At 42.0% G+C, this 60,948-nt stretch overlaps 2 protein-coding genes across 3 annotated transcripts; both read left to right on the top strand.

Moving 5' to 3' along the window:
• The first annotated feature begins 1,348 nt into the window (after positions 1-1,348).
• FAM200B (family with sequence similarity 200 member B) lies at positions 1,349-10,652 on the top strand. 2 transcript variants are annotated; one of them, XM_059923310.1, is made up of 3 exons: positions 1,349-1,486; positions 7,749-8,196; positions 8,564-10,652. In XM_059923310.1, exons 2-3 carry the CDS (start codon positions 8,153-8,155, stop codon positions 10,509-10,511), a joined length of 1,992 nt encoding a protein of 663 aa, XP_059779293.1. In that variant the 5' UTR covers positions 1,349-1,486; positions 7,749-8,152; the 3' UTR covers positions 10,512-10,652. The 2 variants fall into 2 exon arrangements, with proteins under 2 accessions (XP_059779293.1, XP_059779294.1); XM_059923311.1 differs by having other exon boundaries at positions 7,749-10,652.
• Positions 10,653-23,941: 13,289 nt separating this feature from the next.
• BST1 (bone marrow stromal cell antigen 1) lies at positions 23,942-56,955 on the top strand. The gene is given in 9 exon segments (XM_059924172.1): positions 23,942-24,211; positions 25,354-25,480; positions 26,560-26,695; positions 30,179-30,261; positions 33,084-33,160; positions 33,904-33,996; positions 37,766-37,852; positions 41,020-41,079; positions 56,410-56,955. Coding segments are annotated over 9 exon segments (1,131 nt in total). The 5' UTR covers positions 23,942-24,017; the 3' UTR covers positions 56,684-56,955.
• Positions 56,956-60,948: the final 3,993 nt, after the last annotated feature.

Raw genomic sequence — 60,948 nt, 5'->3', positions numbered from 1 at the left:
CGCTTTGTACAACCATCAGTCCACTCAAGCAATAGACTTTCCAGTTTACCCACTGCTGGATGTCAACTGAGACCACTTTGCTACTAACAGAAGCAATAGTAACTTTGGCAGCTTTCAAGATTCTTTCTCTCTGCATGGAAATGGTGGACCCAAGCAAGTTCAACTCACACACAATGCCCAGTTCGTTCACCCCAATCAAAACACTTAAAACTACATCTGGTTTTATGTTAAGCTTTTCTGATACTTTAGGACACTTGCTGACGGATGCACGAAATAAATCGAGATGCAGCACTGATGCTCACAGACACAGTTCCAAGCTATGGGGGCTTGATGCTGAGACGCTCAGTGTATTTCCAGGGAAGGAGCCTGGCTGTGCCACTCAGGCTGCCGGGTCTGCGCGCTGCCTCGGTAAAGGATCCCTGCAAAAAAACCGCTGAAGGCTAAGCATACCAAGTACTATCGCTTTTTGCCGTTTTTTCGTAAAAGTGAAAACCCTCCAGATTTCCTTCAGTTATGAAAACAGGTACTAATACAATACAGGTCTTTTGTAAAAGCGAAGTGGCCTAAATCGAATTTTTGAAAAGTGGGGGACACCTGTATATTAACCTGAAAAATAGTTTGTAACAAAAATGAACTCCTTTGCACTGACTTATTCTGTTCCTAAGAAACGTGTTTTGTTAAAATCATTACAGGGCAGAAATACAAATATATATATTTAATATACATTTTATATACATTTTATATCTATTTATATTTATATATCTATTTATATTTATATACATTTTATATCTATTTAATGAAATGCAGATTTATGTTAAAAATCGGTGAACTTCTAACCTAGAGACACAAGCCTACTATGATTACAAAGAACAATATGGTTCTCTAAATAAGTAAACAAGGTAAATGATAGCAGAATTGAAAAACATCTCTGTAATTCCCTTACAAAGACTGACAAATTAACGTGCTCACGGGTGTACCAGCGGGGCGGCGAGGGGTGGCGGGGACCGCCGAGCCGTAGGTGCGGCTCAACGCCACCACCAGCTTCGCCCGGTTCTGATGCGGCTGCTGCGCAAGCTGGGAGCCCTCCTTAATCGGCAGCAGCCTCTTGGGCCCCACGGCGCCAGAACCCGGCCGGGACGAATGTGTCCGCTCTCGGCTGTGTTTGGCTCGACTGACCACAGCCAGATTTTCAGCAGACAAAATTCACACTCCGGTCAGCCGGCCGCGGACAGCCGAGGGCGTGGTTACCGCCAGAAAGCTCAAATAACTCTCGCGGGAAAAGGCAATACCGCGAGACGACCGCGAGGGCAGGGGCGACTCTTAGCTCCGCGCATGCGCAGAGGACCGAGTCAGCCCTTTTCCGGCTGAAAGTGTGAGTTCTGTGAGTGTTGAGGTTAGACTGGAAGTGGTGTTGTGTAGAGAATGGGGGGCGAGGCGCACCGCGGGTCGGCAGGCGAGGCGCGAGGCTCGCGGCGTGAGGCTGGAGGTGAGAAAGAAGAAAGGCAACCTCTGGTGGGAGTGGTCAGGAGTCCACTAAAGGGAGACATTCCGGGGTTCGTTGGCGGGAGGCACGTTTTGCTTTTGCTCAGGGGGCGAATGGACGTCTCCCGGGGGAAGGGGTCAGCGATCCGGGATCCGAGGGAAGATGTTCTCGGGTCAGCTGAAGGGGTCAGGCTGAGGTTCTTAGGCCTAGTTAGGTCCCTGGAGAACTGGAGCAAACGGGAGTCTCCTGGGAAGAGGGTTACATTCTAATCTACCTAAAGCTCGTACCTGCAAGTTTCTACTCTTAAGGCCTAAGTATTACTGATGTGTGCACAATGGCAATACAGGAAACAAAGGAGAATACCAGAGACAGAAAGAACATAATTTTAAATTACTGGTTATGGGACAGGTTTGCAATGCCTTCAGGAAGGAATCACGCTTTAACCATCCCTTTTAAAAATAGAATATCTTTAGACAGACAAAAAGTAGAAATAAAACTATAACTAATACATATGTACTTGACACCCAACTGGAGAAATAGTTATTATATAACTGATGTCCTTTGTCTGCTCCACCCAATCCCGTTATGTTCCCTCTTGACCAAGGTAACCACCCTTTTAATTTTTGATTGCATATAGTGCTGTTTTGCATAGTTTTAACAATCAGAAATGTGTATATCCTTTGGCAGCTTTCTTTAACGTAATGTAAGATTTGTCAGTGTTATGTAACTCTAGTTCATTCCTTGTAACAGCTGAACAGGTGTTCCCTTATACGAATATATCACTATTCATTTTCTTGCTTTGTATCCCCAGGACCTGGCACATTGTAAATACTTGCATGTTAGTTGATTGGATGAATGCTGTAGCATTTGAGCTAAATCATGAAGAATGAATAGGATTTCAAATGACTTAAGGCAAGGAGAATACCAGCCAGAACGAAAGCAGAAGCATGAAAGTGCATGAGGTATTTCAAGAACTCCCATAGTCTTAGAGCTTAAAGTGTAGAATAGTATGGAGATATGGAATGAAGGAGAAACCTAGAGAGATAGGATGAGGCTTAGATTTAAACGACATTATCCTGAGGAGATTACACTGCTCAGAGCCGATAGAGGTTTTTGAATTATGAGGAAACTGATCAGAGCTGTATTTTTAGAAGATAATAGCACCATGGAAATATGTCTGAGAGGTAAAAATTCATGGCAGGGAATTAAAGACCACACCTATCAAGCATCATAGCAATAATGATCATTGCATTAAGCATGTAAGGCAATCATGCAGACCTGCTTAAAATCCTAACACATTTTCCTAGTCCATTCGTAGCACCACTTTTGTAAACAACTATTTCATACCTTCTTCTGTCAAGCTTGCAACATTTTCTACTTCTGACTCCCATTTAGCTGTTACCTTGCATCCTCTTTCAGTTAGAAAAGGACTTCCCCATGCTTTCATCCCCACATCTATCAGGTCTATACCCTAATATACTATGTCTGCTATTATTGTAGGTGAATTGTCTGCTTGAGGAGAGAGAGTAAGCCCTTTAAGAATACTTTTTGGATATAACAGTCTGAAGTATAGCCGATTATGAACGCCCACAGAGAACTGGATTGAAATGAGAATAGTAAAAATATAAAAGAACAGAATGATTTAAAGACAATTGTTTTTGTCTAAAAGAATAATTACTTATTGTAATACAAATGAGATATTAGTTTTTTTTAATGTGTTTCTTATTTTCAGGTAGATTTAAGTGTTAGGCTTTATAAGATAAATCTGAATATAGTTTACATTTATGTTTTTATAAGACCATTGTTTCTACTACTTAACATTATAAGCAGTTTATTTAGAAATAGAATATCGTTGATCCAATTTTAAAGAATAGGTCTTACTAACCTTTGTCTTACATATTACCAAATTGTTCAAATATAGTTTGGTAACTTATTTTTCATTGATTAATAAAAACAATGTACATGGTACAGTTTGCTACAGTTGTCATTCTCTCATTCAATCTTTCAAATACATTTACTGAGTACCTACCATTACAACAAACACTGTTCTAGGAATAGGTCATTATTATTGCACCTTGGTATATAAGAAACTTTCAGCTACAAGTATTTGGTCACCTTAACTGAAATTCTCTCCTAAAGAATGGCTAAGATAGATGCACACCCAATTAAAGAACATTATTGCTCTGAAATGTGGTTATATATCCACAGCAGTCAGCCTCAACACACACATCTTAAGCATCAGTGCACACATCTATAGATTTTTGAAGTTTTGGCCAGAAAGGACCTGTCCCAGCAGAACCCATCTGGGTTATGGAATCACACATGTAGTTATTCATGTTAACATATGTATATGCTCTGATTTACATTGAGTTCTAATTGAGAATATCTCTGTTTAAAGTTCCAAAACTTACAGTTAGACCAAAGCCCTCAGGTTTGAACCTGTCCCTCCAAACTCCTGTGACTTGCCATTAAGGCACCTTTCAGAGACATAGATAAAGAAAAGAGAGGGCAAACAAAAGACTTTGGAGAGCGTTTTAACACTGTTTTTCTTTAACTGTATAAGGTAAATGTCTATAAAATATCTGGGGAGAGGTGGCATACAGGATAAAATTTGAGTGGTTTGAAATTTCATGTGGAGGGAAGGAACATTAAAAACAAGTGAGCATCCTTCACTATGACAGGAAGAATCAATAAATGTTCTCTTTCAGCTATTAAGGGCAGTTATATATCTGAATCAGATTGCTTCAAGGCTGTTGTGAATTGCTCTCCAACTCTTCTTATTCATCAAAGAGATTTAGATGCAGTTGCTTTTTCAGCAGTTTAGTTCTGATTTAATATATTGATGTTGTCCACAATGCTGTGACATCCAATAGGCATCTGCCATAAACTCTTTAGTCCTACTAACTACCTTGGCAGACAGGACATAAGACCTCCAAGGAAAAGCTTTGCCCATTTCTCAGACCAGGCCCTGAATTCCCCCCAAATGTACTCTTTTTTAAGTATAATCAGGTACCATATACATTAGATCTCTAGCAACTGGTCCTAGTTAAAGCATTCATAATATAATAACTAATCAAGTTGATATTTTCAAGCCCCTCCTAAGGCAACCAACACCTAAAAATGCCACCATCCTAATAAACCCTGACCTTTGCCCCTATTTGTAGGTCTTCCTGTTGACACCAATGCTTTATGTTACTAAACACGGAAAACTATGCCAAGAGACTGCTAGCCTAGAGACAAGGTTATACATTTTGATCTCGTGCATATTACAACTTAACCCTACTCCCTATAGCAAAGTTTTCTCAGATGGCTCCTGCTGCCACCTTCCTGGCACATTCCTGAAGCTGCATTCCAACAGCATTGTTCTAGAATGCCCTTTAAAACTTTTAATCTCATAAAATATCTTCTCCTAAATTCAAGATTTAGTATTTGTCCAATGCCAAACTGACCAAATAGTCTTATCTTGACAGTTCCCCATGTCCCTCTTTCTCACTGAATTATACTAAATTGTGTAACCCATCTCACCAGCCACCTTTACCCCTCAGTTCTGACTTGGTTCTGTTTATTGGCAGTTCATTTCAGAGACATCAACAGAATAACTCAGTACCGGAGTAGGCCATCACAACTCAGGAAATCCTAGAGCAGTCCCTTTGGCATTATTTGAAGTCTGTCAGCGCGTGTGAGTTATGTTAACAAAAGCTGGCACCATTTCAAAAAAAAAGTTGAGCAACATCTATGCTTTATCTATAAAGCATAATCTGTGCCCACAATATTGACAAGCTCCAGCAACAAAAGGATACACAACCTTTGCTGGGATCCTCTTTAAAAATGTACTTGTACATACGATGCAGCAGTCAGGTTCCTTAGTATTTACCCAAAGGAGTTGAAAACTTTTGTCCACACAAAAACCTATAACCAATGTTTATAGCAGCTTTATTCATAATTGCCAAAATTTGGAAGCAACTAAGATGTCTTTCAGTAGGTGAATGGATAAATAAACTGTTACAGCCAGACAATGAAGTATTTTTCAGTGCTAAAAAGAAATGAGCTATCAAGTCATGAAAATACATGGAGGAACCTTAAATGCGTATTACTAAGTGAAAGAAGCCAATCTGAAAAGTCTATATACATATAATTCCAACGGTATGGCACTCTGGAAAAGGCAAAACTGTGGAGCTAAGCTGGTAAAAACAAACAAACAATTCAGTGACTATTAGAGATTGGTGGCAGAGAGAGTGGGGATAGGAAAGAAGGGAGGCAGAGGCACAGGATTTTCAGGGCAGTGAAAATACTCTATGAAACCATAATGATGGATACATGTCATTATACATTTGTCAAAATCCATGGAGTGTACAACACGAAGAGTGAACCTTAATGTAAAGGGTGGACTTCGGGTGATTATGATGTGACACTGTAGGTCTATCAGCTGTAACATGTACCACTCCGGTGGGGGGTGTTGGTGATGGCGAAGACTGCATAGGTGGGGGCAGGAAATATATGGGAAATCTCTATCTTTTGCTCAATTTCACTGTGAACCTAAAGTTGCTCTTAAAAAAAATAAAGCTTATTAAAATTTTAAAAAGTGCAGTATACATGACATAATGTAAGTCCCCTTCAAGTTTACTGTTAAAAATAAGTAATGAAGTCTCAGGGAAGAATCTCACTAAGGCCTTCTCCATCTGGCAACATCTTGTTTCAAGGTCACCATCTGCTCTGATGCCTCTTTCAAAGCTGGCTTTATTATTAAAAGATTAGGCCCCCACATAAATACAGTGGTGACAGGCTGGTGAAAATTGATGGCATTCAGATAATTTGTAACACATTTTGAGTGCTGCCTGGTATTCCTGAAACCTATACCTTACTTGTGTACTGTATGATACTGTTTCACTCACAGGTGAAGGATGGGTGATAGCTAGAATGACAAATATTTAGTATGTCCCCAAAACTGAAGGATTCCAATCTTCCTCTCAAGTGATTGGGGGAATCCATTCACCAGGCAAGTAATAAAAGTAATCTCGAGATACGGGTGTTTCAGCTTTAACACTATGACTTAGAAGAACTCATGGAATGCAAAATTTATGCTAAAAAATAACAGACATTATGTGGAAAATAGGATTAGGGCCAAACTATGCAACTTTGTAACTTTGTAACCAGAACAAAGATGAAGTAAAAATGATTTACCTGCGATTTGTTTTAATCAGGTATGATAAGGCAAACAGACTTGAAATGGCTGTCATGACGTAGGTAGTTTTTATACTCACAGGTCCCTAGATACAGGAGGTAGGGCATGCTGTGCCATGCTATACAGGGTGGCCACATGGGAGGCACCAGGGTTGGGCAGGAGGGAGAGGGGGTGGAAGGGGAAATGTGGAAAAGCCTGTATTGTGGTTTTCTCAGGAAGGAATTGGCCAAGCAAGGTAAGCAGGTTTCAGATTGGCTTTCTTAACAGTTTCACCAGGATTCAGGGCATGGGGGCTGTCCCTAGTTCATGGTTACCTGGCCCTGGGGTAAACAGGGCAGGGGAATATCTGGAGAATAAGAACCTGATTTGGGAGGGTGGGGGAAGTGTGGGTAGGGCTGGCTCTAAAGTTGTGTTCCTGGGTTGAGCTATCAGTCAAGTTGTTTGCTATCTCTAGGAATTACCCAACCCTGGGAGGATTAGTTCCCTCTCTGATTAGTGAGAACCCAAATGCCAGAGCATCAAGAATTACAGAAAATAAAATCTAGTTAGTGCAAACAATCCTAATAAAACTGTTAACACTGTTAAAATGTTTAATTTCTAATAAACACTACAGTAAATGTAAGACTTTACCCTTCCTCCCCCACCTCCCCAAAGTGGCATTATTTGATGGAGTGGTTTGTAAGGAAGTGCTGTATTATGCTGATAAGACCCAAATATCCTAAGTTCAAAGAGAGCAGTGCGGGAAGTACTTACGAGATGGGCATGGCCAGACTGAACTAAGAGGAAGTATATATAGTGAATGAACTGTGCTCCTCCATGGTTTGCTGTGTTTAGCTTCGTCAATGTACTTTGCATCTCCTGATGCCAACTCCCAGGTCTTATATCATTTTTTCTATCTCCCAATCTTGGTTGAGGTGGTTTGCCTTACAGAAAAAGGCCTAAGCCTATATAACATTGGGCTGAGAGCTACCAGCTTTTTGCTTCAGCACCCATGACCTTGGATTCTGTAAAGGTCCCTATAGCTGGCAACACTATTTCTCTGTATTGTAATGCTTAATATCATATCTCTGGTCTTATTCCCAGGTCAAGGATGCATTCCAAGACAGTTCTAAAAATATGTCACCAACTCCAACCTTATAGTTGACCTAGCCATGGAAAACCTCATTGGAACCTCACAAGATCAGACCATACTGGCACTCTTAAAAACCCTTCCCGTCAAAAAGTATCAGGAATGAAAATCAGGAATGATATATACCTACCACTTCAAGAAAGTTTCTGTATCAGCCAACAGTTTAGCAGATCAGCTAGTTTCTTTGATCATCAAGCAGACGTAGTCAAGCCACTAACACAACAGAGGAAAACGTCTCTATATCAGTGTTTTTCACATTATGCATGTGACCCATTTAGTCGGTCATGAAATCAATTTTGTGAGTCATGACGAACATTTTTAAAAACAAAATAAAATATAAAATATCAGAGTGCTTTACATGAATCCTTTGCCAGAATTATACACCTTGCAAGGAATACTAAGGTCAGTTTCAATATGTGGAAAGATATTTGATGGAGGGGATATGATGAATAGAATGTACATTGATTGCCTAAGAAATGGTTTTTAAATCATTGTCCGCTGATGTCTTATTTGGTTTTCATAATAACAAGGTTGATCTGCAGTCTAGTTGTATATTACCATGACTTGCAAATGGATATAAAGTCTGAGGTGTTCCACTGAGATTCAGTTGCAAACTGCATTTTTTGGAAAGATGTTATCTAGGCAGTAAAAAAAAAAAAAAAATATATATATATATATATATATATATAAAAGTGACAATTATAGTTAGTGGCAATTATAATATTTTATTCAAAATCGCTTTTAAAATGGATCATTTCTTTTTTAAAAGAAAGAGGAATAATGAAGCAAAGTATGCAGAAGCATGTTCAAGTTCTACTGCTGGATCTGGAAGTATGAATAGTGACAATATTGAGAAAACTATTGACTCTAATCTGCAGACATCAACTTCGTTTGAGCCACGTTTCAAAAAGAAAAAAGTAACTGCAAGGCGTTATAATGAAGATTATTTAAAATACGGTTTTATCAAATGTGAAAAACCCTTTGAAAATGACAGACCTCAGTGTGTTATTTGTAATAATATTCTTGCAAATGAAAGCTTAAAACCTTCAAAATTAAAAAGGCACTTAGAAACACAGCATGCTGAACTTATTGATAAGCCTCTTGAATATTTTCAAAGAAAGAAAATAGATGTAAAATCATCAACACAATTTCTTAGCTGCTCTACTACTGTTAGTGAGAAAACCTTATTATCATCATATTTAGTTGCATATCGTGTGGCAAAAGAGAAAATGGCTCACACAGCTGCTGAAAAAATTATTCTTCCAGCATGTTTGGATATGGTGCGTACAATTTTTGATGATAAATCTGCTGATAAATTAAAAACGATTCCTAGTGATAACACAATATCTCTTCGAATTTGTACAATTGCCGAACATTTAGAGGCAATGCTTATTACTCGGTTACAGTCGGGAATAGATTTTGCAATCCAGCTTGATGAAAGCACAGATACTGGAAGCTGCACAGCACTTTTAGTCTATGTCAGATATGCGTGGCAAGGCGATTTTATGGAGGATTTTTTGTGTTGTTTAAACTTAACCTCACACCTAAGTGGATTAGATATTTTCACAGAATTAGAAAAGTGCATTGTTGGTCAGTATAAATTAAACTGGAAAAACTGCAAAGGAATTACAAGTGATGGAACAGCAAACATCACTGGAAAACAGAGCAGAGTAATTAAAAAATTGCTAGAAGTTACTAGTGGTGCATGGAATCATTGTTTTATACATCGTGAAGCATTAGCATCCAGAGAGATTCCACAGAAGCTCATGGAAGTATTGAAAAAGGCAGTGAAAGTTGTTAACTTTATTAAAGGGAGCTCACTAAACAGCCGACTTCTTGAAACGTTTTGTTCGGAGATTGGAGCTAATTATACCCACTTACTGTATCACACCAAAGTTCGTTGGTTGTCTCAAGGGAAAATACTGAGCAGGGTTTACGAACTCAGGAATGAGATCCACGTTTTTCTCATTGAAAAGAAGTCTCATTTGGCAGCTATTTTTGAGGATGATATTTGGGTAACGAAACTGGCATATTTAACTGATATTTTTGGCATCCTTAATGAACTACGTTTAAAACTACAGGGGAAAAACAGTGACATATTCCAACAGGCCGAACGTATCCAAGGATTCCAGAAGGCGTTACTGTTGTGGCAAGCGAGGCTTAAAAGCAACCGTCCTAGCTACTACATGTTTCCCAGGTTTTTGCAGCACATTGAAGAGAATGTTATCAATGAAAACATTTTGGAAGAAATAAAACTAGAGATATTGTTGCACCTCACTTCTCTCTGCCAAACCTTTAACCATTTATTCCCAGAAGAGAAATTTGAAACATTAAGACAGAATTGTTGGGTAAAAGATCCGTTTGCTTTTCGAAACCCAGAATCAATAATTGAGTTAAACTTGGTGCCTGAGGAAGAAAATGAATTATTGCAGCTCAGTTCTTCATATACATCGAAGAATGATTATGAAACACTAAGTTTATCAGCATTTTGGATTAAGATAAAGGAAGACTTTCCTTTGATAAGCCGAAAGAGTATCCTGCTGCTATTACCATTCACAGCAACTAGTTTGTGTGAACTAGGGTTTTCGGTCTTAACCCAGTTAAAAGCAAAGGAAAGGAACGGATTAAATGGTGCAGCAGATATGCGAGTAGCATTATCCTCCTGTGTTCCAGACTGGAATGAACTTATGAACGGGCAAGCACACCTACCACATTAAATAAATCTTTTTTTTTTTTTTTTAATTGGCGTATAGTTGCTTTACAATGTTGTGTAAACAAATCTTACCTGGTTTTTGTTTCTGCAGTTCTTATTTTGTGATTTTTTATCTGTTGTATTTAAATGTTAATACAACAGTGTATGTGATAACTTTGTTTTTATTTTTGTTATATTTTAATACTAATAAAATCATAATGTAATTTTATGTTCATTGAACAAAAATTTAATGAACTTCTATTTGAGGTCAGGTACCGTTCTAGACACATTTGGGATACAAAATGAAGAAAACAGACAATTCTCTAGTGGAGCTTATTATGTTCTGTCAAGGAGAGAGAGAGACAATAAACATAATAAATAACCTTTATAATATTTAGAAGATAATAAGTGCTATAGAAAGTAATAAGAAAGGAGGTCAGGGAACTATTTGGGGACCAAATCATGAAGGACTCTAGACCATTATAGGGGCTCTGGATTTTTGTCAGTGAAATGGAGAGCAGTTGGGTTCTGTGGAGGAAAGACATGATGTGAATTAGGTTTTAAAAAACTCACTCTGACTTCTATTTTGAGAATAGATTGAATTATATGTTACTTCTTTAAAGAGGTCTTTCCTAGCCACTTTAGTTTGGGTACATCCTTCTTTATTCTTCCTTTTATTTCTTTGTTTTCTTGGTAGTATGTAATTTGTAATATTTGTATTTATTTATGTGATTACTAGTTCTGTCAACCTGCCACCTTGGAATGAATGCTCCATAGGAGCAGAGATCGTGTCATCTTGCATGATACATAGCAAATGGATATTCCATTTACATTTGCTAGAGAAAAAAATCAATAACATCTAATACCTGTAACATGAGGTCATATTCCCAGGAATAATAATTAAATGTATGGCAAATTTCTTCGCCGTTTTTACATTTTAAAATCTGATTTTGTCAGATAATCTCTATAAGCATCCCAAAACGGCATTGATTGATGTTGCTTCCTCACATCATTGCTGAAAATTAAGCAATTTAATTGCTTAATATGTCTTCCTCAAACTAATTTCAACTTCTGCCTCTCTTTACATATTTCCTGACCCCACTGGGTGATGTTTCTTTGGGTGTGGTCTTTCTCTAAAATCATATAGGTTAGCAGAAATATTTGATTTTTCAGATTTTCTATTCTATTAAAGGTAGTAGATTTTTCCCCCTTCTTGGTGCTTAAAATACAGTTGGAAGACAATTTTCCATGAATAGCTCACATTTCTGCACAGTCTGGATCCTCTGATTGAAAGTATTTGCATTTAAGTTAAGAACACTTGTGTACGGGGACATTCCAGAATGGTGAAACTAGAGACATTTTCCCAAGAAACATCCCAGGGAAATAAAGATAAAGCCTTTTCCTACCTCCCTGGAGACATTTGCGTGCATTCCAGGAGTAATGAGTAATCTCCCCGTAGGGAAGGGTGAGAGGATGTACCAGCAGCTCTGTGTGCAGAGCTAACACCTGTGGGAATTGGGGCATGGGAAACCAACCCACAATGCTGATCTGGCTCCTTTTTTTTTGGCTATGAGTAATAAATTGTATCTCTGACCCAAAGGTCTTGTGTCTTTATGTCAGTATATGTCACTTCTACAAAATCCCTTTTACTATGTACAACATATTCACAGGTTCCAGGGATTAAGACTTGGCTATCTTTATGGGGGACCATTATTCAGCCTATCACAGTCCACTGCCAGTCCTCAAAGACTCATACATCCCACATGAGAAATACCTTCACCCATTCCAAGGACCCCCAGAGTCTCAGCCCATTACAGTATCAACTTAAGTCTAAACTCTCATATCTAATCATCTAAATTATGGGTGCAGTTCTGGATATAATGTGTCCTGGGGCAAAATCCTCTACCTGTGGAGCTGTGAAACTAGAAAGCAAGTTTGTGCTCTAGAAATACAGTGGTGGGACAGGCATAGCGTAACAGATCCATTCTCATTCAAGAAGGGAGAAAATGAAGAAAAAGAGTCAGTTAATCACTTTTGAAGTCCACCTAGGCAAACTCCATTAAGTTTCAAAGCCTGGAAATAACTTACATGGCTCATGCCTCTGCCTTCTGGACCCCCGACTCCACTCTTTGGAGCTCTCCACCCTTGGAATCATCCTTTTTCATGAAGAGTAACACATGTCTGCCACTGAGTAGTTTTTCTCAGCATGTTTTCTGCCTGTAGAATTTTGAGAGTCTTTTCATTTTTGTCCTCTGTCCCTTTTGGTCCAACTTGACAATGTTTTTGTTGGTATAGCATTCTCAAAAACTGTGGGTCACGGAGATTCACTTTATTAAAAAACAGGCTACTCCTCAGATCTTTCCTGAATAATTTCATCTGTTTTTGGCTTCTGAGTCTTACACCCCTTCAAAGAGCCCTCTATATACTTGAATGTGCTAACCTTTTGTACTTTCCAAGTACTAGCAAAAGTCTATCCACACTTAAAAATGGTTAAGATGATAACTTTTATGTATATTTTACTACAATTTAAAACATTTTTAATCAAAAAGAAGCTGTGCAACTACATCATTGGTTTACTCTCCAGAGCATGCTTTCCTGGCAGTGGATCTCTTAACTTCAGCATTGTTTGCAATCTGTGTGGGCTGAGAATTTCCCAAATCAAATTCTGCTTCCTTTTTGTAACAGTTCTCTCCGTTCCTCTCTCACATTTTACTAAAAGCAACCAAGAAGAAACCAGGTCACACCTTCGATATTTTGCTTGGAAATCTCAACCAAATACCCAAATTCATTGCTTACAAGTTCTGTTTTCTGTATAATTATAGGACACAATCTAAGCTTTCTACCATTATATAACAGAACCCCCTTCCCTCCAGTTTCCCAAATCATGTTCCTCATTTCCTCTGAGACCACACCAGCAGTCTTTAACACCCATATTTCTACTAACAGTCTGTTCAAGGCAATCTAGGACTTTTCCATCATGTTCCTCAAAATTCTTCCAACTTCTACCCATTACCCACTTCCAAACCACTTTCATATTTTTAGTATTTGTTACAGTAGAGTTGCCATAGTTTGGAGCTAGAAAAACATCTTTCTTCTGATGACTGAACTCACCTCACTCCTTCTCCAATCTCGCTTCTTCTTTGGAGCAACCTCCTTGCAGACTCTGGCCAAGATTAGCAAAGAGTAATAATCCTGTGCTAATGATGTCCCAAGCTCAGTCTTGGAACTGAGGACAAAGGGAGGCAGAAAGAGGGATACTTTCAGATACCAAAATCTGTACTCATTTCCTACGGCTGCTGTAACAAATTACCACAATATTAATGGCTTAAAACAACACGAATTTATTCTCTTTTGGAGGTCAGAAGTCCAATGATAGTCTCATTGGGCAAAAGTCAAGGTGTCAGCAGGGTTTGTTCCTTCTGGAGACTCCGGGGAAGAATCTGTTTCCATACTTTTCAAGCTTCTAGAGTCTGCCTGCATTCCCTGCCTCACATCTTCAAAGCCAGCAGCAAATCACCTTCAAATATCTCTCTGCTTCCATCATCACATTGCCTTCTCTGTACGATCACCTCTCTGGGAGATTGCCCTTCTCTTATGATTACATTGGACCCATCCAGACAATCCACTGTAATCTCTCCATCTCAAGATCCTTAAATTAATCACATTTGCAAAGTCCCTTTTACTATGTAAGGTAATGTATTCACAGGTTCTAGGGGACTAGGACATGGACATCTTTGTGGGGCCATTACTCAGCTTACCACAACCCAAAATAAGCACAAGGAACAAATAAGCTGATGATAAGTATTTGAAACATTCATTGAGAGGACACTACGAAGCACTGTTTAGGAACTTCAAATTCATGATCTCTCTTGCTTCATCCTCAAGCAAGCAAAAATACCAACCAACAAACAAGACAAAATTTTCGATAAGGAAGTTCAGAAAGTATTGAAAGCTCTTGATGTTCAAGAGCACAAATTTTGGAGAGCACCGAAATCACAACTAACTACTGAACAGTCATCAACAGGAAGACACTGGAACTCACCAAAAAAGATACCCCACATCCAAAGACAAAGGAGAAGCCACAAAGAGATGGTAGGAGGGGTGCAATCACAATAAAGTCAAATCCCATAACTGCTGGGTGGGTGACTCACAAATTGGAGAACACTTACACCACATAAGTCCACCCACTGGACTGAAGGTTCTGAGCCCCACGTCAGGCTTCCCAACCTGGCGGTCTGGCAATGGGAGGAGGAATTCCTAGAGAATCAGACTTTGAAGGCTAGCAGGATTTGATTGCAGGACTTTGACAGGACTGGGAGAAACAGACACTGCACTCTTGGAGGGCACACACAAAGTAGTGTGTGCATCGGGAACCAAGGGAAGGAGCAGTGACCCCATAGGAGACTGAACTATACCTACCTGCTAGTGTTGGAGGGTCTTCTGGAGAGGCAGGGGTGGCTGTGGCTCACTCTGGGAACAAGGACACTGGCAGCAGAAGTTCTGGGATGTACTCCTCAGTGTGAACCCTCCCAGAGTCCACCATTAGCCCCACCAAAGAGCCAGGTAGGCTCCAGTGTTGGGTCACCTCAGGCCAAACAACCAACAGGGAGGGAACCCAGCCCCACCCATCCACAGACAAGCAGATTAAAGTTTTACTGAGCTCTGCCCACCACAGCAACAGCCAGCTCTACCCACCACCAGTTCCTCCCATCAGGAAGCTTGCACAAGCCTCTTAGATAGCCTCATCCATCAGAGGGCAGACAGCAGAAGCAAGAAGGACTACAATCCTGCAGCCTGTGGAAGGAAAACCACATTCACAGAAATATACACAAAATGAAAAGGCAGAGGACTTTGTACCAGATGAAGGAACAAGATAAAACCCCAGAAAAACAACTAAATGAAGTGGAGATAGGCAACCTTCCAGAAAAATAATTCAGAATAATCATAGTGAAGATGATCCAGGACCTCGGAAAAAGAATGGAGGCAAAGTTTGAGAAGATGCAAGAAATGTTTAACAAACATATTAGAAGAATTGAAGAACAAACACCTAGAAGATTTAAAGAACAAACAAACAGAGATGAACAATACAATAACTGCAATGAAAAATACACTAGAAGGAATCAATAGCAGAATAACTGAGGCAGAAGAACGCATAAATGACCTGGAAGACAGAATGGTGGAATTCACTGCCATGGAACAGAATAAAGAAAAAGAATGAAAAGAAATGAAAACAGCCTAAGAGACCACTGGGACAACATTAAATGCAACAACATTCACATTATAGGGGTCCCAGAAGGAGAAGGGAGAGAGAAAGGACCCGAGAAAATATTTGAAGAGATTATAGTCAAAAACTTCCCTAACATGGGAAAGGAAATAGCCACCCAAGTCCAGGAAGTGCAGAAACTCCCAGGCAGGATAAACCCAAGGAGAAACATGCCAAGACACATAGTAATCAAATTGACAAAAATTAAAGACAAAGAAAAATTATTGAAAGCAACAAGGGAAAAATGACAAATAACATACAAGGGAACTCCCATAAGGTTAACAGCTGCTTTCTCAGCAGAAACTCTACAAGCCAGAAGGGAGTGGCATGATATATTTAAAGTGGTGAAAGGGAAGAACCTACAACCAAGATTACTCTACCTGGCAAGGATCTCATTCAGATTCGACAGAGAAATCAAAAGCTATACAGACAAGCAAATGCTAAGAGAATTCAGCACCACCAAACCAGCTCTACAACAAATGCTAAAGGAACTTCTCTACATGGGAAACACAAGAGAAGGACCTACAAAAACAAACTGAAAACAATTAAGAAAATGGTAATAGGAACATACATATTGATAAGTACCTTAAACGTGAATGGATTAAATGCTACAACCAAAAGTCACAGGCTCGCTGAATGGATACAAAACCAAGACCCATATATATGCTGTCTACAAGAGACCCACTTCAGACCTAGGGACACATACAGACTGAAAGTGAGGGGATGGAAAAAGATTTTCCATGCAAATGGAAATCAAAAGAAAGCCAGAGTAGCAATATTCTTATCAGATAAAGGAGACTTTAAAATAAAGAATGTTACAAGAGACAAGGAAGGACACTACATAATGATCAAGGGATCAATCCAAGGAGAAGATATAACAATTATAAATATATATGCACCCAACATAGGAGCACCTCAATACTAAGGCAAATGCTAACATCTATAAAAGAGGAAATTGACAGTAACACAATAATAGTGGGGGACTTTAACACCTCACTTACACAAATGGACAGATCATCCAGACAGAAAATTAATAAGGAAACACAAGCTTTAAATGACACAATAGACCAGATAGATTTAAATGATATTTATACGATATTCCATTCAAAAACAACAGATTACACTTTCTTCTCAAGTGCACATAGAACATTCTCCAGGATAGATCACATCTTGAGTCACAAATCAGGCCTCAGTAAATTTTAGAAAATTGAAATTATATCAAGCATGTCTTCTGACCACAATGCTATGAGATTAGAAATCAATTACAGGGGAAAAAACGTAAAAAACACAAACACCTGGAGGCTAAACAATACGTTACTAAGTAACCAAGAGATCACTGAAGAAATCAAAGAGGAAATCAAAAAATGCCTAGAGACAAATTACAATGAAAACATGATGATCCAAAACCTATGGGATGCAGCAAAAACAGTTCTAAGAGGGAAGTTTATAGCAATACAAGCCTACCTCAAGAAACAAGGAAAATCTCAAATAAACAATCTAACCTTACACCTAAAGGAACTACAGAAAGAAGAACAAACAAAACCCAAAGTTAGTAGAAGGAAAGAAATCACAGACATCAGAGCAGAAATAAATGAAATAGAAACAAAGAAAACAATAGCAAAGATCAATAAAACTAATAGCTGGTTCTTTGAGAAGATAAACAAAATTGATAAACCATTAGCCAGACTCATCAAGAAAAAGAGGGAGAGGACACAAATCAATAAAATTAGAAATGAAAAAGGAAAAGTTACAACAGACACCGCAGAAATACAAAGCATCCTAAGAGACTACTACAAGCAACTCTATGCCAATATAACAGATAACCTGGAAGAAATGGACAAATTCTTAGGAAGGTATAACCTTCCAAGACTGAACCAGGAAGAAATAGAAAATATGAACAGACCAATCACAAGTAATGAAATTGAAACTGTGATTTAAAATCTTCCAACAAACAAAAGTCCAGGACCAGATGGCTTCACAATTGAATTCTATCAAACATGTAGAGAAGAGCTAACACCCATCCTTCTCAAACTCTTCCAAAAAATTGCAAAGGAAGGAACACTCCCAAACTCATTCTACGAGGCCATCATCACCCTGATATCAAAACCAGACAAAGATACAACAAAAAAAGAAAATTACAGAAAAATATCACTGATGAATATAAATGCAAAAATCCTCAAAAAATACTAGTGAACAGAATCCAACAACACATTAAAAAGATCATACACCATGATCAAGTGGGATTTATCCCAGGGATGCAAGGATTCTTCAATTTACACAAATCAGTCCATGTGATACACCATATTAACAAATTGAAGAAGAAAAAGCATATGATCATCTCAACAGATGAAGAAAAAGCTTTTGACAAAATTCAACACTCATTTATGATAAAAACTCTCCAAAAAGTTGGCATAGAGGGAACCTACCTCAACATAATAAAGGCCATATATGACAAACGCACAGCAAAACATCATTCTCAATGGTGAAAAACTGAAAGCATTTCCTCTAAGATCAGGAACAAGACAAGGATGTCCACTCTCACCACTGTTATTCAACATAGTTTTGGAAGTCCTAGCCATGGCAATCAGAGAAGAAAAAGAAATAAAAGGAATCCAAATTGGAAAAGAAGCAGTAAAACTGTCACTGTTTGCAGATGACATTATACTATACATAGAGAATCCTAAAGATGCCACCAGAAAACTATTAGAACTAATCAATGAATTTGGTAAATTTGCAGGATACAAAATTAATGCACAGAAATCTCTTGCATTCCTATACACTAATGATGAAAAGAGAAAGAGAAATTAAGGCAACACTCCCATTTACCACTGCAACAAAAAGAATAAAATACCTAGGAATAAACCTACCTAAGGAGACAAATGACCTGTATGCAGAAAACTATAAGACACTGATGAAAGAAATTAAAGATGATACAAACAGATGGAGAGATATACCATGTTCTTGGATTGGAAGAACCAATATTGTGAAAATGACTATAGTACCCAAAGCAATCTACAGATTCAATGCAATCCCTATCAAATTACTAATGGCATTTTTTACAGAACTAGAAAAAAAAATCTTAAAATTTTTATGGAGACACAAAAGATCCCGAATAGCCAAAGTAGTCTTGAGGGGAAAAAACAGAGCTGGAGGAATCAGACTCCGTGATTTCAGACTATACTACAAAGCTACAGGAAACAAGACAATACGGTACTGGCAAAAAACCAGAAATATAGATCAATGGAACAGGATAGAAAGCCCAGAAATAAACCCACGCACCTATGGTCAGCTTAGCTATGACAAGGGAGGCAAGGATATACAATGGAGAAAAGACAGTCTCTTCAATAAGTGGTGCCAGGAAAACTGGACAGCTACATGTAAAAGAATGAAATTAGAATATTCCCTAACACCATACACAAAAATAAACTCAAAATGGATTAGAGACCTAAATGTAAGACTGCACACTATAAAACTCTTAGAGGAAAACATAGGAAGAACACACTCTGACATAAATCACAGCAAGATCTTTTTTTGATCCACGTCCTAGAGTAATGGAAATAAAAACAAAAATAAACAAATGGGACCTAACGAAACTTAAAAGCTTTTGCAGAGCAAAAGAAACTACAAACAAGATGAAAAGACAACCCTCAGAATGGGAGAAAATATTTGCAAACGAATCAATGGACAAAGGATTAATCTCCAAAATATATAAACAGCTCATGCAGCTCAATATTAATCAAGCAAACAACCCAATCAAACAATGGGCAGAAGACCTAAATAGACATTTCTCCAAAGAAGAGATACAGATGGCCAAGAAGCACATGAAAAGGTGCTCAACATCACTAATTATTAGAGAAATGCGAATCAAAACTACAATGAGGTATCACCTCACACCAGTTAGATTGGCCATCATCAGAAAATCTACAAACAGCAAATGCTGGAGTGGGTGTGAAGAAAAGGGAACCCTCTTGCAATGTTGGTGGGAATGTGAATTGATACAGCCACTATGGAGAACAGTATGGAGGGTCCTTAAAGAACTAAAAATAGAATTACTATATGACCAGCAATCCCACTACTGGGCATATACCCAGAGAAAACCATAATTCAAAAAGACACGTGCACCCCAATATTCATTGTAGCACTATTTACAATAGCCAGGTCATGGAAGCAACCTAAATGCCCATCGACAGACAAATGGATAAAGAAGTTGTGGTACATAGATACAATGGAATATTACTCAGCCATAAAAAAGAATGAAATTGGGTCATTTGTAGAGACATGGATGGATCCAGAGACTGTCATACAGAGTGAAGTAAGTCAGAAAGAGAAAAACAAATATCGTATATTAACACATATATGTGGAACCTTGAAAAATGGTACAGAAATAGGGTTTTCAGGGCAAAAATAGTGACACAGATGTAGAGAAGCAATGTATGGACACCAAGGGGGGAAAGTGGCTGGGCGAGGGGGTGGTGGTGTGATGAATTGCAAGATTGGGATTGACATGTATACACTAATATGTATAAAATGGATAACTAATAAGAACCTGCTGTATAAAAAAATATATAAAATAAAATTCAAAAAAAAAGAAAAAGAGCACAAAGTTCAAATTATTATTGTGTCCAAGGTCTTTAGGATATAATATATAGGGGTGGGATAGGGAAGGTCGGAGGGAGACGGAAGAGGGAGGAGATATGGGGATATATGTATATGTATAGCTGATTCACTTTGTTATAAAGCAGAAACTAACACACCATTGCAAAGCAATTATACTCCAATGAAGATGTTAAAAAAAAAAAAGAAAAAGAAAAAAAGATATATGACCCTAGGAATTCCCTGGAGGTCCATTGGTTAGGACTCCATGCTTTCACTGCCAATGGTATGGGTTCAATCCTGTGTCAGGGAACTAAGATCCTGCAAGCTGCGAGGCATGGCAAAAAAAAAGGTATGACCCTAACTTATTTTGTCAAGTCTCAACCTGTACCCTATTTATCAGTCAAAATAAAATTGTACGTTTTTCAGGAGAAGCCCCATGCTTTCCCATTATTCTGTCTTTGCTCAGGCAATTGGTTCCATCTGAAATCTCTTTTCCCCCAATTCTGTATATCAGCATCCTATTCCTTCTAGAACTTCATGTAAGGAGAATAATAAAGTGTGTATTATTTTACATCTAGCTTCTTTCATTTAGCATATACATTTTTCTTACATTCTTCAGTGTATCAGTAGTTCATTCCTTTGCACTGCTTAGTAGTATTTTATTGTAGACTATATCACAATTTGTTTATTCTTCTCTTGTTGGGTATTTGCATTGTTTAGGGGTTACTATGAATTAAGCTGCTATGAACATTTCATGTATAAATCTTTGGGTAGACATATTTTCATTTTCTCTTTGGAAAATACCCAGTAGTGGAATGTCTTTTTTGGTGAGGTACCTGCTCAACTATTTTAAAAGCAGATACCATTTTAAAATTTGGGTTGTTTTTCTTATTTTTGAGTTGTTGAATTCTTTCTATTTTCTGGATATAAATGTTAAAGCAGTAATTGAAACTGTGAACCTCAGATTGCGACTCGAACCCACGTGGCTGGGACTTGAACATGGCCAAAACCCTGCTTGGGACTCGGACTCACGGTGTTTTAATTAGAATCACTCACCTGGTGTCTGGACTTACTGAGGCTCATGTTCTTTGTGTCTCACGTGGAAAGAATCCAGTGAGAGACAAAGTGATAGGTAAGAAGCAGATTTATTTAGAGTGAAACACACTCCACAGACAGAGTGTGGGCCGTCTCAGAAGGTGAGAAAGGCACCAGGGTATGAGGTTGTCAGTTTTTATAGGGTGGGTAATTTCATAGGCTAATCAGTGGGAGGAGTATTCCAACTGTTTCAGGAAGGGGCAGTGATTTCCAGGAATTGGGCCACCGCCCACTTTTTGATCCTTATGGTTGGCCTTGGAACTGTCATGGCACCTGTGGGTGTGTCATTTAGCTTGCTGATATGTTACAGTGAGCATATACTGAGGCTCAGGGTCTAGTGGAATTTGACTTATCCGCCATCTTGGACCCATTTGGTTCTAATCAGTTTATGTCACGTCCTCTGGCTATGTCATTGTTTCAAAGGTTGTGCCCTGCCGCCTTCCCTCCTGTTTCATAATCAGCATTTACTTTATTATGACTTGTGAATATTATTCATGGCTGAGCTTAGAGTATTATATGACTATATATATTTTTCTTATAAACTTGCTTAACTAGAGGTAGTAATCACCTCCCTCCCCCTCCCCCCCCAGCTTATTTGTTTGATTGGTATTCTACATACATTTATGATTATGGTTAAATTCTCTGCAAGACATATAAATCTCACAATGCATTCAAAAGCATCAGTCAATACTTCAGGTGGTGTGTGTGTGATTTCTTTCTCTCTGTCTCTCTCTCTCTCTTTTTTTTTTTTGTTTCTTGGAAGCATCCTTCCTAGAGCTGTCAGCACAATGAATGGAAATTACTTGCTCTCAAGTTCATCTCCGAAATTTCATACTCTTGAGATTTATCCTAAAAACTTCCAGAGAGAAGGTCCAATAAACAGGATTAGGAAAAGGGCTCTAGATTTTTCAATAGTAACATAGAAATCAGAGAACAGTGGAGCACTGCCTTCAAAATTGTGAGGGAAAATGATTTGCAACTTAAAATTCTCTCTAACCAAACTTTCAATCAAGCATGAGGGTAGAATAATGACATTTTACATTATTATGCAAAAGTCAAAAAATTTAGCCCCTATGGCATCTTCTCAAGGAGCTATTGGAAGGTGTGCTCTAGACATGGGATCTAGGAAACAGGGCATCAATCCAGGAGAGACAAGAACAGGCATCTTCCTGGGTCACTGCAAGACAACTACGCAGCAAGTTGAGAGTAGACTGGGACAGTAAACTGGACAAAAAAGGGTGTTTCCAAGAAACAAAAAGAAAAGAGAGAGAGAGAAAGAAATCACACACACCACCTGAAATATTGACTGATGCTTTTAAATGCATTGAAAGATTTACATGCCTTGTAGAGAATTTGACCATAATCATAAGTGTACATATAATATCACAAACAAACAAATAAGCCAGTGGTAGGGGATGGTGAGAGGGAGGCTAGTATTACCTCTAGGGTAAGCATGAAGTTCACAAGAAAGGAAACAGAATCATAGAATACTACAACTCAGCCATGAATAATATTCACAAGTCATAATAACGTAAATGCTGATTACTGAGTTAAAGCTTTTGATAAAAAGACTTGGACAATGAAGGGTGCAGAAGGATGCCTTCTGAGGATGTGTGGGGTTAAAGATAAAATTTCCTTTGACGTGGTGGGAAGTCAAAGAATACTATCCAAAATGGAAACATCAAGAAACAGCATACAGGCATATTATTTGGAAATGTGGAAGTAAATGCCAGGAAAACAAAAACAAAAAACCTGTTGAAATAATTTAAAATGCTTATTTCTGGAAAGTGGACTCGAGTTAGGGAGGGGCTGGACAGGACAATGAGAGTTTTGGTTATAAACTTTAAAAATAGAAAAGAGAGATTAAAATAAAATATTCCAGAACCCTCCACCCTACCTCCCACGGGCCTCCCACATTTATCACGTCTGCCAGGCACATAGCTATCACTACCGTAGAAATTGAGGACTTGACCCTCCAGTGAGTTCTGTTAATCTCAGATCTCTACACTGATTGTGTCTGGAATTTTGCATCTATCTGGAAGGGAGATTGTGACCTCCGACAACCTACTTAATTTCCCTGAATTCACTCACCTGTAAATGGGAGTGATAAACCTAGCTCGGAGGGATATTGTGAAAAGGCAATGAAAATTATGCTTGTAAAGTGGTTGGCACATAGTAACAGCTCAATACATATTAACTTTTGTGGTTATTATTTCCTGAAAACAAACACCGTCCACTCATCATTAGCCAGTGAGAAAGAGGGTGGGTGTCTGTTAAAGTTGTCATAGTTTGAAGCCAGAAAAATCTTCCTTCGGGGGACTGAACTCGCCTCACCCCTTCTCCAACCTCGCTTCTTCTTTGGGCCTCCCACCTCGTGGACTCCGGCCGTGATTAGCCGAGGGCAATAGTCCTGCCCCCGGTAATGTCCCAACTCAGTCCCGGAGCTGAAGCAGAAAGAGAGACAGGAAGTGAGCGCAGGTTCCGGTAGGGCGAGAATCTTGCCCAGCGGCAGCTCGGGGAGCCACCTCAGCGCGACGGGAGGAGGCGAGTCCGGGAGGCACCCCCAAAGTGCCTGCGATGGAAGCCCGGGGGTGCGCGCGGTCCCGGCGGCCGCTGCCGGCGCTGCTGCTGTTCGTGCTGCTGCCGCCGGCCGCGGGCGCTGCAGGCGCTGCGGACGCGCGCTGGAGCGGGCAGGGCACCATCCCGCACCTGCAAAGCATCTTCCTGGGCCGCTGCGCGGAGTACATTGCGGTGCTGAGCCCCGAGCTGCGGTGAGCGCGGCGGCTGGAGAGGGAGCCCGAGAGGGAGAGGAACGGAGGGGGAGAGGAAAGGGAGGGGGAGGGGAAGAGGGAAGGAGGATGGGGAATCTACTGGGGAGGGTGCACTGGGTGGGATCTGGAGGTGAAGGGTGTGTGTGTGTGTGCGTGTGTGTGTGTAAAAATGCAGCAGGTGTTGCGGGGGGAGTGGATGAGGATTAGGTAGCGGTGAGTTTGGACGACAGCCAGCGTAAGGTTAACCAGAACCCATCAGACCCAGGAATATGGTCTCCAGCTGCAATTCCCCAGGTACTTTGGGAATTCAAATTTCCAGCTGCAATTCCCCAGGTACTTTGGGAATTCATATTTCAGGTCTTCTAATTTAGAGGACTTTTAAAGTTTGAGTCTCTCTTGCCAGCACTGTGCTTCTTACTAATTTTTGTTCCTTCCTTGGACACATTTTTTCTGTTTTCATAAAGTCCCTCTCTTGTGCCAGTTGTTTTTATTGTGACAGATTTTAGGCCAATAAAAAAGAACGGAAAATAATACAGGGAACACCCATGTTACCACCCAGCATAAGAAATAAGTTACAAATGGGGTGGGAAATGGTTTTGGAAAGCTAGGTTGGACTTAAGGAGTTGCAGCAGACCCTGGAAGTCATACTTTCTGCCTTAGCAGGAGGTGGAACAGTCTTTTTCCACACTCTGTGCTCACTCCTGATTTTACAGGGTCTTGCATGTCCACTTGATCTCACCTGGCCCCCAACCCCAGGATGGACCTGTGTCTAAATGAAGGGGCACCTGAAGCTGGCAGCCCATGTGGTTTATTGGAATTGTCACCGTCTAGCTCTGTGCATTTTCTGCTGTCTCTGTGAGCCTGTTCTAAGTTCTAAGAAATGTGTGTTGCACCTCTGAAAGACACTTCCACTGTCAGATTTCTAAATCCATCACCAAAGTTATTTTTCTTCCTCTTCTGAATTGGGGTTAATGCAAGAGTTATGACAATTTCCTGTCTTTTTTGTATGCCCAGTTCTGAAGAGTTGATATTCGACAAAATCACTAGTAAAAAACTTGGAGAAACGGAAATATATCACACTGGAATGTGGTCTTTTTTTTTTTTCTTTTCTTTTTCTCTTTTAAACTTGTACTTTTCCGCAGGGACAAGAACTGCACAGCCATCTGGGAAGCCTTTAAACTGGTGCTGGATAAGGATCCCTGTTCCGTGCTTCCCTCAGATTACGACCTTTTTATTAACCTCTCCAGGCACTCCATTCCCAGAGACAAGGTAACTCTACCTTCGCCTCGGTAAAACGTTGCTCTGTCTCTATAGAGACAGACAGTGTCCAGGCCAAGCAACCAACTCACAATGTGAGCCAGGCTCTCTGGTGGGAAAGTGGCTCTGTCTTCAACGGTGCTCCTGGGTCTCCTGCCAGTCCTGGGCAGAAGGAACTTTCGTAAGTCAAGAAGTCAGTGCAGAAACCACAAGAACATCAGCGAGTCACCACACCTTTCCCACGGGGCCTCTGCACCTGGCCAGTTCTGAACAATCTCCATCCTAACTGGCTCCAAAGGCCTGAACCTTGAGTACTTCAGAAAACCCTCTATGTCAGTAGCCTCCCAGGAGACCAATACCTCCTCTTAACAGGTCTTAAGATTATATCCATTCAGGACCAGTTTCTTGAAGAAACTGGTTAACATATAATCATGTGGTTTACATGTCTGTATTCTGTCTGCACCCTAAGCACTAATACAGTGAAAGTAAATGAGAACATCTACGTAAATTGCTTGTTTAGAACAGTACCTTGAGTTATTATTATTATGTGAAAACATTGTAACTTCATAGTGGAAACTATAAAGTATAATATAAAGGTAATGCATTTTTGAGACACTTTACCCTTTAGGAATTCATTTTGTGATTGCATATCATCCTAACCACAGCTCTGGGAGAAGAGAAAGGGGTCATACTCCCCATTTTCCACATGTGGAAACTGAGGCACAGGGAGATTACATGCCTTGGTCAAGATCACACATTTAGTATATGACAGACCCAGAATTTGAACCCAGGTCCATTGATTTAAAAAAAAAAACTATCTATAACTACTAGAAAAAATATATATGTATGTATGTATTATATTTTTTCTCTGCTGGGAAAATATTTCATTAACATTTGCATGATACCCTTGGAATAAAGAAAAGAGCGCTGGTAGCACTCTCTGAATGGGTAACTAAAGACAAAGACAAAGAAGGTTCAGTTGTTGTGAGGCAAGTCCCAGGTGAATGAGAAATGGTTGGCCTGACTTGTCTTGATGATACTGTGCCTGAAGAAATCAGTTTTGATTTCATTTTGTGTTGGTTTTTCCTTAGTCCCTGTTCTGGGAAAACAACCACCTCCTTGTCACCAGCTATGCGGAGAACGGCCGCCGCTTTATGCCACTGTGCAATGTTCTGTATGGCATGGTTGGAGATTTCTTGAGCTGGTGTCGACAGAAAAATGCCTCTGGTAAGACTTCTGCACGAATCACAAGAAAAGTCAGGGTTCCTATTTACTATGCATTTGCCATTTGTGCTAAGTGCTTTCGTATGCATTTTTATCTCTTTGGATTCCGCCCCCCTCAAATCCTCTCAGGTAAAGTGGTCATAATAATAATTAAATAATAACAATGATAATAGAGAAAGAGAATCTATCTTTTGCTAGGTACTGTTCTAAGCACTTTATGGATGTTAACTCATTTAATCCCTGCAACAGCCCCATGGCATAGGTCCTATCCTGATTCCTATTTTGACAAACGAGGAAAGTGAGGCACAGCAAGATTGAGAAACTTGCTCAGGAGTGCACAGCGCGTAAACAGCAAAGTCAGACAGTCTGACTCCAGGGTCCTGCATGACTCTCACTATCCTCATTTTCCAGAGGGGAAAACTGAGGCTTTGGGAGGTTAAATGACTTGAAGAACTAGGGCCAGGATTCTCCCCTCTTCTCACTGATTCTGAAGCTGCTCCAGGCCACCAGCAGATATTTTGAGATTCAAATTATTGACTTAAAAGAAAAAAAGCACAACGTGAAAACTGAGAGTTAAGCTTTATTTAGGGCAAAATGAGGACTATAGCCCGGGAGACAACACTTCAGATAGCTCTGAGAACTGCTCCAGAGAGGTAGGGGGGAAGGTCACTGTTATGTATGATTTTAGTGAAGGGGGTGGGTGTGTGCGGTCAGGTACACATTTTGGCAGAGACCTGCTGCTAGTCAAAAGGAACAGATGTCACCATTAGTGATTTTAGTACTTTCCTAGATATGAGGAGATGCAAGACTTGGGCTCATAAAATCTTCTCCTGAAAATATCTTATCTATCTAAAGACCTGTTTTGCCAGTTCTTCCCAGAGCACAGAGTGCCTCATGCTTGATCTCCACCCTGAACTCCTTTCAGGGGGTGTTGAAGGTCAGCGGCTGCAGCGGCTCATGATTTGATCCTTGTAGAGGTAGATGGCAAGTGCCAATTTTGTAGTTGGCAAAATCACAGTGAAAGTTAAAGTCACAGGGGCTGGCCTGATGGTAAGGAAAACGCTCCTCATTCATCAGCTCCCACGCTAGGAGCTGGTGATACAGCGGTCTCTGCCCTCAGGAAACATGTAGCTTTGTGAGTCTGGAGAGGTGTGCTCTGAGGCGGGAACGACCCAGAGCTAGGGAGTAGCAGAGGGAGACACCGGCATAGACCAGAGCCTCGGGAAGCTTCCTGGCGGCTCTAGCTCTTGATGAGCCTGAAGGCTGAGCAGGACGAAGGCCAGCAAGGAAAGCGGGTGGGGGGAGGTGGTCCCTTCGTGAAGACTGGAGGTTCTTCCTCCCTGGGTATTGGAGTCACTTAGATCCCACATGCCGTGCGGCATGGCCAAAAAAAAAAAAAAAAGTTAACCTAAGCTCAGTTTTGTTTCTTGCTCCTCCATTCATTCATCCATCTATAAAGTGTGTAGAGTGCCTCCTCCGTGCCAGTCCTTGCTCTTCTAGGCAGCAAGAGAATAGACCAGGAAAATAATACCTCATCCTTACATTATAGGGGCAGGGGTGGAGATAAGACCATCAGCAGGCACGTAAAAACATATATATACAGTTCGCCATAAGATTATAAAGGTTACAGAGAAAAACAAAACAGGGAAAAGAGGGTAGGGAGTGCTGGCTGGTGAGGAGGGGAGAGGGAAGCATTGCAGTTTTACACAGGCCCAGGGAAGGCCTCACTGAGAAGCTGATGTTTGAGCAAAGACCTAAAGGACTTGAGGAAGAGCATTTCCTGACAGAGGGAACAGCACGTGCAAAGGCCTTGAGGTGGGAGTGTGTGTGGCATATTTAAGGAACAGAAAGGCAGGCAATAAGTGAAGAGGCAAGTAGTAGACTGTGAGGCTAGAGGAACGAAGGAGGGCCAGACAGCACAGGACATCTTGAGGATGCTGACTTTCACTCTGCGTGAGATGGGAAGCATGGCAGGGTGCAGATCAAATGGACATGGCCATTCTTCCAATGGACTGAGACCAGGAAGCCTCAGCTTGATGATCCTACAGAGAGTGAGGGAGAATGGAGGAGGGGTGAGATGGAAAGATCATGAAGGGAGGGAGACTGCAAATTAATATTTGGTCTTGGTCCCCCTGGTTCCTGGCACACAGCTCCTGAAACCCTTGGACTCTGAGGAGCGATGAGTGTCTTTTGTATGGTAATGGGATGACTGGTGGTTGGGAGCCCCTAGATAGCTTCAGATGCGGGCTGGTCACCAAAAAGACAGAGGCATCATTAGAGAGTTGGGACTTTCAGCCCCATCCTCTGTCCTCTGGGAAGGGGAGGGGGACTGGAGATTGAGTTATTCACCAATGATTTAATCAATCATGTCTACATAATGAAATCTCCATAAAAACCCCTCTCTGATGGGGTTTAGGGAGCCTCCAAGTTGGGGAGCACATCGAGATGCTGGTGCACCCAGAGGGAGCAAGGAAGCTCCATGTGTTTCCCTTCAAGAAGTTCACATTTTGCCCTGCTTGGTTCTCCCTGGAACGAATTGTCAATTAACACTTTCTCCTTTTCTTATAGAGTAAATGGGGAACAAATCCCATTATATATCTGCTGAATTTTTTTTTTTAAACTTTGGGTTTATTTATTTAATTAATTTATTTATTTATGGCTGTGTTGGGTCTTCGTTTCTGTGCGAGGGCTTTCTCTAGTTGTGGCAAGCGGGGGCCACTCTTCATCGCAGTGCGCGGGCCTCTCACTATCGCGGCCTCTCTTGTTGCGGAGCACAGGCTCCAGACGTGCAGGCTCAGTAATTGTGGCTCATGGGCCTAGTTGCTCCGCGGCATGTGGGATCTTCCCAGACCAGGGCTCGAACCCGTGTCCCCTGCATTGGCAGGCAGATTCTCAACCACTGCGCCACCAGGGAAGCCCTATCTGCTGAATTTTGTCCTTAAAATTTTTTAAAATGTAATACATTTTAACATTTTCTATATTTTAAATGTTATAAAATTTCTGTTTTCTGGTTAAGGACTGTTACTTTCTTGGTCTATTTTTCTTGTATTTACTTCTAAGACCTGGGTTAATTGGAGAAGGCATTTCTCCCAACAATGCAAAAAAAAAAGTTATATATGTAATAAATATCAATTTTTTAATATATAATTTTTAATATGGATACAATGTATAATATAATATTATATATAATTTTTGGATATATATATATCACTTGCTAGCGCTCCAGTAGAGAATTCACCCAGCTGATTAGTTCTCCGCCTTCCTCACGTTTGTGCCGAGCACAGTGACAAATGTCTTTGTATCAGGGGTTGGGTGCTTCCTCACTAGGCTCCTTGTAGACTGGGTGGGCAGAACTATGAATGTTAAGCCCATACACATTATGTAGAATGAGGTTCAGTATATTTTGCGGAGCCAACGAATATTTTCAATTAATTCTTCCTTGATATAATCTTTGAAATAAAATGTGTTTGTCTGTTTTCCCTGTAGGACTCGACTACCAATCCTGCCCTACATCAGAAGATTGTGAAAACAATCCTGTGGATTCTTACTGGAAAAGTGCATCCATCCAGGTAATCCTGGGATGGCTGGCTGGGCGGCTGAACAGGTGTGGGATCTGTGAACAGGGGATGGGAGGGTTCAGAGGCTGGGCCATTGGGTCATTACTAAACTTCTCTGAGTCTCAGTTTCTACCTTTGCGACATTCTGATTCACGCTCTCTGTTCCATAAAGGGGTGAGGATTTAAGAAGCTAAAATGCTTAATGCAATGCCTGGTACAGAGAAAAATACTGAATGTTAGCTCCCGAAGAAGGTATTAAACAGTCATTATTACTCTGGGGTTGTGGTTGTTGTTAGTAGTTCAAATCAATGTGATTTTGATTGAGGTGTGAAGTGGGGTAACCCCTGCTTTATAGGAGAGCCTGGGACCCCTAAGATCTAGAAGTGGGCATCAGAGATGTGCACAAGGTTGATATTAACTGAAGAGGAGGCAATAGGAGACCAGGGATAAACTGGAGATGAAGAAATGGTCCCCTAAATGTGGGTCTGTTTCTCGGAGGATATTGTCACCAGAGTTGATGATAGCTATCGGTAGCTATAACATGCCAGTGACGACAGCTTACATTTTCTGTCACCAGCGTTAGACCAAAGATTCCAAATAAAGAAGGTGCAGTCCTTAGCTCAACTACTGAGCAAAGCAGTCAACTATGAACTGTTAGCTGTACTGACTAGGAGGCTGGTGGATGTCAGGTCCTTCTACCCACTGCCACCAAGCTCCTTTCAGGGCTATCTGTGTCTCTTCTGGTCCTACTTCCTGCTCTGGATCACCAGGTGTCCACTGGGTCCACTGTTAATCAGGGTGAGAGAGACTTTGGTCAAATCCTCCACCACAGCTGCAGTTTGGATCTGAGCAGAGGACCCGCTCCAGACAGAAGCATTCTTATTCCTGTGCTCTCCTGCCAGCTCCGGTCGGAGCGCTCCGTCCATGCCCACTCCCCACAGGTTCTGCTGGGGTGCAGGCTCCAGGCAGCTGGCAGTGAGCTGCCCGAGCCCCTCAGTGAGGAGTGGGAGGCGGTGGATGCATCATCACTTGAACATGGGATCATAACGACAACTTGGGGGTGATGTCAACATTATATGTTAAAAAAAAAAAACCCATATTCTCCCCAGCAGATCTGCCCAACTTCAAAGTGTGCTCCAAGCCACCATCTTATATTTCCTTCAACTCTAGAATGGGAATCTAATAATCTAATAACCATGCCCACATTTTATGAGCCCTTAGAATATGCTGGATAGTCTGAACATGAGAGATACTATAGTATAGTGATGAGGAGAGGGTCTGAACTATAGCAAAGAAGTATTCAATAAATGTTAAGCATTATTTTAAGTGATATGATGTTTACAATCCTATGGGGTAGGGACTCTTATTACCCTTGTTTTACAGATAGGAAAAATGAGGCAGAGAGAGGCCAAGAAACTTGATCAGACTTATTACCCAGCTACTAAGGGCAGCAGCCAGAAACCAAATTTTCGACCATGACTTCATAGAGCCTCACTGTATCTGCATGCATTTTTTTAATGAAAAAAATTTTTATCATCAATGTAATAACTGCTCAGGATAGAGAATGACAAATTATAGAAAGTATAAATAAGAAAACTAATCATCCATATTCATGCTACCTAAGGGCAAATAGTGGTCATCAGACCTTGACATTTGCAGATTTAACTGAGACTGTTAGCCTCCTTGGAAGCAATCTGAGACAGGAGTGGCATGGAGTACATTGTTGCTTTGTTGCGGCTGGCATTCGGCGTGGCTCTGCTGGGCACGTGTCACAGAGCTGCGTGATACCCCCTGCCGTCCTCCCAACCCGGCTTCACACTAGAATAAACGTTTTATCAGGGAAATTATATGCTCCAGTAGTGTTCTCAGCTGGAGATTTGGGAACTTCTCTGGACCTGTCTGTCCCTTGGGAATTTCAGGGGTTGACTAATAGTCCCAGACTTCTGCCTATTTATTTTTAACACAGTGGAGCACACGCTCTGTCCACCTAGTCTTGCTTTTTGCTTTGAATGTAAGCACTTTCTATGTTACTGCATATTTTTGTAGACTTTTATTAATGGCTGGGTAATATTTCAGACATGAAAGTGCCATAATTGACTTATCCTTCCCTGTTGTTGACTGTTTTAGACTGGTTACAAACCATGCTGCAGTATACATCTTTGCCCACATCTCTGTGCACCAGGTGATCCTTTGTGCTGTTTACCAAGTATTTCTGGCTCATCTTCTGAGCATGTGGTTTGCACTCATTCTGTCTCTTGAAGTTACTTATGTGTGACTTACACTGGCCAATAGGATGTGAGTAGGAATGACCGTGTGACATCTGGTTGGAAGCTTTTAAGAACTGGTCTGTGATTTGCCACTTTCTTCTCCCTTTCCTGATAACCAGTGACTCTGCAGTTGTGGAGACTTCATCAGCTTGGGTCCCAGAGCAAGGACATATGGAGCAAACCCCAAACCCCAAATCCAAACACTTGTGATAAACATGTAGTGTGTGCATGAAATAAATCTTTCTTGTTTAAAGCCACTGTGATTTTGAGGTTGTTTGTAATGGCAGCATAAGTTAGTGTACACCAGCTGATACAATGCTGGAATCTGATACTAGTTTGCATTATTTTATAATGGTAGATTCCCAGGCATGGAATTACTGTGTTTTTGACATTTCAAAGCAATTTGCTTTCCAAGATAAGCCAGTTTGCATCCCTCTGGCTCTATGAAATACCAAATTTATCACATTCTTGCCAGTATTGAAAATTGTCAATATAAAAGACAATTGACCATTTCCTAGCTTAAAAATGACATCTTAGCTTACTCAAAATGCTTGCTTCTTTTCGCAGTATGCAAAGGATAGTTCTGGGGTGATCTATGTCATGCTGAATGGTTCAGAGCCAACAGGAGCCTATCCTGTAAAAGGGTAAGAATGCAGCACCAACATGTAAGACAAAGATGCCAAAATGTGTTTTCAGTTGTTTTTTTGTTTTTAATTTTTTTTTTAATTTTTAAAAAAAAATTTTTTTAATGATATTCTTGTCTGCTTACATTCTTTTTATGTATGTATGTATGTATGTATGGCTGTGTTGGGTCTTTGTTTCTGTGCAAGGGCTTTCTCTAGTTGTGGCAAGCGGGGGCCACTCTTCATGGCGGCGCGCGGGCCTCTCACTATCGCGGCCTCTCGTTGCCGAGCACAGGCTCCAGACGCACAGGCTCCAGACGCACAGGCTCCAGACGCGCAGGCTCAGTAGTTGTGGCTCACGGGCCGAGTTGCTCCGCGGCATGTGGGATCTTCCCAGACCAGGGCTCGAACCCGCGTCCCCTGCATTGGCAGGCAGATTCTCAACCACTGCGCCACCAGGGAAGCCCTTTTTGGTTGTTTTTAATGGAGGCTTAAGAGAATCATCCACATCCCCAGTCTAATGCTTGCTTCTATAAGATCAGGTAGAGAAAAACAATTGAATGACCTGGAGATCAGAACCATGTCCATACATTTATACCACTAACAGCTGATGAATGCCTGAATGAAATAAGTAACCTAAAAATTAAAGCTAAAAAGTACCACCCCCCAAAGCTTTAAAACAAATGTGTAAGTCTACTAACATTGATATGGGAACAGTATCATATTGCTTTAGGACTTTAAGAAATGTCTTTCCTGTTTCTCAGGTTTTTTGCAGATTTTGAAATTCCTCACTTACAGAAGGATAAAATCACACGCATTGAGATCTGGGTTATGCATGAAATCGGCTGATCCAATGTGTAAGTTATGGTGCTGCTGGTAACGATCTTTGTGCAAACATGCTTTTCTTGGATGTGATATGATCCAGTCTGATTTACATTTACATTTCTGGGGAATCAACAGTCTTCTTTGTTTCTAATGTGGTGGACAGAGAAAGGCAAAGGCTTGACTTTCTGGAAATGCCATGAGTCAGTCCTGAGCCCAGAGGGAAAATCTCCTTTATCCAGATATTCCTCTCAGCCTTTCTGAGTAGGTCATTTGTGTAGGTCAAAGCCAGTTTTTCTCCCTGGTCATTTAAAGCTCAAAAGCTTCACTGGGAGTTCACAGAATGGACTCATGGACCATGTAATGAAGACGTTCTTCTCAGAGAACAACCAGTTTCGCAGCTGGGTCTCAGATAACTGGCTAAGGAAACTTTTATGATCCGTATTTTTCTGGGAAGCCACTAACTCAAGTGGTTATATCAGCTCAGATATCAATGCAAACTTGAACTCATCCTTCTCATCAACAAAGGGCACTGCTGGCAAAACTAAAGATAAAAAACGTAAACCCAGTTGGCTCAGAGACAAGCCAATAAGGCCAAGCCTGGTAAAAGCTGTGCAGCCGTGATGGTCCTTCAGAAGCAGCTGGGGCCCTGTCCTTCAGAGCATTGAAGCTACATTGGGGAAAGCATTGAAGGGACGTGTTACTGAAAGAATGTTCTGGAAGAATCTTAGCAAATTCCCCATTTCAGGCCGCCAGGACCCCCTAAGACTCACCATATAATGAGTGATATTTTTTTTCTGTCTCTTGGGCAGTAGATTAAATTTGCAAATGACTTATTACATAGTCATACCAGAATCTGCTTTTCTCTTCCCAGAAGACAAATTATACTTATTGTTGCATGAAAAACAATGTGTATTGTTTTTCTTGTTTCTGTGAGAAGTTGCTTTTTGTCTAGATATTATGCTTGCTTGTTGTTTTAATGTATCTATCAGAGAAAGATCGTCCTTTGAATCTTTTTTTTTTAAACATCTTTATTGGAGTATAATTGCTTTACATTGTTGTGTTAGTTTCTGCTGTATAACAAAGTGAATCAGCTATATGTATACATATATCCCCATATCCCCTCCCTCTTGCGTCTCCCTCCCACCCTCCCTATTCCACCCCCTTAGGTGGTCACAAAGCACCGAGCTGATCTCCCTGTGCTATGCGGCTGCTTCCCACTAGCTATCTATTTTACATTTGGTAGTGTATATATGTCCATGACACTCTCTCACTTCTTCCCAGCTTATCCTTCCCCCTCTCTGTGTCCTCAAGGCCATTCTCTATGTCTGCGTCTTTATTCCTGTGCTGCCCCTAGGTTCTTCAGAACCATTTTTTTTAGATTCCATATATACGTGTTTGCATACGGTACTTGTTTTTCTCTTTCTGACTTACTTCACTCTGTATGACAGACTCTAGGTCCATCCACCTCACTACAAATAACTCAGTTTCGTTTCTCTTTATGGCTGAGTAATATTCCATTGTATATACGTGCCACATCTTCTTTATCCATTCATCTGTCAATGGACACTTAGGTTACTTCCATGTCCTGGCTATTATAAATAGTGCTGCAACGAACATTGTGGTACATGACTCTTTTTTGAATTATGGTTTTCTCAGGGTATATGCCCAGTAGTGGGATTGCTGGGTCATGTGGTAGTTCTTTTTTTAGCTTTTTAAGGAACCTCCATACTGTTCTCCATAGTGGCTGTATCAATTTACATTCCCACCAACAGTGCAAGAGGGTTCCCTTTTCTCCACACCCACTTCAGCATTTATTGTTTGTAGATTTTTTGATGACGGCCATTCTGACCTCGTTGTAGTTTTGATTTGCATTTCTCTGTTGATTAGTGATGTTGAACATCCTTTCATGTGTTTGTTGGCAATCTGTATATCTTCTTTGGAGAAATGTCTATTTAGGTCTTCTGCCCATTTTTGGATTGGGTTTTTTGTTTTTTTGATATTGAGCTGCATGAGCTGCTTGTATATTTTGGAGATTAATCCTTTGTAGTTGCTTCATTTGCAAATATTTTCTCCCATTCTGAGGGTTGTCTTTTTGTCTTGCTTATGGTTTCCTTTGCTGTGCAAAAGCTTTTAAGTTTCATTAGGTCACATTTGTTTATTTTTGTTTTCTTTGAATCTGTTTGTAATGAGATAAGGAAATTGCAATTCATTGTCATCTCAACCCATTATTTCTGTGTCAGGAGAGATGATAAAGGGGTCAGAACACCTGGTTGTCCACATCTGTGCCACAGGATGGAGGTGCAGGTCATGAGCTAAGAAAATGAGGGTCCCAAACTGCTCAGATTTTAGGGGAAAAAAATCGTAGAGAGTGAAAAATCACATGGCTGATAGCTAATTGTGTTTAGCACTGCTTTGATTGCTTTTATTAAAAAAAAAAAAAAAAAAAAGGTAAAATAACCCATTGACTGAGCTCTGTGTCTAGGTGTCCTGAAACCTCCATGTCATTGCTTACCAAAAAATTCTAAGTAGTGAACTTGGCCCAGAGAAGGACATAGTCCCAGATTTTGGCAAGGTTTTAAAACACGATGTCACTCAACACCTTACCCTCTTCATTCCCGTAATGCCTAGAATTCCACTTCTGTGGAAACTTCCTCCAATGGCTCATTTCCTCCCTGTACACTCCCTCTCTGTTAATTTTATAGTGGGGAAGCTGTTCACCTTCCCACTCCAGGTAAACTGAGGCCGGATCCTGTCTGCAACGTGAATAACATACCTACTCATCACAGCTGACAGTGTTGCACCCACCTCTGTTTGCCTTTATCAATCCCCCTACGTAACTATGACCATCGGGAGGGCACGAATCCCTGTTGATGAGAATGTGGGGAGATAGACATCTTATACTCTGTTGGGGTGGTCAACATGGGGTTCAGTGTGGCAGTGCCATCAAGAGCCTTAAAATGCATTCAAAACCTCGGTGACAGAAAACCTACTTTCAGGAATGTATGCTAAGGAAACAAATAATTAAGCCTGTGTATGAAAATGAAACTCCAGCAAGGTTTTTTTGTAGTGTCAGTGACATTGAAATATAGGAATGAAACTTGGTCTTTAACAAGAGGCGACTGCTTTTATGAATTGTGTTCTGATTATGTAAGGTAGACCAGGCAGGAATTAAAAATGATGGCAGAGAGGTATATATGTATATACACAGACATGGGCAAACGCATATTACAAAATGCGTTGGGCAGCACAATCACATTGTAATATTTTAAAAGTCTTATGGGAATAAATATATTGTAAAAGTCTAGAATGATGTACACCAAAATGTTAGCAGCAGTTATCTCTAGTGATGTGAGATTTGGTTTTTTTTCCCTTTTGTTTATTTGCGTTTTCTAATATTTTTTGACATGTATGTTTTTGTTTCCATTTGAGGCTTAACTTAATACACTCTGGGTTGAACAGGTTGGCCCTCAGCTTTGGTCAGGCTCGGTGCACAAGCACGGCGCTGCGTTGGCGGGTGGGGCTATGATGAGCCCTGTGGCGCACCGCGCATGCGCCGGCAGAAGCCCTCCGAAGGCGTGTGACTTGAAAAACTTCGGGCAGTTTTGAAGGTTCAGAGGCCCCCCCGTCCTGGGCACCCACGGCTTGACTGCTGGCAGCCCTTTTGGGTCCAGAGAATTTGCCACGTATTTCTCCAGAGAGGAGAACATCTAGGGAGCACACGGTCAAAATATTTTTTAATTAACATAGAAACAGCTCCCCCCATCCTCTTCTCCTTTTATTTTGATAGTTTTTATGTTTCAGGGAATCCTGTGGAGAAGGCAGTGTGAAAATCCTGGAAGAGAGACTGCAGAAAATGGGTTTCCAGTATAGCTGTATCAACGACTACAAGTAGGTGGCGTAGTATAGTCAGTGTATATCTTCAAAGGAGGACCAGAGTGTTGCCGAAAAGGTTTTTCAGAGATCAGCTCCAAAGGCCACGGAACTGTGCCGTCTGGGTTGTCACTGGGTGTGGGGACTGGGAGTGCCTTCTGGCCAGGGTTCCACCTGGCCCCCGCCCACTTCTGTCCAGAGTCCTTTTCAATGACGCTGAAAGGACAGACAGCAGCCATTTGTCATTTGTGTATGTCTAGTTTTCTCTTCACTCGCTTACGGCATGTGCGTCACCTGAGAACAGGGACTGTGGTCCCTGCATCTCTGGATGCCACGCTGCCCATGACATGTGCCAAGGTGGAGTTTGAGATACTTACAGAGAGATGCATGGTGACTGTGGACCAACAGGAAAATCATCATAGCTACCATTTATTGAGCACGCTATGGGACAGGCACTTTATATACGTACAATCAGAGATCATTTCAGGGCGTTCCTGATACTTGGAAATGTAGGTAAATTTGGCTCAAACCTTGCAACGGTTGAAAGCCCTCCCCTGGACTGGGCGTTCCTGATACTTGGAAATGTAGGTAAATTTGGCTCAAACCTTGCAACGGTTGAAAGCCCTCCCCTGGACTGGGAATTACTCACCTTGCTGCTTCCTTCTTCTCTCTGTGTCGGCACCTGAGTCTGCAAGCCTGTTTGTCTCCTTAGGGGCTGGAGTCCAACACTGCAAGGACAGTGGCTTTCCCGAACGTTTGTGGGTATGGCAGGGTGCACGTTACATCTGCAGTCTTTGCCAGTGCCCGTGACCGTCCAGGTGGCCCTGCTGCCCTCTGCTGTCTCAAAAGTTCCATGGACCTGGTAACCGTCCCACCTGAGCAAAGCCCCTGGAAGTGTGGGTCTCCCCCTACTCTGGACTCCCCAGGAGAACAAGCCCCTCAAAGCTGTTCTTTTTCCACAGCTTGGAGCTGTACCATTTTACTCATCTATTATTGCTAACGCTCTCAGGAATCTCTCAAGTTAGGTGTTGTTATCACCCTCTTTTGAAAACAAAGTGAAGCACATACTCTTTTTTGGAAATATAATCTGTGTACAGAAACCATAAGTATACAGGTGGATGAATTTTCTCAAGTTCAACATACACATGTACCCAGCATGTAGATCAAGAAACAGAGCACAACCAGCACCCCTAGTCTCCCCTTGGCTTCCCTTTCAGGCTCCCCGCCTGCCCACAATAGTAACCACTCTCTAGACTTGTAAGAGCATAGGTTAGTTTTGTCTGTTTTTTTTTTTTTTTTAAATTTTATTTTTATTTATTTTTGACTGTGTTGGGTCTTCATTGCTATGCGTGGGCTTCCTCTAGTTGAGGCAAGCGGGAGCTATTCTTTGTTGCGGTGCACAGGCTTCTCATTGAGGTGGCTTCTCTTGTTGTGGAACATGGGCTCTAGGCGTGCAGGCTTCAGTAGTTGTGGCACACGGGCTCAGTAGTTGTGGCTCGTGGGCTCTAGAGCGCAGGCTCAGTAGTTGTGGCACACGGGCTTAGTTGTTCCATGGCATGTGGGATCTTCCCGGACCAGTCCTTGAACCCGTGTCCCCTGCATTGGCAGGTGGATTCTTAACCACTGTGCCTCCAGGGAAGCCCTAGTTTTGTCTGTTTTTAAGGTTTATATAAATATTCCCTTTTCATGGATGGGTAAATTAAGTGTCAAGAGAGGTTGAGCAAGTTCCCAAAGGTCACCACTCATGACAGAGCTAAATTTTGAACCCAGCATTGTGTGGCCCTGAAGATTCCTCTTTTCTTTCTACTATAGAATTCTAATTCTTAACGAAGGCATCAGATTTTAGTAAATTAAATAAAAGGTAATTCTTATTCTAAAACAGCTCAATGATAGAGAAAACCATGGCTAAAAACTCCACAGTTATGACCCCTTTGCTTCGGTCCAGGACCTCCCCCGAGGAGGCTAGGCTGTCTTTTTATAAGTCATCAGGTCAAGTGTGGGAGCCCAGCCAGGGTCTCCTTCCTGACTCACGGCTGTGAGCCTCAGGGTCTCAGCCTGCTTTTACTGGCTCGAGTTTCCCCCACCAAAGCTGGTTTCAGGGCTCCTCCCTTGCCTGGCTCAGCCTCCCAGCTCCCATTTTTGTACTGCTCGTGGGCTCTCTCTGTGTTAAGGTAGGGTTTTTATTGCTCCTGGGAGCCCAGAGGCGATAACAACAGGCTTAACATGGGAGAGCAAACAAGGTTAACAAATCAAACTCAAGCCAGATGCCTCTCAAAATTCAGGTGACATTGACCTCTGTCCTGTGGCAGTCGAAAGTTCTCCCCAGGATTCCTGCAAATTTTGGCGAGGTCTTTCTTCAAAGCCTCTCTTGTCTCTTGATTGTTTTCTGCTTAGCGCTGTATTGATCCAGACTCAGTGAAACTCAATGCATCTTTTGGGGGGAGCGTAACACAGCAATAACAAACTACTCTTGTAAAAAATATCTGAATAGTGTAGACTGAGAAGTAGGGAGTCCTACGGAGGGGTCACATAGCATGCCATAGGCCAAACGTGTTTCCTGTTCTTCCAGAGTCCCCTCTGGTCCCCCTACCCAGAGATCCTCCCTTGGCCTTCCTCCCCCTGTTACCTGGTTCCTGTCTTCACTGCTGCTTTCCCTTCCCTCCTGGCTGCCTGGACCCCACATCTTCTACCTCCACTGTACAGAGCAATTTAACTTTCTTCGCTGAAGCCTGGGCACCAGCCATCACCCGTGTGCTTCAAGTCCAACCTGCCCACAGTTCTTATCAAGAGGTTTTTCCAAGCAAAATCGTACATCCTTACAGAAGTGGTTCCATGCTCGGGCTCTGGAGTGGAGGTTCAAGTTCAGCTCCACAGCTTGCTACTGTGAGAACTTGGGCAAGTTCCTCTGGACAGCTTTCTCGACTGTAGATTGGAGATGATAATAGTACCTGCTCTGTTTGGCTGTTGTGAGGATTAGATGACATAATCTATGTAAAATATGTAATCAGATTTCTTGGTACATAGTAAGTGCTCAATAAATGCTGGCTAATATTTTTAAAAAGAAACTATGTTCTTCGAGGTCAAAGACTTTGTATCTCCAGTACCTTGCAGGCCCCCCCATAAACGTTTGATGAATGAAAGTCATTTAAATAATCCCTTCAATATTACTTCTTTTCATTTTATAGACCAGTGAAGCTCTTGCAGCGTGTGCAGCACAGCACTCATCCCGACTGTGCCTTAAATTCGTAAGTGAATGTCTTAACCCAACTTCCTTGCTTCCCCAAAATAATCAGTCCGTACTATTTATAGAACGCTGGTGGATTGCAATATCATTTTACACCCACCCCCTAAAACGTCTGGCTGCAGAGTAAGACTGGTACTTCTGCACTGCACTTCTCTCCATCTCTGAGCTGCTGGGTTGGTGCAGGTTTGCTGAACATCTGTGCAGCTGAGCTGAATGAACCCCTGCCATGTACACAGAGCAGAGGCTGCCCTGATGCCTCAGCTTCAGCACAAAGGCTGGGAATGGGGTGGCAGGAGGACCTATTAAAACTTATTTCTGTTGCCCTTAGAGCTGACAGTTATTTTACCAGCAAAATGGGTTTATTTGGGAATAGCAGAGGAATTACAGTTCGGGAGAAGCAGGCTATAGCAAAAGCCATAGACAAGTCCAATAAATGAAGGAGATGAACTTTATTTTATAGAAAAAATGGAGGAAGTTGGGAAGGGGTGTTTTGAATGAAGGTCCGTCAGAGAAAAGTGAGAATTCAAGATGATGACAGTTTCTTATTGGCTGAGTTGCTGGGGTAGTCGATTTCTTACAGAAGGTGCAGTGTACATCTCTCCTGCTGTGGCCTGTTGATGATTGATGATTGTTCCTGTGGATGATTCTGTTGGGGTCTGTAATCAACAGTTCTTCCTGTAATTGATGTGAGTGGCACCGCATGAGAGCTCCCCCTTCTGACCTCCTGACTCCATTTAAGTGGTGAGGTTTACATTTCTCAATCCTAATGTATATATTGTTTTAAATTAATTAATTTATTTGTTTTTATTTTTGGCTGTATTGGGTCTTTGTTGCTGCGCGCTGGCTTTCTCTGGTTGCAGCGAGTGGGGGGGCTACTCTTCGTTGCAGTGGGCGGGCTTCTCATTGTCGTGGCTTCTCTTGTTGCAGAGCACGGGCTCTAGAGCGCAGGCTCAGTAGTTGTGGTGCATGGGCTTAGTTGCTTCGCAGCATGTGGGATCTTCCCGGGGGCCAGGGATCGAACCCGTGTCCCCTGCATTGGCAGGCAGATTCTCAACCACTGTGCCACCAGGGAAGCCCTATACTATTAGTATAAATGATACTATACATAGGGTTCTGCAACGTGCTTTTTTCGCATAATAGTGTCTTGGTGTTGTTTTCCTATCTGTGGTGTTCTGTGTGCGCACATCATGATTTATTTAACCCATTGCCCATAGGTGGACATTTAGATTGTTTCCAGTATTTAGCTATCATCAACAGTGAATAAGATGAAGCCTTTTCCCTCTACTTCCATTTCCTGAAAGTAATTTCTTTCAACATTTTGGTCCATCTCCTCCCATACATCCCAGTACACACACATACACGTATGTTACCAGGCAGAGATGTAAGTTTGTTCATCTATTTGTTTCTGGTTTGGTCTTATTTTCATTTATTTACTTGCCTTTGTTTTCGTACAAAAAGCAGTCATGCTGGACAGACTGTTCTGCTGTGGCCCTTTTTCACTTAACGATATAAGGCCGTCATCCTTTTCTGTCTGTGCGTACTTTCTGGCTCTGTCTTTTAGTGGCTGCGGAGTACTCTGTAGGATGGCCATTCGTCATTTATTTAACCATTTTTCAGTCATAGGCTGACTTAGTTGTAGGTTGTGGTTGTAGTTGTTTATTATTATAAACAATGCTGAAATATAATCCTTGATTCCATACCTTGAGCTCTTGTTCAAGTGTCTGTGTAGGAAAGATTACCAGAAAGGGAGTTGCTGGGTCAGAGGATGTATTTGTAGTTTGAATTTTGATATGTTTCAACAAAGCTGCCCCAGTGTGCGCTCCCACCAACAGTATGTGGCAGGTGCCCCTTTCTCCCCTTCTTCACTAACGCTGGGTACTATCTGTACTTGTACCTGTATCTATACCTAATTTTAGTCAGTCTTATAGATAAAACATGATGCTTTATTGTTGTTTTGATTTGTGTTGGCAGGAAGATTTCTGATGCCAACGCCTGAGTTCTCTTCCCTTCCTTTCCTATCTGCTAAAATTTTATGTACCTTTGAGGACCCAACTCCAAATGTCCCTTTGTCTGTAAGGCTTTCCTGATTCTGCAGGTGGATGTAAGAACTCCCTTCTCTGTGCTCCACTGACTTTGTACACAACCCAACTACAGCGCTTCCCTCTTTCCAGTCATGTTGTAATTCATTCCTCACCATCTGTCTCCAACACTCGACTTAGAGATTGCATGAACTCCCTCTTTGTGTGTCTCATCACAATTGCAGAGTAGGTGCTCCATAAATGTCTGTAGGATCCATTTTTCCATCTAGAAGGAGAAGAGAACTAACCTGGGCTGGATATCAACTGTATGCCAGACGCTGTGCTGTGTGCATTGCATAGAACATTCTGTTCATCCTTCTAACTGGTCCATTAGGTAGATACAGAGAGGGGAGAGAGAGACAGACAGACAGACAGACAGGCAGAGAGACTGCTCATTATCCCCATAGAGCTCCTCTTCCCATCTCCATTTAGTAATAGAACCCTTGAATGTTATAGTTGGCCTCATGGTTGCCAAGAATAACAATTGTACTTCCCAGCCTCTCTTTCCTCTGTGGCCGAGTGATGTGGGTGACTTGAAAGGAAAGAACATTCATTCCCTCCCCCTTTGTTGGCTGGTGTATGGACCCAGAAGGCGTGGTGATGAGCCACCTTCGCTGGGCATGGCAGAGCACGCCATAGAGGGAGGCTGGGTGCCCCCTACCATGGAAACACAGTATCAGCCTGCACAGTTACGGAGAGAGAGATAAACATCTGTCTTGTCTAAGCCCCTGGGATTTGGGGTCATTTCAACAGCAACCAAACCTATATCTGAACCGATATGGATAGGTTCTGTTACCCTCATTTCAGGGGTGTAGAAACTCTGGCTTAGAGCAGATAATGAAGGATTTGCCCAAGAAAAGACTACCCAGCCAGTGAGTGGGTCTGAAGCGAGTCTATGAGGTTTCCAGAATTCACCCTGGCGACTGTTAGGCTCTTTTGACTAGAAATTGGGATAAGAGATCCACCAGCACCAGCATGTGTCCCAGGGTGGCTGGCGAGGTTGAGTCCTCTCCCACTCTCTGCTGTTCACTGTCTGTGAATTAGGCACGCGTGTTTTTGAGTCCTCTCACAGGAAGTAAAGAACAGTCTGTGTACCTGGGCCTTCACTTTCCTCACCTGAGAATGAAATCCACTCCCCTGTCCCTTCTGCTCAAAAACCTTCAACGTTCCCTGCTACCGAGTCTAGACTTCTGGCCTGGCCTTCCTGGTTCGTATCCTCCTTCTAGACACACCACCCCCTGCTCCCCACCAGAAACTTTCACTGCAGGCTTGGATCCACTTTGCTGAAGACACCCTGTGCTTCCCTGCCCACAGTCCTGTGGACACTGACCCTTTTGGCCATGGTGAGAGCAATGCAGTTGGAGTCAGATGACCTGAATTTGACATCTACAAAACTGAAATAATGGAAACTGCCACATGGGTTTGTTGTGAAGACGGCGCCCAACCTCCCTTCTAGACAGGATCCTAGAAAGACTCCCCAGAGCCTGGACCAGGCGCAGGCTTCAGGTTCCTACAGTTCAAGTAAGGAGCACATGGGTCGAAACTCATAATCGCAAAGCATCGCACACCAGATCCAGGTAGCTCAGCAGAAATGGGATGTGTTGAAGGATACTGTATCACTCAGAGTCTTCCTGGGAGAGCCAGAGAAGCAAGGCTGGAGGCTATGCCAAAGTCCCACCCAGAACTGCCCTAAGGGAGATCCTTCTGCAGCCTGTTGGGCACAGACACCGCAGAGAGTTCCTTTGATGCTCGTGTCTGGATGCTCCTTCTAGAATCTCTGCCACGGCTGCCTCGGAGAGCTGGTGCCAGGGCACCCCCGGCTAGAATAAACCCTCGGTGGCATCTGCTGTTTTAGTCTACTATGCCCACAGCTATACCCAGATGTGGGTACATCTGGTTGGCAGAGTTTTGGTCACGTGTTTGTGCTCTAACTCCCGGGAGGTTGGGAAATTGAATCTCTGCTTTAAATCCAGTCTCACGGCTTTAAATCTCATCTGTATGCTGGTGACTCCAAAATAAGTATTTCTAGTCCAGGCCCTGTACTGAGCACCACACTTGTATATTCAGCAGTTTACTCTGATGTCTAATAGATATTTCAAATGCAACACATCCCAAACCGGACTGAATTTACCCACGGTGGTAGGCTGAGTCATGGCATCCAAAGATATGCATGCAGTTCCTAATTCCTGGAATGAGTGGATTTTACTTTATATTACACAAGGGGCTTTGCAGATATGATGAAGTTAACGATCTTGAGGTGGGGAGATTATTCTGGACTATCCTGGTGGGCCCTGCATGTAACGTAAGTGTCCTTACAAGAGCGAGGCAGAGGGAGATTTGGTTCAAGAGGAGGGGAAGGCAGTGTGGTTATGGAAGCAGAGATTAGAATGATATACTTTGAAGGTAGATAAAGGTCAAGGACACAGATTCTCCCCTCAGGAGATTTTCCAAAAGGAACCAGCCCCAATGACACCTTGACTAACCCGGGAAACTGGTTTCAGACTCTTGACCTCCAGAACTGTAAGAGAATAAATAAAGCTGTGGTGTTTTGAGCCACTGAGTTTATTACAGCAGCAACGGGAAACTAATACACCCCTCAGTTGGTCTACCCATACATCCCTGTCTCAATTGATGGTAACACCCACCTTTCCAAAAATCTCCAAACGCCTGTTCCTAAAATCTTAGTGCCATTCTTGATGCCTTCCCTTCTTTCACCCTTCAGCAAAAAATCCTGTCGATTCAACTTACAAAATTAATGGAAAATCCCATCATCTACTGTGACCAACCTGGTCTGAGCCACTGGGCCTCTTTGAAACCCAGCTACTAAGAAGTTAGCCTTTTATTTTTGTTGTTTATTAGGGAAATTTCAAACATGCACATAGAATAAGGAATAGTCCTTTAAAAATTCAGTCATGTCACTCATCTCCTAACAGCCCTGCCGTCAGTCCCACATCACTCAGAGTAAGAGCCAAACAGCCTTCCCAGGACCCCCAGCCCCACTTCTCTCCGGCTTTTTTCTTCCTCCCCTTCCCTCACTGGGCCTCAGCCGCAGTGACCTCCTGGGACTTGACAGCACATTCCCACCACAGGGCCTTGGTCACTGTTTTCTCTGCCCAGAAGTCCTTCCCCATGTGGCCAACTCACTCACTTACTGTGTTTGCTCACATCTCAGCTCCCTGAGGCAACCTTGACCTCCATGTTTAAAGCTGCAGCCTGCACCATCAACTCTGGCTCTGCAAACCCCCTCGTGTTGCTCTGCTTTTCTTTTCTATAGTGTTTGTTTATCATCTTCTGACTTATTTGTTTGTTAAGTTTGTTTTTTATTACCTGTTTCCCACCTGTTAGAACATCAGCTCCAGGAGGACAGGGGCTTTTCCTTGTTCTGTTCACTGATGAATGTGACTCAAGAACCTAGGAGGGAGCCTGCAGCCTGGTAGGCACTGAGGAATGAATGAATGAGTGAACAAATGATTGATTTTTCTACCCTGGGGAGGCATAGATTTGAGACAAAGGATGTTGAAAGGGGCTGGGCAACTGAAGGGCATGACACGGGTCCTGTGAGAGTTTGTCCTATAAGAAGTGACCAGGCGCAGCATGTGTAGAAGTTCCAGATTTTGATTGTAAGAAACAGAATCCAGCTGTGGCTCATGTAGGTGGAAAAAAGGGGAATAAAGTTGTTGGGAGGATTTAATAGAATAGACTGTCCAGTGAGCAGGGGGCTTCATAAGGTCTGGAGAGGTAAGTGTCCTTATTGTCACCGTGTAACTTAGGTCTTTCTTTCTGGTTTTACTCTGTCTCCTTAAACAGACTGTAAACTTTATGCAGATACAGATCATGTAAAATTCCTTCCTGTAAAACCTGTTGCCCCCTACGCTGCCGTTCCCAAAATAGGCAAGTGGGGCCACCCTGGCAGCGGTGCCTGCTTTTGCCTCCCCTGCTGCACGCTCTGTACGGTGAATGAGGGCAGCTCTCCTCACCAGTCTTCAGGTCTTTCTGAGCACTTTGCACATGTCAGCCTGTCAACGTGGTCTTTGGAGTCATCATCTCATTGCATTCCAACCACATTCTTGGAAGGTGGGCAGTTTGATCGCCATTAGTGATGCTGAGGCTCAGAGAGGTTAAGTGACCCCTTAAAGTCACTCAGGACTGGCTGGAGGCAGAAGTGGAAGCCAGGTCTGTCTGTGTGTAAAGTCCTTGCTCTTCCCACTGAACCACACTGCCTCCAGATGTTTCTGGGTTTCACACCACAGCAGAGAAGTAAGAGGTTTAGAGTTCCTGACCTGTTCTTCTTTCCTTCTTTGGGCATTCTTTCAGTGACTGTTGAACAGTTTTATTTATGACAGTTCTTTCCCAAGTCCATTGGACGTCAAGAATAAAACCCTCTTTCACGCCTTGCCGAGGTTTTCTCCACTTTCATTACTTTGGAAGGAATTTTACTAATCTCCTTTAAAAATGATTTAGCAAAGAATACTGGTAGATAATTTACAGAAGAGGAACCACCAGTGGCAAATATGAAACATTATTTTATTGATCTAATAATAATGAACTACACATTCAATAAGGGGCAATTTCCACCTCAACTTCTTTGACATACCGCAACAAAAAATAGCAGAAAAATATTTTAAAGATGTTATTCAATGCTTGATGGCATTGTAAGTTGCTAAAATGCTTTGGGAGAACAACTTGATAATATGTATCAAGAATTATAGGTGTCGCGCTGCGGGGGTTGCGGTCGGGGTCGAGGAAAAAAAAAAAGTAAAAAAAAAAAAAAGAACTATAAAAATATTCATCATCTTTGACCTAAGTCAGACTTTAGGTACCCTATTCTAAAGACATGATTCAAAATATAGATTCAATCTACATGCTCACAGATGTTCACAAACAATTCTTTTTAATGCAGTATCGGAAGTGCAAACATTGGGAGCTGGAGCTAAATATTCAAGGGTAAGGGAATGGTTACATCAAAGGGTTATACTTACTACATGGAATAGAATGTAGCCATTCAAAACAATGGTAGGTGGTTTATGTCAGTTATATCTCCATAAAGCTGGGGGTGAAGGTGAAACAACTGTAATCATGATAATCATGCAGCAATATGGACAAATTCTCACAAACAAAGTGAAAAACATGTAGAAAACAACTTTATACGCTTATAGGTTATAATATTGGCCCAAAATTCAGTAGATGGATAATCTACAGGATTGGTGAGGATATGAGAAAACAGACGTACTCATGTTACTGACATAGGGTTCGCTGTGTCAGTCAGGGTTAAGGGAAAACGTCAGATTTCCCATCTTGGCCTGAATTCTCTCTCCAAAATGTGTCCCCCCCCCGCCCCCCCCCCCCCCCCCCCCCCCCCCCCCGCTCTGCCCTGGCCCTAGGCCACGGAAGTGGGATGGCAAATTTCACTTGCTTAGGAATAGTGGGGTAAAAGACTTTGAATCTGCAAAAGTTTAGAATCCAACTCACATTTTTGTGGTAAGTTTAGGAACAATCTTTTTTTTTTTTGATATTTAATTTATTTACATCATTTTAATTTATTTACAACATTTTAGAGAGTTTAGCATTTAAGAATAGCTCTTGGAATAGCCCTGTGATTCCAATATAAGTGTAACTATTAAATAACTGATTTAAAAAAAAATAACAAAACTGATTTTAGACTTAGGATTTTTAGTTGAAAATGATAAGAGAATTTTACTAAGTTTTCAATCAGTACTGGAATGTTTAAGAGAATTAAGATTAAATTTTATACATTTATTAGATTTATTAGAATTAAGTATTCGAGAAGGTTTTGCTCACTTAAAGTCATTTAAAATATTTTATAAAGAAAATGTAATGTTTTAAAATGTAAGTTTAAAATAATTTAACCTAAAATAACTTGAGTTTAAAATATTCAGGAAATTGGAATAATTGTGAAGCCCCCTTAAAAGTTATTATCAGAGTTGACTAGGCTTTTAAATTAGAAGAATACTATTCATAAATTAACTAGAAGAGTGTATGGGAAAGTCGAGCTTTTGAATTTATAAATTTAATAGTTAGAATTAATTTTTAAAACCAAAGTAACTGCAAATAATGTGCTTTTTCTCTGCATAAACACCACCCTCAAGCACAGCCTCACAGTGACATGAAAAGCTTAAGCTAAAATGTGACAAGTGGACCCAGGCATCTAAAGTGAAAAAAAACAAAACTATATTCTGTTTGTGCATGATAATAGGCGTAAATGTTAGAAATAGATCTAAGATAAATTCCCAATGGCTAGGGAAGGGAGTGAGAACTGGAAAAAGATGAAGGGAGACTCATTATTACTGTGTTTAGTTCTGTATTATTTTATTTTCTTAAAAAGTAAAAGTAAATTTGTCTTTGTCTTAATTGGTTAATTATTTAACAGCAAAAACACTAATCAATTTTGGATGAACTGTCTGGAACATTAACTGAATTAGAAGTGCAATTATAGAAAATGTCCAGCAGGAGGAGCCCTAGTACAAATTTGTGGGCTGCTGGAGATTCCTTTAGCAAAAAAGGGGCGAACAGCACTCATAGGGAGTAAGCAACTTTCAAGGACCCCAGCCACTAGTCAGGATCCAGGGGATAAAAACCTCAGATTGTTTCATAATTTTAAACGTTTATTTTTTAATTGGTTTCAAAGAATTCAGTAATTTCTGTTTTTAAAAATCTGGTGGTCAGACCCTATTTGCTATGACCAGAGTCCCTATTTTGGCCAGATCCTCTCTCAGTGTCTGTATGTCATGACTGGTTTTTCCTCACCAGTTAAACTGTGATGATGTAATGTCCATCAATAGGGAACTTGGCGAACTTTATGGTACATCCATACAATCAGAATTCACCCATGAGGAAGAATGAATAAACTCCATATGTACCGATATGGAAGTATGTCCAAGATGTGCTGTTGGGTGAAAAAACAAGTTGTAGATTCCATCTGTGCTTAGATAAAAGGATATGTGAGTCTCTGTGTGTGTGTGTGTGCGCACACGTGTGTGTGTGTAGGGAGTGTGTATCGCATTTCTGGAAGGACAAATCAAAACTATCAAGGATGATTCTCTATGGAAAGTGGGAATAGGGAAGCTAAGCAGCTTTTACTTTTCACTTTGTAACTTTCTGTACTATTTATTTATTTATTTATTTATTTATTTATTTATTTATGGCTGCATTGGGTCTTCACTGCTGCACGTGGGCTTTTCTCTAGCTGTGGCGAGCCGGGGCTACTCTTTGTTGCAGTGCGTGGGCTTCTCACTGCAGTGGCTTCTCTTGTTGCAGAGCATGGACTCTAGGCGCGTGGGCTTCAGTGGTTGTGGCATGCGGGCTCAGTAGTTGTGGCTCGCGGGCTCTAGAGCGCAGGCTCAGTAGTTGTGGTGCATGGGCTTAGTTGCTCCGCAGCATGTGGGACCTTCCAGGCCCAGGGATCGAACCTGTGTCAACTGCACTGGCAGGAAGATTCTTAACCACTGCGCTGCCAGGGAAGTCCCATGTACTATTTAAATTTTCCGCAGTGTGCATATATGTTTTTGAAAATAGGTGTCATCCACCAATACTGACATTTTTTCTATTTCCTTTTTAATTTGCAGGGCAGCAACATCTACTCAAAGAGAAGCCCTGTCCCTTTATGCAGAACAAAGTGCCAGCTTTGTCTTTCCTCTCTTAGTGGCTTTGGCTTCAGTTGCTCAGATGTAACTAGGAACTCAGCTGTGTTGCCCTAAGCAGCCTGGAGTCCTGAAACCTGCCCTTGCCCAGTCATCCTTCTTGTTCTGTGTACACCAGGTGACTCCATTGTCTAAAGAAGCTTCCTGCTGGGAAAACAATGTCCTGAAATGGGTTTTGAATGATATACACGGTCAGGATTTCAGAAATTAAGCTAGTTCTATTTAACCGGTTAAAACTACTGCATTAACAATTTGATTGACATATATACACTACTATGTATAAAATAGATAACTAATGAGAACCTATTGTACAGCACAGGGAAAAAAAACTACTGCATTAGAATTAAAGCTAGTTATGATTTTCTTATTTTCATAATGATATAACATATTGAGACAGACAGTTATATAAGCAAACATTTTAAGAAAATTTTGGTAGAACTGTATATATATATTTTTATATTTTCTTATACAACAGCAGGGTACACTGCATGTTTGTTGATAGCTTCAAATATATGTATACTATATAAGTGTATTCATACATGTTTGGTAGGCAAAGAGCTATGTATAATGATGTCCATTTAAGGGTTATTTATAATGAGGGGGAACTAAACATTCTACTAATAGGGAACTCTTTGCATATGTTTTGGTATATCTGTAGGATGGAATATCATTCAAATAGGAAAAGTTATGTTTACCAGCCCAAATGTCCTTCATCTGGTGAATGGATAAACTAACCTTGGTATATCTATAGAGTGGAATACTACCCAGCAATAAAAAGTAACTAGCTATGGATAAATGCAGCAGTGTGAGACTCAGCTGCAGCATGCCAAGTGAAAGAAGCCAGACCAAAAGCCTGCATACAGTATAATTCTGTTTACAGGACATTCTGGAAAAGGTGAAACTGCAGGAATGGAGAACTTTTTGGTTTCAGGGTTAAGACTAGGGGGAGGGGCTAACTGAAAAGGAGCAGCCTGAGGGAATTTGAGGGGAGTGAGAAGTCTGTTCTGGATCAATGGCTATGGTGGTGGCGACAGGAATCTATATTTGCCAACATTCAGAACTGTATGCCATAAAGTCATTTCACTGTTTGTAAATTAAAAATTTTCAAAGAACATTTCGTGACATAGAAAAATGCCAGCGATCAGTGTAAGACATAGGACATAAAACTGTTTATATGATCTAATTGTCTAAAATATAATACAAATGTAACATTATGGATGTATGTTTGTATTATACGCATATTGTAAATGAATGAAAGGAAAAGAAATAAGCCCGAAAGTGGAGCAGTGATCTCTGGAGAATGTTCTTATTAGTGATCCCTATTCTTGACTTTTGACTTCTTGTGTTTTCCCAATTTTCTCTAATGAGCATGCATTACTTTTCTAATCAGAAAAAGAGAAATAAGCACATACATCATCTATGTGTGGTAATTTGACACAACACAAAACATTTCCAGACGAGGAAAAGAAAACCAAAACTCCTCACAGACACTTCCTGTTCTTACTCCTTTTTTCACCTCAAGTGAGCGTGGGAGGTTTAGACGTGAGAACTCGCAGATTCTGGTGCCCCAGCGGCCAGCAACTGGGAGTGAGAGCTCTCACTTTCTGTCGTTTCCTGTAAATCTCTGGAGAGAAAAAGAATTGCCCATTGCGGGCAGAGCCATTCCTAAAACCTGTTGCCCTGACTGCAGAGCTCTGTCTTCCTCCTGACAGAGCCTCTACTGCATTTTATGTAACCACTTGCCCAAGTGTTCACTGTAAAGCTGGGAATCCTCACAGCTTGATGATTGTTTTATATAACACACATTTACAATTCAATCTCATGCGTATTTAGAGGTCACTTCAGACACTGCGCTGGGCAGGGAATCTCACTGGGAATGATTGCACAGGTCTCCCAACTAGCTCCCTGTGCCTCCCATCTCTTTCTCTCTTGGTTCCTTCTCATCTCCCATAACTACCCCTCTCTTGTGGGGTCTACACACTCATCCGCCCCACGCCATGGTGCTCATTCCAGGGTTCGGGAGAGGCCAGGTCCCTTGACCATCACCATCAGTCACCTTCATCATCTCCATCATCATCTTCACCATCATCATAACAGCCATCATCACCACCATCATTATCACCATCATCATCACCATGCCTAGTATTTATTGAGTTCTTACCATGAACCAGTCACTGTTGTCAATTTTTAATCATTCTTTTAATTCTCATTACTATCCTCATTTTGCAGATGAGAAAACTGAGGCTTGACAAGGTTAAATCACTTCTGCAAGGTCACGCAGTTAGTAACGGAGGAGAAGTGTTACAACCAGGTGGACTGACTCCATCATTGGGGTGCTTTTCCATCTGCTGCACTAAATACGGACCCAGGAATGTTAACAACACTTGGATTCTGCTCCAGAACCCTCTGAACTCACTTCCCCCTTCCTCTTTCTATTTCCTCAGTCTTCTTAGATCTCCAACCCCACACTCCACCTACCATTTATGTTTTTGCTTTTCTTTTGCACTTTGACACCAGAAATAGTCTCTCTTGTCCCAGACTGAACTCCCATCTTTTCTACACCTGCATCTCTCCTCCTCACCTCAGCACATTTAAGGACACTTGTCAGGGTAACATGCCTTCTATCTCACCTTCCCAGAGCTGACACTGTCACAGCCCTATTCAGACCGCCTGAGCATTGTAGGCGGGCATTAGACTTACAGCTAGACTCCTTCCAGGTGTGCAGGTGAGCATGAGGTATTACCAGTGTCAAGGTTTTTTCTTTCGTAGCTGAGGCCCCATGGGTTTTGGAGAAGCCTGGTATGGATGGTTGAAACGGGATTTTTTTTTTTTTCTTTTTATATAAATGTTGAACACATGTATCCTTTGTCATGAAATACCAGGTTATGGATGTCTTACATTAGCTTCAGAGAATACATTTGACCAAGGTTTATAGAAGAAAGAAAGAAGGAAAGGAGGAAAGAAAGAAAGAGAAAGAAAGAAAGAAAAAGAAAAAGAAAGAAAGAAAGAAAAAGAAAAAGAAAGAAAGAGAAAGAAAAAGAAAAAGAAAGAAAGAAAGAAAGGAAGAAAAAGAAAAAGAAAGAAAGAAAGAAAGAAAGGGAAAGAAAAGAAAACCTTCTCTGTAATGTTTCACAGTGCTGTCCCAGTTCACTCACCATAACAACCCATATGCCATGACAAGAAGTAGAGCATTATAAAGAGAGGCAGGCTGAACAAGCTTGCCAAAGCAACTTTTGTTCTCAATTCAGCCTTGGAATTCATCATTTCTTCTTCTTTGTGTAGGTTCCAGAATTTTATGATACCTCTCCCCCCCTACCCAATGAGCTCTAATAGGTTTCCAGAGGGATCCAGACCTTATCATGTATGTTATTATTGAGGATATCACTTGAGTTACCACCTCTTCCCACCACGTCTAACAACAGTAGATTAGACAAGTGTCCAAACCACATAAGTCCTACTGGCCAACCAGAAGAAAAAGGAGGTAGACGCGGCTTCAAGGGTTGTGATCTGTGCAGTTACACTGGGACCCATGCTCAGAGGGGCCCATGCTTGGTTTAATGTTCTTCTGTCTCTGTCTTTAGAGTCTTAATTTTTGAACACGGAGCACAGCATTTTCGTTTTTCACTGGGACCTGTAAATTATGTAGCTGGTTCTGAGTGGAAGTAAAGCGTTCCAAAACAAAGGGAGCCTTATTCTGTCTAAGGTGGCCCTGTTTAATATATAAGAAATAGGTGATGGAGGCTCTGTGCCCAATCTTGATCACAGGCTTTCAGTGCTTTATGGGAGCTGAAAACACCCCTGTTGGCTCCTCTTCAGCGTATTTCATATACCTGGGGAATTTTTTTATCTTCTAAGTCCCACTTCCCCAAGAAGGAAGCTAGCAGCATGCTTTCCCAGTCTTCCTTGAAGCTAGGGTGCAGACATGTGACTTGTACTTCGCTGGTCAGGTGCTCATGCAGGAGACTTCCCTTCAGGGGAAAGAGAGGTGAACATGGAGATGCATCAAGGATTTGGCCTGATCAGAGGGGAAAGGCATGAAGAGTGGGGTGTTATTGGTATCTTGACTGGTGCAGACTGAGGCGACCGTGCCCAGTGGTCACTGGGCTCAGAATCTCTGCTGGGTGGATGGACACTGGTAATTTGGGTGTGGTTTCAGGTTTCATAGTCTGGAAGTGTCATCCCCTGACTCTCCTGGAGATTCTATGAGTGCTTTCTGCTTATACTGGCTGGAGTGGATTCTGTTGTTTGCAACTGATAAGCTTCTGACTCTAACTGAAGCCCTCCCCAGCCCAAGGTGAAGGTTAGAGATGACTTGCTCAGCCATGTCTCCACATTTTGGGAGCTTATGAGGTTTTTCACTGATGAAGAGGAGCATCCCTATGTGAAATGGCAGTGTTTGCCAGTGTGGACAGAGCTGGAGGGACTGGCTTGTCTGGGCTTGCCAGTTTCCTGTGGTTTCTGGTGCCCTTGTGGTATACTTTCTTTCTAACCTGCAGTGGTGGACAGAAGTGCTGAGTGTCCATCACTTTACACTTCAGCTGCTGAGGTTTGAGCCACCATCTCTTCTTGTATGAATCTCAACAACTCCCCTGCTGCACCCCCCCCCCCCAAAAAAAGGATACTATCTTAGTCCACTTGGGCTGCTGCTATAACAAAATACTACAGACTGGGTAGCTTAAAAACAGTAGACATTTATTTCTCACAGTTCTAGGGGCTGAGAAGTCCAAGATCAAGTTACCAGCAAGGTCATGTTCTGGTGAGGACCCTCCTCTTGATACATAAGCCAGAGCATTCTTGCTGTGTCCTTACATGGAAGAACGAACTAGGGATCTCTCTGGAGCCTCTTTTTAAAGGCACTCATCTCATTCATGAGGGCTCCACCTTCAAGGCTTAAGCACCTCCCCAAACCATCACTTCAGGCATTAGGATTTCAACGTATTGCGGATGAGTTTTGGGAGGAACACAAACATTTAGACCATAACAAGCACCGATGCCCAAGCCAACTCAGAACTCTTCACAGCTCGTCCATCTTGCACTCCATCCCTTCACCTTAGAGGGTGCACCCAAACTCTATCCACAAAGCCATCTGGCTCTCCCTGTGTGCTCAGAATGCTCTAACCTTCTGCCCCACCCCCTACATCTCTGCCAGTTATCTCCTGCTCATCATTTGGATCTCAGCTCAAGGGTCTCTTCCTCCATGAAGCTTTCCCTGACCACCATTCCCACTCTAGGTCAGATTCAAAGTTCTTTTCCTTATTGCAGTTTGTAATTGTACATTTGTTAATATGAATATTGATTAACATCTGTACCTGCCCACTAACAACCAGGCCAGGGACCAGAGGCAGCATTAAAAATAATTAACCATCACTGTGGCACAGGCCTGACCAATCAGAGCAGACACTAAATGTCCTAATCAGGCAGGCCACTCGCTTTAGCAACTGGCCAGCCATGGTGAGGGTACCAGTAGCAGCCACAGCAGGGATGGGATTAACTCTCCTCATTGTATCTTCAGCCCCTGGCCCAGTGCATGGCACATAAAAAATGCTCAATAAATATCCCCGTGAATAAATGATTGTTCTCTGTTGTTGATCCTAGATTTGCTCCAAAGCAGTCCTGGGACCTAATGTGTTGGACCTTTTGTGACTTCCTAGCCTGCCCTTACTCAGGACGTGGACACCAGTTAGCCCTGCTCCCTGAAGCTACTGGTCATGCTTTCCAGCTTCCATATAGTGCAGACACTCAGGTACCTGGTAGAAGAGTGGATTCCTCCCTCCAAGCCAGGGCACTCTGGGGACCACCGTGTGGTAGGACACTGGCTCCACAGGGAGTGGATGGGGCTGGGAACCAGGTCAAGCTCAGAATGGGCTAAGTAAACAGAGTATGGGAAGAAAGACGGTAGAGGAACGAAATCCAAGAAGAACTGGCATGATGTAGAATGTTCATTGGTGTGGCTACTGCTATGAATTGTGAGTGGTGTCAGCATCTTAGAGAGGCTGTACCCAGCTGGGCACTATCAAACCAAGTAGCTTGCCATAACCAACCCAGATGTGTCCTGCTTTCTCACTCCTTGGGGTCCTGAATGTGCTGGTCTCTCTGCACTGATTTCCCTTCCTGCTCTGCCATCCATTTGTCAGATTTTAAGGCCCATCTTAAGCATCACTTTGTCGGGGAGCAAAATTTTCCACCCCAAAATATCTCTTTGACATGTGGATTCTCTTGAGCTGAAAATAACCAAGGCCCAAACGACTCAGGAAGAAACTTTGAAATTCCCCCTAACTGCCTAAAAGAATTAAGAAAGAGGGCCAGTTCCCTAGAATAGAGCTATCGCCAGAGATACCTGCAAAGATATGGGCTCCGTGTGGAGGGGGAAACTCAGCAGGACTTACAGATCAGACAATGGGTCCACTCTGTGACCCATTGTCTCTGCATGACCCAGCAAACATTTATTTACCAGACATTTGCTTTACTATCTTCTTGTGAATTGCATTTTTACCTTTTGAAGTCCCCAACCACTACCCTCAACGTCCTCTTTCATCTTTAGCTGAAGATAGTATTTAAGGTGAAGGCTTCAGTCATTTTGGTGAGTTACTCAGTTTATCTTGGTCTCTCCCATGTATACGTTATTAAACTCCTTTTTGATTTCTCCTGCTAATCCATCTCATGTCAATTCAGTTCTTAGGCCAGAAGCACCTAGAAGGGTAGAGGAAAATTTCTTCCTCCCCGACAGCCTCCTGAGTCCTCTGGTACCTCTACCACCAGAGCCTTGGTTGTTCTTTGCTCCTTTGCTGCCTCAGCCCCTGTGCATTCCCCTAAGGTGGTCCATCTTCACTGTCTTGTCATCGTTGGGACTGTGGTTTTTTGAAGACTTACTCATCACTTCCTCCCTGGCCTGACCTTTCCTGGATAAAGTGGACATTCCATATGTGGCTTTAATGAGAGAATGGATATGTGGATGAACTGGGTTTCAGAGAAGAAAACACAGGGTGGGTGATTCTTTAATTTTCTTTTAATGTAAGTTTTGTTGAAGGAGGTCAGGGATGGTACAAGGGAAGATTAAAAGCATCACATGTCATACTTTTCTGTATTTATGCTATACTTCAATAAAACACGTGAAATATGTGATATATTCTAGTGTGGGTGAGGGGAGTAGAAGGGGGGATGACAAGTGGCATAAGAACTTGGGATTCCTAGAAAGGAAGAGAAAGGCCCCTACTGACTTCCAGTTCAGCTTGTCTCAGGGTCAGCTGGCTCCTCAGGCTAATCCCATGGAAGCCCCAGCCAAGGGCATCTCTCAGGCCAGGCTTGCAGAACACAGTGTCCACTGCCTTTGGGTTGCCTGGGTTACCAGTGGATTTACACAGTCACTCACAGCACACCGGCCTGTGACTTAATTAGATGCTGTCATTTTGAGCTCCGTGGAAAAGAAAGTGTTTTATTTTTAAAAAAATAAAAATTACTTTTTTAATGACAGCTGATCACTTGGAAAACTTTAAACAATACAGAAAAATTAAGGAAGAAGGCGATAAATATCCTCTGTCATACTATATGCAACGTAGCAGATTTTTCTCTCTATACATTCAAACACATACTCGTGTTTTTTGAACACATGAAGCTATGTTTGATATCAGGAATACAAGTGAGAGCAGAATCATTCAACTGCAAGTTCTAGGCTTTTTACACATTAACATGTTGATTTCAAACATTTCCTGATCTGTTTCCTCTCCAGCCTAACTTCTACAGTGCTGCCAGAGCAAGCACCCTAAGTGAGGGTCTTGACCGCATGATCTGATCCCCTACTTAAGATGCCGTAGGAAAATGGGGTGTGAGAGGATGGTCACATCCCAGGTCTCTAGTGAGTCCCTGGGACCGGCCGCCAAATGAGGGTCCTTGGCTTCATGCAGGAAAGGATTCCAGAGCGAGCTGAAGTAGAGTGAAAGCAGATTTAAAACAGAAATACACATTCTACAGACAGAGTGTGGGCCATCTCAGAAGATGAGAGGCCCTGAAATATGGGGTTGTTAGTGTTCATGGGCTGGGTATTTTCATAGGCTAACAAGTGGGAGGATTATTCCAACTATTTTGGAGAAGGGGCAGGGATTTCAAGGAATTGGGCCACTGCTCACTTTTGGCCTTTTATGGTCAGCCTCAGAACTGTCATGGCACCTGTGGGTGTGTCATTTAGATGCTAATGCATTACAATGAGCATATGATGAGGCTCAAGGTCCACTGGAAGTTGAATCTCCTGCCATCTCGGGCCTAGTTGGTTCTAACCAGTTTATGTCGTGTCCTCAGCGGCTGAGTCCTTCTTTTAAAGGTTGTGCCATGCCCCCTTCCCTCCTGTCTCACAAACTCATCAGTGCAAAATAAAATCCATAGTTTCAAATCTAGCATTCAAGATCTTTCCATTTGCCCCCAAACTGCCTTCCTCACCTTGTGTCCCCAGAGACCCTCCATGCTCTGCAGCCGCCTATTCTCAGTTCCCCATTCTCAACAAAACCCTCATATCTGGACCCTTCACTCACCTCCTCCTTGAAGCCTCACTTTGTTCCAGTTTCAGATGCATTTGTTTTTAATGTCTCTCTGAAGGACAGTGACTTCATCCATTGTCTTTGTGTCTGTCAGAAGGCTCCACCCTGAACTACCATGACCCAGTGAGCATTTGCTATGTGAAGGAATCAATACTGAATTTGCGTTTAAGATTGAGCAAGATGATCAGGTTTGGGGAATATGAAGAAAAATCCTACACTACTCTTGTTGACCGCAAGTTCATGTGTCCCAAGCACAGTGAGGCCAAACGAAAGGAAACATCGGAGTTTGGAGCAGGGAAAGGTTTATTGCAGGACCAAGCAAGGAGAATGGGTGACTCATGCTCAAAAACCCCAGACTCCTCAATGGTTCGGGGGAATAAGTTTTATAGGCAAAATCTGGGGTGAGGGATGCAGGGTGTGTGACCTTCCTCTGATTGGTTGGTGATGAAATAACAGGATGGTGTTCCAAGAATCTCAATCATCAGCCTTCTGGCTCCAACCTTCTGCGGTCTCAGTGTGTAGTTACTAGCCAAGTGGAGGGTTCCTGTAGAAGAACTCAAAGATGTATTGTCATGTGTGTCCCTTGGGGAGGAACTAGGTCTCTGCTTTATTGCCAAACTATTGTTTCTTAACTGACTTTCCTTTGTTTCTATAATACATTCTCTCACTTCCCTGATTAGCAACTGTTGGAATCTGCCCTTTGGTTCAGGGAAGGTCTAGGAGGCTGAAGCCTTTTTCCTGCAAATAAGAAACAGGGACACAGAAAGGATTTTGTACCCAGGAGGGCCCCACAGTGTCCTGCTCCATTTCACTACTCCTCCTGGGTTTCCCCTTTACTAGCCACACAGAACACCTCACTTCTGACACTTCTGGTTGCCAGATATGTGGGGTTTTTCCCACATCAAGCAATTCTCTGACACCAGCCACATGTCCTACATTTCAGCTTGATTCAGGTGCTATCTACCTGGAGACAGCGTTAGATTCCACAGGTTGAGGGCTCAGTCCCACAAGACTGCCCCTCCCCCCCTCCACCAAGCCAGTTGTCAGCCCATGTTTGTTACTGAACCAAACTTGAGTCTGCTGGTCCATGCACAGTAAAGCCAATCTACTGACACTGGGTCGTGGTAAAGGAAAGTGCAGCGTGTATTGTAAGATGCCATACAAGGAGTCCAGAACAGCTAGTGCTCAAAAAAGCCTGAACTCCCTGATGCGGTTCAGCAAAGCAGTTTTAAAGGCCAGGTAAGGGAGGGGAGTTGCAGGGTATATGGTCAGCTCGAGCACAATTCTCTGATTGGTTGATGGTGAGGTAACAGGGCAGTGTCATAATGATAACTAACATTATCAATCCTCAGGCTCCAGGAAGTCTGGGGGCTACGTGCTCGTGCTCATCAAGTAGTCAACATCTTCCATTTGCTGGGGGTTTTAGCATCTGAAAAAACAACTCAAGAAATGTGCATCAGATACTGTTAACTAGGTACTTCAGAGAGGAGCTACAGCAGAGGATATGGGGGTGGGGTCTGTCCTGGGAAAGCCCCATAGTGTCCTGCTCCGTTACAGGTTGACACCTGTGCTTCTGACTGACCAGCTATAGATCAGAGGTTCCTAC

Source organism: Balaenoptera ricei, chromosome 5 (genome assembly GCF_028023285.1).
Source record: "Balaenoptera ricei isolate mBalRic1 chromosome 5, mBalRic1.hap2, whole genome shotgun sequence".
In the NCBI taxonomy this organism is placed as follows: Eukaryota; Metazoa; Chordata; class Mammalia; order Artiodactyla; family Balaenopteridae; genus Balaenoptera; species Balaenoptera ricei.
Note: the sequence above shows the minus strand (reverse complement) of the source record. Positions and strands in the feature narration are given on the sequence as shown.

Excerpts from the sequence above, each read along its gene's own strand:
- FAM200B (XM_059923310.1), top strand. The coding sequence starts at position 8,153 with ATGAATCCTTTGCCAGAATTATACACCTTGCAAGGAATACTAAG. Across the intron at positions 8,197-8,563 it reads ACCTTGCAAGGAATACTAAG|AAAGAGGAATAATGAAGCAA; the intron begins GTCAGTTTCAAT and ends CTTTTTTAAAAG.